The following is a 72,089-nucleotide window of genomic DNA, read 5'->3' as shown; positions in this document are numbered from 1 at the left end:
CCGTTTTTCTGAGTGCTAAATATGTGTGCAATCGGCGGCATGATTTTAGTTCTATTTGAAAGACTTGTATTTCGCTTAGCGAAATGAGGCTTATAATTGTTTTGTTACAATTGAGTGAGTAGCGGAGCGTATGTCAGATTAAAAGAGAGGCAACTAAACTTGAATTAAGAATTGAGAAGAATGGGGAAATTAAAATGAAATCTCTTGCGGAGCGGTTGACAGTGTTTGTGAAATCGTTTGAATTAGCGAATCGATATTAGGCATCTGATATTGGTTTTTGTGGATACCTGTATTCAGGATTTTGGAATCTAATGCTATTTTGATTGATTGATCCTTTTTGACTGTAATGACTATCGGAGATATGAAAAACTGATCAAAGCAGTTTGTAAATTTTTCGATATGTCCTTCATTACAATTTTTCAAGTTCGATTTTTTCTTTTGGTTGAAGATGAATTGGCACTTTTATCCCTTTTTGATGCGTGACTCGATAATTTCTGTGAAATTTTGAATTGACTGTCTGGTGATTTGATTTTCCTATTCGTAAGATTAGTTCAGCAAATTCTTTTGCCAGTGATTTTTTTTATTTCACATGGTGTTTCTATGTTGCTGATTTCTATATTTGGGCAAGAATTTTGAGAGATTGTTATACCCAATTGGTCAAAAAGATCTCGTCCAAGAATGGGTCTAAATCCGTCTGCTACTACCGTGATTTTTGCTTTTTGAATTTTCCAATCATTACAACGAACTGGCGTTTTTAGAGTTCCTAGAGTTTCAACTATATTGTTCGAAAAAGACTTTAATTCGAGTGATTTTTTCTAGGACCATTGTGATTGCGGACAATTAGGCATTATTTCCCTGGCGAGTGACATATTGATAATAGTACAACCACTACTAGAATTGAGGAGCAAATGACAGTCTGTATTTCCAATTGTTATCGTCAAGTTTTGCAGTGCAATAGACGGTGTGCTAACATTTTCTACCGTTGCAACGTAACGTCGAAGAATCGTAGTCAGAATTGAATTGTTCGTTATAGTTTATATAAATAACATTTTGATTTTCAGAATGTGTATTTCGTTCTGTAGTTTCAGCAGTTTTTACATTATTGATGCGATTACCTTGACGAGAATTTTGTGTAGTATTTTTTATCCGACATACCTTTGCGAAATGTTTGAGCAAACAACAATGATTGCATTTCTTACCCAGAGCAGGGCAAACCTGGCGATGTGTTGTAGTCCAAACCTGACCAAATCCTCTACACTGAACAATCGCTGCCCGATTGACTGCTACTCTGCCTGACGGATTTCCGCATGGACCCGCGCCGCGAAATCTGTTGAAAGATTGTATAGCTTTTACTGTACTACCAGCTGCGCTGTTCTTGTTGTTTGATGAAATTCTTTGCTGATTTCGATGGCCCATTTCCATATTTACAGCTAAACTGAGTGCTCTTTCCAGGTCAACTGTGTCGCGAAGGAGCTCGGGTTGAATGTCGTTGTCCAACATATTCGTGATGAAGATGTCTCTGATTATTACCTCTTCTGGATTTTGGAAGTCGAAAATTTCCGCCAATTCTTTCAAAAAAACTGTAGAATTGTTCTACCGTTTCGCCTTTTTCTGCTTTCTTGAGAAAAACATATAGCGATCAAAGATGAGATTTCTAGGACGAATGAAAGCTATCTCCATCATCTCCCAGAGCTTGAGGGTAGTGAGATCGTAGATGTTATCATGCGGGAATTTTTGTGTTAGGAGACGTCTTCCCTCTGTTCGGATGCTAAGATACAAAAGCGAAACACATTTTGGTTACAGAGATGCCATGGTCGTTTTCCGCATCAGACACCTGCCTCCGTTATCTTTTGGCATTTCAAGTCCCATTGAAGTTTCAATTGACTATTCCTTATTTGTCGATCTCTTTCTGTTTCGTCTGGTGCATCTTCAATTGCCGTCTCGTACTTCGGTTCAGCTGGTAGTCGTACCGTTGTTGATTTCGGCTGAAGAAATGTATCTAGTGTGATGTTTTCACGTGCAAGAATAGCGAGTTTTACTTGAATCTTATAGATTTCGTTACTGTATTCGGAGTTAGTTAGCGGTGCCAAATTACAGGATTTACCGTTCAGAATTATTTGCTATTTTGCGGAGCGAATTCGCTATTAAATTTGTAATTTGGAAATCTGTTTTTCTGAGTGCTAAATATGTGTGCAATCGGCGGCATGATTTTAGTTCTATTTTAAAGACTTGTATTTCGCTTAGCGAAATGAGGCTTATAATTGTTTTGGTACGATTGAGTGATTAGCGGAGCGTATGTCAGATTATAAGAGAGGCAACTAAACTTGAATTAAGAATTGAGAAGAATGGGGAAACTAAAATTAACTGAATTTGATCAACAATTTGATCACATCAAAATATCTCCAAACGCGGCAACTCAAATCACAAGACTACATGAACAGACAAGGATTTCAGACAAAAATTGCAAACAAATTGAATAAACGTGAAATATGAAGATTTGATCTTCAAACGGGAAATTGACAATGAAATTAGAACTAGATCATAAACAAAATGAACTAAATTTAAATTCTGTCTTAAAATCAGATGGAATATAAAAATTGTCTGACCATCATATGCTGACCTAAGGTACAGTTTAAACTTAGACGCTATCCCAGCTTCTTATGGCTTTAAGAATAATGAATACCCTAACAAATTAAACGACCAACCCAAATTCAGAGGAATCAACATATCTACCTACTAAGTTATGATTCAATAGAATGACCACTGCCCCTAACTCGGGAAGTCCAGAACTCACATTGGCACAAAAAATTTGCTCTGCCCAACCTATCACAGATATGCAGTGCTAAAAGCACCACAAATTGGGGAATGTAAGATTAAAACCACCACTCTCCAGATCCTAACCCACAGTACCTATTTTCTCATAGAATAAAACTATGCCAATAAGCGTTTATGTTATCTATAGAATGCTTGGCGGCAAGTAGACTTTTGGCCACACATTTGTCCTCAAAAGAGGTTATAGATTTGATCACAATAGTTGGGATTGTAATATTATAGAACGACCCTTCCTTCCAACAGAAAATAAAACGGAACGAGAGCTTGCCAGTTTAGGAAATGGGAACACCAATACGCTGCTGGCAACTGAACGCCATATCAATCAGGGCAGATTTCAATTTATTAGATGGAACGCGCTGGCTTTTCAAAACCAAAATTAGCTATAAAACTCCTCAGAACATATTTGTACTCTAAACGCTACCGACAACCAAAATTTTCGTCTCACAAAATAAACACCATAGCGCTTGGTGGACAAGCAAAAAACTATTTGATCCACTTTCAAAATATTATCTCCACGCAACGTCCCACTGTAAAATTTGAAAATCTGAACACTACTCTACCGATATTATCAAAGATCAACACGACAAGACTCCGATTATAAAGGACGAGACTGAAAGGATCCGGCAATATTTTTACTTTGAATTGCAAAAAAACGTAGAAGTCTACAATCACAAACACTAGCACAATTTCTCTTAGCAGGAATTATAAGAATTTCAGGAGAACAAAAAAAAACTCTAGCGCCTAAAGTGAAGAAAAAAAACTTCGATGAAGACTTAACTCGAGCACGCATTGAGTGGCAGAATCTTAACCAACACCAACAAAAACAAAACATTTAAATATCATAAACGTAGACTTAGAAAGATTCACAACAGATGGAATTGAAACAAGTGGAACCAGATATTGCACATGGTACAAAAATCGGCGGACAAAATTACCCAAATGTACATAGTTTTTAGGGAAAATCAGTTTGGCTATTTTTTTTGCAAAAAATTGTTCCCGTGAGCCAATTTAAATGCTCGTAATTACGACTTCTAGAATGAAATCAACACTTACCACAAATGTGATACATCTAAGATTGTCCATTCAGCTGCAAACAATGCACAGATACACTCTAATGGAGCACTTATACTGGACTTTTTCTCTGACTTTACAGAACACAGAAATGATGACATTAAACCATTCACTCTAAGCTTTCATGTTTCAAACACGAAAACTAATATTTTAGGAACCCCTCTAAATACTGCAAGAAACAAAGACACTCAATGTTGTCTACAATTATCCTTATTATTATCAGCACGTCTAAAATAATCATATTCACGCGAATTTTCAGATGCTCCAGAAAATGAACAATTTTACGCAAACATATCACCGAAGGACTATTATTGATAACGAAAAGCGTGAATAACTATCATGACAAAATGTTGCTTAGATTATAAAATTAGCAAATCTATACGAAAACTATTGATGGCACCTCAGCAGTCATTTCTGGAGGCTTCTGCATACTTTGACAACCGCATCTCAGTGGACACCAAAGTGCCCATGCTTCTTCTGATTTTCAAACTTAACAAGTATCACTCAAAATTGACTTTTTTAAGGCACTAAATGTATTTCCAGTCCTTGTAAATTAAAATCTGCTATTCCAGATCCATTTGTCAAAGAAAGTGGAAATGAATACATTAGTGACATCTTCACAAATTTTTGACTGCATCTATTTTACAATACAAACAACGCACGTCACAAGCCCTGTGATCAAATGCATTAATTGAATAAATAGCAATAGACAACGAAACAAATTTTTCAGAACCAGTTTACTTTCAAAACTTGATATGTGGTCGATTACAAAAAAATCCCCTTTTCCTTAAGTCCAGTATTATGCACCAACATGAGTCAGTCCTCACACGAAACCTTTTATTGAATAAAATCCAGAAAGCCCATAATTTTTTTATCTTCCACAACAAGCATTAGGACATTGCAAATCATCAGAATCTACATGTAACTCATCATCTCAATATCTACACAAATCAGCTCTGTCACCACCCACAACTTAGGAACAAATAGAGAGGAATGTTTGCTTGGTGACTTCTCAACAGGGAAAAAACCCATGCTAGTGTATATAAAGAATTGCCGAAACTATTTAACCTAGAATAAGCATTTACGATCTTTTGAAAAATTGAGGATTTGCCATAGTACAACAGTTAAGAATATACACATACGTTTTTTGAAACACAAATTACCCAATGGAATTCCAAAAAAAATGACAGCCACAAAATTAGGCCCAAAAACAATTAATGAAATTTGTGACAATGGTTACCTTTAAACACGAAATTTTTCAAGCCACGGAGATTATAAAACATAGGATTAAGTTTTTGTCTTGATTTCCTAATGAATTTTTTTTAACAGCAAATGGAAAAGTAATGATTACTTATCACTCTTAACAAATGAACACCAGTGAAGTCAATTGCTACCACACAAAAAGCAGTAGGATATAGTACAAATACACAAATTGTATCGAAAAACACCATTGCAGCTTTTCACTCGTTAATAAAATCTCGAGACTGTCCGTCTACAATAAATACGATTCTATACACAATCATAAAAACTCGATTGCGTTGACAACCTGTAAAAGTTTTACCGAGTCACTATACAATAAACAACAATTTCTGATTCACGAACAAAGAATGTTTAAGCATGTTTGCGTTTTCCCCTCAATCTGCCTAATCACAGAACAGTTCAGGCTCAGTTCCGAGTACTATATCACGTTGGCAAACGCGCCACAGACTCCTCAAACATTATTTTTGCACAAGACACAGCTTGCTACCTCTTTTATTAAAGATGCCACTCCGTCTAACTACAATCTTACACCCTAATTAGATGTTTAATTCTTGCAAACGCTTCTCATTTGCGCTCAGTAGTTCGATTAGAGTCAATCGCACCGCGATTGCCCATTCTAGAAATTAATCATTTGAACGTAACAACTAAACTTGCCATTCGGGGCGCAAGTGCCTATCTCAACTTGTACGAGAGCATTTGCAAATCAATTGACTATACTCATTGTGTATGAGCATAACATGGCGCAGTCAGCAGCGGACTCAAAGAAAACACCACTGCACATAGAAGCATTTTGGGAGAAACCGACAGCAACACCTCCTCTGACGTGGGACAAATGGACGCAGCAATGGAAACTGGCTCTACTTGCTAAGGAAGGGATACAATTAGACACCCTGTTAAATGATCCCCCTGCAACGGTGACTTACCCGCCTGAACCTACCTACGAAGAACCGGTAGAAAACCACACACAGGCAACGGAAAGAGATCGTAAAGTTCGAAATCAGCAATTGAAAGTAAACTGGCAAAACCGTTGCAAAAAGGTTGAAGAAATTGGGATTCTCTGTGGAGACAAACCGTGGGAAATTTGTGAGCAGAAGACGATATCGTTGCTATATCTGAGCATCGATACGGCGGATTTTCAAGAGTAAATACCCTCATTTTCAGATAGAGAAACAACCTTTTAAAGACTTGTGGCGGGCAATGGAGGACTCATTCACAAAGTTTTGTAATATAACTTACGATCGCTTCGTTTTCTACTCGTGTAAGCAGCAGAAAGGAGAGTCGTGGAAAGTTTCTATGGTCGCCTCATAAATTTGGCGGAAAATTGCACTCTGGGTAGTGAAGAGACTACATTGATCCGTGATGCATTAATATTGAATATGCTTGATCACGAGACACAAAAAGAATTGTTGAAGGAAACAGTAGAACCACCAAAAGCATTGGAGATAGCCATAAAAATGGAAATGGGAGCACAGAATCAGCAGAAAATAAACCAAAACTTGATGTCAGGTACTACTTCTGTGAATTTCATTAATAGTAACCCAGTACGCAATCGCAACGCGAATGGACCTTCAACAAAACGAGACTTCACACGCTACCCAACTGTCCCTCAAAGTTATCAATATACGAGTGTTTGTATGAATTGTGGTCTCCGTTGGAGTCACAATCATAAGCAGATCTGTCCCGCGAATGGTAAGAAATGCAATAATAGTGGTATTATGGGTCATTTTGCCAGAAAATGCCACAAACCAAAAAATTCGCAGAATTTGATACAGAAAACTCAAAAATAAAATGTAAACCAAATCGATCAATCGCCGGAAAAAAGTGATGATGAAAAATCCGTCAACTATATAACAAGCTATCAACAATTGTATGAACAGGTGTACGATTCAAACTATGATAGTGATTCAGATGACTATGTAGCGGCGATTTCTTCTGATTCAGTTCATCAATTGGAACCACCGAATGTGGAAGTGCAAATAGGGGAAATAAGAACATCTGCTATGATTGATTCTGGAAGTGCCGTCAGCATCATAACAAACAGTTTAGCGAACAAAATCATCCGATCCACAAAATCAGCCAAACGGACAGATACAACAGAAAAAAGGAATTTAAAAACTTTCTCGAACGAACCAATCAAAGTCATTGGGCAACCACAGTAATCTACAATCAATGGAAGGACACATCAGCGATGCTGACTCTGGTAGACGATGGGCACAAAAATATCATCGGAAGAGATCTATTCACTACATTGGGACTTGCAGTTGTTCAACAACAACCAGAAACTGGTAAATGTGTTTATAACATCAATAATTCTACATGTAAAATTAAAGAGACAATCGCGACGCAATTTCCACATCTAGTATCAAGAATTGGCTTGTCTAAAACACATGTAGCGAAATCAAAGTTTCATCAAAAGGTTACAGCAAAGCATCAAAAAGGTCGACGTGTTCCGAAAAATCTCCAACCTAGAGTGTCAGAAGAATTAGAAAGATTACAGACTGAAGGTCATATCGAAAAAGTATCTAGTTGCTCTGACGAACATTTTATCTCCCCGATCGTAATCACAGTGAAAAAAGATCAGTCGATAAAACTCGCATTAGATTCTAAAGTACTAAATAAAGCAATACATAAAATTAAATACCAAATGCCTAATATCGAAAAGATAATTGATACCATCTCACAACACCTTACAAAAACACAAAACAGCCAACAAGCATATTTCACCACATTAGACTTAAAGTATGCATATAGTCAACTAAAATTGCATCACGACACAGCAAAACACTGTAATTTTAACATCATATGTGGCGAATCTACTGGTACATTTAGATTTAAAACTGGTTTTTATGGACTTACAGATATGCCGACAGAATTCCAAAAAGCTTTGGATTACACACTCATAGGCTTGCAAAACACATATTGTTTCTTGGACGATATCATAATCGTTAGTACCGGCACTGAAGCAGACCATATAGCATACGTTTACAAGTGTCTCAAAAAATTAGATGACGATAACTTAAGAATTAACCTCCAGAAATGTCACTTTGCTAAATCGGAAATAGAATGGCTAGGTTATAAATTTACCCAGACTGGAATATGAACTTTAGAAAGCAAAACAGCAGCAATTTTAACAATACCACCACCAACAATACAACACTACAATTTTAACAATACAACACTAAAACGACTTAGATCATTTCTAGGGTCACTACACTACATCGTTAAATTTATACCACACTTAGCACAATTATGTCACCCTCTTAGACTACGTTTAAAGAAATCTGTAAAATTCCTCTGGACGGATGAACACACGAAACATTTTAATCTGATTAAAGAAAAAATCGCAAACAGTACAGAAAATAGCCATTATAATCCAAAATTGGATGTTCGCGTAAAATGTGATGCTTCACGTTCAGGATTGAGGGCAGCATTAGAACAAAACACACCAGATGGTTGGAAGCCAATAGCATTCGCGTCACGATTTCTCAATTCAACGGAAGAACGCTACAGCGTCAATGAATTGGAACTGTTGTGGATAGTATGGTCAATTTACTATTTTAAATACTATTTGTACGGAAAAAATTTTACGGTAGTGACGGATCATAGAGCCCTATTGTCCATACTTAAAGAACATCGATCTAACAAATCATATAATAATCGACTTTCTCGATGGATCGGTAGATTACTTCCGTACAATTTCACAATTGAACAAATGCCAGGTGCAAAGATGGGCCTCGTTGACTACATTTCCAGGAACCCATTTGCCAGAGCTAAAAAGATATCTACATACGACGAAAACTTTGTTGTAGCAACAATTTCAAAAATCCGTGATTCAATGAAACATCTAATTATAAATAAACAGACAGCAACTAAAAAATTTAAAAGCATTTTAAAGTCAAGTTTGCCTGTGCAAAAAGTAAAACGACCATTCGCACCGCGATTACCCACATCACTAAGTGTTAATTCACCTAATTGCAAGGAAGCATTTGCGTCACAATTAACTACTTCACCATTGAAAACACCATCGTACCGCAATTAACACTCCCCAATTCTAAAATTAATTCACATTCTGAACACCCATTTGCGTCGCAAATGCCACTTAAAGTTACAAAATTACAATTTGCACTAAATAATCGTAAAGTCAATAATTCACATTCCATTAACAAATTCACTGCAAAAGAGGTGCAAATGTCAGACAGTAAAGAATGTGAACAATCTGAACAATTATCCCCAATACAGCCCATTAATGGTATTAAATCAAGTAATTTACCTAATAACACTGAATTAAGCGCGAAAGCACAAATTCCTAAGTATAAATACCACTTACACAAAAATCATTCGCTTTTTGTCCAAGTTCAGTCTACAAAACACTACTTTGTGAATAAACATAATAAATCTCTCTCATCAAACAACCCAATAAACAGCATAAAAACAATGTCAAAGGCCAAAGCAACCCGCTCTAAATCAACCCCTAGAAAGGCGAGAGTAACCCTCTCAGATACGACTCCTTCATCACCTGGATCCAATACAACATCACACACAGAAACCCCACCTGGCAGTATGATAGAGGAGGCCGACGACATTATGTTTACTGAGACACTTAATAAAGTGTTCAGTAAGAAGTTCTTGGCCATACTGACAGGAAAGGATGCGATTTTAAAGGAAGTAAGGGACTGTGTGATCAGAAACGACGCGAATCGATTGCAAGAGATAAGCCCTTATCTCTTCTCGTATTGGAGAGATTTAAGCGTGAAACATGGACGTGTCTGCCTTGACGAGAGAATTGCCATACCAAAATCCATCAAGGACGCGGTGCTGGAGGATATTCACTCCACACATCCAGGCAGTTTCGCCATGCTCTCCCTAGCCCAAAATATCTGGTAGTCCTACATCCACAGAGATATACTGGCAAAAGCCAGTGAGTGCAAAGCTAGCACGGATATTGGTAAGAACCTCAAATCAGTGATTCCGCACCGCAAATGGGCAGCTCTACCTAAATGTAGTGAACCAAACGACGAAATACAATTAGACTTTGGTGGACCAATTTTGAATGAGAAAGGCATAGAGCAATATTTTATTACCATTATAGATAGATATTCTAAATACCCCACAGCAGAAGTAGTAAATAATGCATCAGGCTCAAGTGTAATCAAATTCTTAAATCAATATATGTATCAACACGGAGTACCAAGAACTATTAGCTTAGATCAAGCTAGATGTTTCACAGGAAAAAAGTTTGAGATATTTTGTACTGAAAATAATATTACACCTATATATGCACCAGCGAATGATCATAGAGCAATTGGATTAGTAGAACGTATTATTCAAACAATTAAACGACAATTATCTTGCATGAAATCACAATTAAATAAAAAATTTAATTTAGAAACTTCACTAAAAGCAATAATACAACGATTAAGAATATCAAAACAAAAAACAATAAATATCAACCATTTGAAGCACACTTCGGTAGAAAATGTAACACACCTATATCAAACATCACAACAAAATCTGATAGTAAAAATCTCAATTATAATGCAATAATTAATTATTATTTAGACGAAGACACAATTCCGGGCCGCTCCTACCTGACAGAAGAACAGTGGGCGGATACGGCTCTATGTTCTGACACGGAGATTGATCGTGTCATTTGCGCCGCAAGTACCCTTGCAAGAACTGAACAAGAGAAACGAAACGACGGAGAAGAACGTTTCATTAGTTCAGACGCCGTTTGCCGCCCAATCCCTTGCTCGGAACGTAGCGTGCAGGTGAAGCTGGCACGCAAACTACACGATAACCAACGTCAAACGAAGAACCTCGATGGCCTATCTGAGGTGCTAGCACCAGGAAGCACTGTGTGCAAAGTAAGCCCCACGACGAGTGTGATAAAAGAGCCACACAAACACGAAGTACGGGTTAGGAATTCGGATATCGCTAAATTTGGGTCACGGGCTGAAAGAGAAACGGAACTCACACAATATATAGAGCGACGTCCGAAAAAGATCAACGAAAAAACACTCGAACAAAAAAATCCAGAAACACAAGCGAGATCTTACTCGGAAAAACACTGGTGACAAAAAGATTAAACGTAATAAGAGACAAACGGATGATGTGAGTGTTGTTTCATCAGGACGGTCATGTATCTCTACAGCCAGTAATATTGCAAGATCGTTAAAAATGAGAATTCCCAAGAGAAATCCGAAACACGACGAGGCATTCCTGAATAGACCCGATCTAACGCAAATATTTAGATTTAGCCCAATCGCACCGCAATTGGCTACATCAAATACGGCAGGACCATCTGGGGCGCAAATAGCCTCATCAGTGCAACCTAAGCCTACACCCATTTTGCGGAAAACTTCAAAACGCCAACTCACAATTAGTGACACATCAGATTCTGATACTTCTTCAATTCGGAAAAGCGAGCGAACCTTGAAGAAAAAGACCAAAAAAATCACAAACGATTATTGAAAAATTTCGGAGCACAGAAAGCTACACCGATAATCAGGACATTGGAGTTGCGAGAGATTCTAATGAATGGGTTGAGGAACCCCAAAATTTACCCCGCGAGATGACTGTTCTCCAGGCAGAAAATGCAGAAAACAGCGATAGCGAATAAACTCAAACAAAGCAAAACTTTCATAAACTTTTATTTTATCTATTATTCAATATTTTATTACTTAGTAACCGGTGAATATTTATTAATTTTCTGATTTTAATTAGTAATTTATTTTCTCTCCAAGAGGGGGAAATGTCATACGGCAATGGATACCCTTCATGTATCCATATCCGTATTTTATTTTATTTAGTTGTTATAAACTCCATTTGAAGGGCAAATGCCATTTAAGTTCAGTTGATGTATACTTCCTCCCATTTTTGCAGTTTTTGTCTGTTCACTCTGTCTGTAAAGGAAATACATTCGTTCACGATATAAACAAATCCAAGAGTTGCTTCCGTTATGCGTGATAAAACTTTGAACAAACTTTCTTTCTTAAATTGTATCATTCTTAATCTCATTCTCCAATTTGCAGCGCTAACGCTCAGTTTAATTTAATTCTTGCAAACGCTTCTCATTTAATCATTTGAACGTAACAACTAAACTTGCCATTCGCGGCGCAAGTGCCTATCTCAACTTGTACGAGAGCATTTGCAAATCAATTGACTATACTCATTGTGTATGAGCATAACATCATCATACTATATATAGGAGTCAGACATAAAAGAGCCACAGGACTACAAAAGCAATCTGAGAACACTCGATGCAATCAGAAATTGTTTTTGTCTTCGTTCTTCAGTACGCGGCAAACCATCGCCCTATGCTCAACTCAATCGAGTATTTGCGATGCATCGAAGTTGGCGCAATGAAGTGTTTATACGGCCATAGAACCAACCTTTTGCATCATGGCTGGATTTCGGACAAACTAGAGCATCACACTCTCAACGAAGAAGAAGAAGTAATCAACAATTTTTTGCAAATAGCCCCACTGCCATGCGGTCATCTACCCCCGAACCCTTGGAGTCAGTCTTTGGAGGTTTTTGCGATCTGCAATCGGGGAAACTTGCCTTATGACTCTTCCATAAATAACAACACACAAAGCTCTATCTTGTTTTTAATTCGTATCTTTTCTCAATTTTTTGTTACTACTTTACAATTTTCCCTTTTGTTTTTCTTTCTTTTTCCATGTTTTGGGTTCAAATAATGGGCTGAGCTGCTCACAGTTGCTGAAATTGAAAATCCGATCAGTAAAAGTATGAAAAAAACGACATGATCAGAAATTTTGTTGAGAAACCAAACCAGCCCATATGCGATCCAGTTCTCTCCAATTGGGAAACAAAAATCCCACTACTACAAGACAGTGGGGACAACTAGAACGGACAGGATATTGTGGTCAGAGTACTCTCATTACCTTCACAACTGAACAACTGTGGACCACTCACCGAAGACAAAGGTCAGGCACATACTTTACATAATTTTCAAAACCAACTGATTTCGGTCTATAATGAACAGTCAGAGCAGAGGCTCTTAACCACTGATAGATACAGCAGACTGAAGTCTATTATGTGAACCTCCAACATTCACAGACTGAGAAGACCCTATACTCTTTCAATTAAACCATGACATTCATTCAAAAATGGTCTTCCGGGTTTGTACGCAATGTGGATATAATTAACTCCAGTGGTCTGTAATTTTATCGCTGTTATAATTGAAGTTATCTTTCAATATTTTCCTGAGTCATTGGGTCAGTTAGAGTTAGTTAGTTCTATTTCGCGCGCAGAAATAAGTAGCTCTATCCCTATAAACTTAAAGCCGTAAAAAGAACCCAAACTTTGTCCGCCTCAAAACTGTTAAAAGAACAGAAATGCTAACAGTAGTTAACGTTAGAAGCGCACGACAAAATTTTGAGCTGACAAAAAATAAAAACCGCAGGCTGATAAGATTTTTTTTGATTTCTTTATCCTCTTTCTGATGTATTCTATCCTCATAATTCAGAAACATCTCGGCCGATCATCTTCTGATTCACTTTTTTTGGAAGAGGAGCTTACTTTTTCGAGTCAAGTAAAGGTCTAGTATGGCATTCAGGGTCCAAAAACTTGGGCCGCAGTGTTTTTACTTCTATAAAAACTCCAGAATTCATTTGAGTACACCAAATGTCTCGATGCAATTGTGTTGGGGCATTAAGTAGGATCTGGCAAACGATTTTCTACTACCCATGACGATATCTATCAGCTTATCAATGCAACAAGATACCACTTCTGTTAATGACAACTTCGCTGTTTTCGAATTCCATCACTTGGGCTGTGTCGGTGCCCTGTTTTTAAACAGCCTTAGGGAGATTATGTTGTTCATCCATTTTGTGCGGTTGTGAAGTTGTTTTGTTTGGATATTGTCGACATAAGAAATAATGAATGAGTGCTATTTTAAGTAATCATTGTCAATCAGTTATCATCTCTCGAAATTTTGCTATTTTGATTTTCTCAAGTATTCTGAATTCTATATATATCTTAGCACATCAAAAAAGCCAATTCATTTGAGTTCAACAATCTTTATTCCAGATTTTTTAATCACTGTATTCACTAATTTTCGAAAATATTGGATCTTATATAGGTACAAGACCTTAACATCGAATGAAGTTCATTTCTTGTAGACTTCTAAATAATAGTAAATTTCTAAAGAGTTTTTGATGTTTTTAGCGTAGATTTTTTGGATAAGGGAGTTCTGGAAGCAATTATTTATTTAAGGAGACTTGCCAGCTGAACAGAAAAAGTACTTGCTTGCTAATTTTTTTCGACATATGTTCTGGTAATTTAACCTGAATTTTACGTGAAATGTAAAATTCGGGTAAAATTCAGGATAAATTACCTGAACTGATGTACAAATTAGCTGAATAGTTCAGGTGTTTTTTTTTCAGGTAACTTTCAGGTATTTTTCAGGTGTGTTCAGGTACGGTTCAGATGAGAGAAATCTACCTGAACTGTTCAGGTAAGCTCAGTTGTTTTCTTCAAGAAATTTACCTGGACTTTTTAGAGCGTAGATCCTCTCCCCCTCCCCCAAATGCCTCATTAAAAATAGACAACGGAAGTTTTTGCAAAACAATCAATTTCATAGATTAGATGAGTTTTCAAAGTTGATAATTTCTTTGGCTCTGTAGGAGTTTAATGCTAATGTTAACGCGTTATTTGATAGCTTCATAATTGTGGTTCCGACAACTTCTTCCCTTAGTTGCTATATTTAGTGCAATTTTTTTTCACTGACGATCACTTCCTAAAAAGTCTGCTATAAGATTCAGTTCAGTTTGGGAAGCTATCAATGCTTAGAAATAATTAAACGCAGAAAAAAACTTTTTTGGCTGAAAACGTTTACTGTTTGTCGATAAGTGCGTTTGGAATATCATATGCGAACGGTCTTCGCCGAATTTGATTTTCAATTCTTATATTTCGCCTTTTATTCCGTATAATCAGTTACACAGTGGTAAGGTACAACTAATACAATTAAACTTCTTGTTAGAGGCAAAAAATTTTGTGGTGCAAGATTTCTTGAGGTAATTAAGCTTTTATTGTCTAAGAACTGAAGTGAAGCCTTCAGTCTAATCAGGCTATTTTAGTTCTGATGATTATAACATTTTGCACAAAAGGTAATTAATTTTTATTGAAATGTCCTGAATCCATCTAACCTGCCGTAGAATTTAGGATGCGGGTACTTGTTCTTGATGTTATATCTTTCTTTCCTGGAATTGTGTTCCGTGAAGTCACCAACCATTACCCACATCTCCTTTACTAAGCATCAAAAACTGCCCTGTACTGATAAACTTTAAAAAGAGCTTCTTTCTTTTATATTTCCAGGAATCTTCTGTTCGAAGAAAATTATCCGAATTAACTTAAAAGGATTTTGGTTTCCAAAAATAAACCTGCAGTGAAAAAAACAACCCATTTTAGATAGGCAAAAAACCTAAGTAAGGAACCCATTGTTATAAAACCCTCCCGTTCCTGAGTCTCAGTGCATTTCAGCGCTGAAACAGCACATTTTAATTGTAAAAAGGTAATTGAGTTCTGAGTTTTTTGCTCCAGAAAACTTCAAGCTTCTTCATGAGCAGTTTTTCTTCTTTATGTTTATATTGAGGTGATAGATTTTGCCCAGGCTAAAATTACCCTTTATAGCCTCAAGATTACTCATTCCACAAAGACAAGTGTGAATAGATTAGTGTCATACTTTTGTAGCCTATAACTGTAATTTTTATAGTAGTATACATACCCATTATACGTAAGCTAGTTTGTAGGCAAATACCACATAGCTCATTTAGCTTAGTGAATACCCAGTGGTTGGTGGTATTGATGAATCAGCGCTAAATCGGTCCCAATACATTGTGTTTTTTGTGGATAGCCAGTACTATAATCAAGCCCTCAACTTATACTGGCTAGTATTGGTTTTTGAGCAATTTTTATTGGATAAAAATTAATATGTTCTGCTTAACCTCCACCATCAGGGTCTGCTTTATCTGGGATTCGAACTTCGCGGGCGTAAATGTAACTTCAAAGTTTATTGTAGCAATATGTAACCCAAAAGCTAAGTGCTGATTACCAACAAGCTAGTTTAAGTATAAAGAGCGCATGTACTGCTGAGGTAATTACAGGTAATAATCGACAAAAGCATGACTCTATGCTGCACAGAATTAATTTCAGTGCATGATTAACTGTACATGATAAACTCAGCGTGAGTGAACTCAGTGTACTCAAATATATCACAATGAGGATAAACTTCACATAGGGGAACTTAAAATTTACTTGGCATTCAATTAAGAAATAAATTCCACGACTGAAATTGGGTTTTACTATTGATATATGCTGGGTCATCACTGAGATCCTCAAGGTCCCGGTACGACTTCCTATAAAAATTAAATGTTGTAAATACCCAGGCGGAAGTTTGAATCGCATATGTAAAGCAAATCTTGTTGGCATATTTAAGCTATCAAGTATAGCCAGTATAAATTGTTACATGAACAGGGCACTGGCTATTCAGAAAAAAAAGAGAATTTCTCCAGACTGATTCAGCGCTGAATTGCTGTGCCACCTACCTCAGGGCAATTTGACTGGTAGGCAGTCGCGCATTTAGCGCATTTGGCTTTGACTCGCGTGATATAGTTCAGACGGGCATTGTTTTCTATTGGCGTTTATTTCCTAGACCCAGGAAATATATCAAGACTGACGTTATAAACCAAAGTGATCTCTCATCGGACCGTTTCCCAGATCTTTTCCTGTCATTAAAACCAAACTCACAGTCAAGTCTGCGCAGACAATGGGCGGCTGTTAACACCCAATGACTAGCAATGATAGCCCCTCCACAGAAGTAACTTCCATTTCTGATAGTAATATTGACGAAGAACTGTCTTGGGTTGACTGCATCGTGTCCATTCACGATCAAATTTAGCTGAGAACTTACAATTGCATTTGATTTAGTGGAGTAAATAGGTTCTCTTGCTAATGAGTTGGCACCCAACAGAAAAGAAGCGATTACAAAGAACGTTGTTGCCAAGGTAATAAAATTTTCCATGATTATAAGGTAATCTTGGTGCTCTAATTGTTAGAACTCAAAAACTTTCCAAGAAGTGTCAACACTCTATGAAAAATATATTTAAAATGGTTGGCCTTGGTTTCTTGGTTCAACAAAATTCCTAAATTTGTTTCTTGGCCGATTAAATAAGAATTGTGTCTCAGCTAATTTCACTACTAAAGTTTGTTAACCTTGTGTGCAAAATAAGCAATCAAAGTCAATGATACTATTGGTCAATTAAGAAAGCGAACTAGAATTAAGGGGATTAGCAAATAATAGCAGAAAATGCCTCTGATCCGAAGGAATAAAACCTGATCAGATAGCAGGACGAATCGAATCCAAGAATAAAAGAATTGAATTAACTAATGAACTGACAATTAAAATTTTCGCAGCTGCATCTCTGTGAAACAAAACTTGATACACCTTGCTAAGACATGCAAGATCTTGACAGTCTTGACAAAACTTGGATTATTTTACCAAGACCTTGATAGGACAAAATTCGTGGTACATCTTGATACGAACTTACCATGATCTTATCAAGCTGTGTCAAGAAAATTTCTTGATTAAACTTGCCAAGATCATGTTAAAACATGGCAATAAAATTGCCACTGAAATTGGGAGGCGTAATAAGTAATCATAATGTAGTGATTGCTCTTTTCCTGAACATTATATTTATAAGTTGCTCTTTTCAAGAATTCGCATTGGAACAAACGTTTTTGTCCTCGGATTCGCGTATCCGTTTCTGTTAGTCATATATCCACAAAAACACGCTTCAAACCCACAAACAACGGTTTTTTTTATTTCTTTCAAACCCTTTTCAGTATTGATTTGGGCACAGACATGGAAAAAAATTGTGATATGTAAAGGTCTTTTAAAAAGTGAGGGTACTGTGGATCATAGACGCTTTTCGACAAACATTGAACTCATAAATTTTTTCTAAAGTAAAATGAGCATAGGTCCCAAAGCAAATTCAACCTCATGACATAGCTCCGAATTAATTCATTCAGTAGAACTGCAGAATTATTACTTTCAAATCTGTCGATAACTTTTGTTCTTTCTCAAAAAAATTTAATTTGAACTCCTTTGTCCTCTGCTCTCTCTCTCTAATTGCAAATAATTGACCTACTACATCGCCAAACCTAATGTTTTGCCTTTATGAACTGAGCAAAAGATCAGAAATTAAAGATTGCTCTTTTTCTCAACATTATTTTTTCAAATTGCTCTCTTCGAGTCTTTTCGAATTTAAACAAACGTTTTTGTCCACAGATTCTCAAATCCATTTTTTGTTGGTCATAGTTAAAAAAATGCCTACCGAACAGGCGAAAAACGGTTTTTAATCCATTCAACTCTCTTTTAGTTTTCAATCGGCACAACTAATGAAAATATTATGACATGGAAAAGTCTGTAAACAAAGGAGGGTAAAGTGGATCAGAATAGCATTTTGAGATAAAATGAACTAATAATTGTTTTCTAAAATACAACGAGCAAAGAAAGCTCACAAGGCAAATACATTCTCAGGAAATAGCTCTGAATTAATTCATTCAGTAGAACTGCAGAATTTCTTCTTATTTTAAAACTTAATATATTTGTTCTTTTCATTTTTTTCGCTTTTCGGTCCCTGTTTCATTGATACCAAATGCATGGATTGCACTGATGCACTTAAACCCCATGAATTGCTGATTTTGTAAAAAAAGAACTTTGTGGTCTTTCTTAGTTTAGATGTTATTAGTACTGTAGTTGCTGAGTTATTGATCACTTTACTGACTTTACTGAGTCTTCCTTAATTTTATTTAATGTTGCTATATGTCATATTAAAAATTTTTTGTTTTTCTGTTTTTTACATGGGGCCGTAGTAGGGGCCTTCTAGGTGGCGCTACTGTATAAGGCGTGTACTATATACATACCGAGCTAGCATCCACTCAAAAATTTCTAAATACTGGAAAAAGCGGCTCACTTGTTGGTTAATAAACCAACGGGAGCTGCATTTTCGGACATTCTTGATAATTCCTGCTAATTCTTGTTAAATCTTGATAACTCTTGCTTAATCTTATGATTTCGAGCGAATTCATGTTTTTTGTGCTATTGCTTTTCTGAATTTTTAATACATGGTACGTCTTGCCAAGTCATCGGTAATCTTTTTTGGAAGTCTTGCTAAGATCTTGTTTCTTGACACCCGTGCAAGAATCTTTCAAATCTTGATATTATATTGCCATGTAAAATGGCATGATCTTGGCAAGATTTTCCTTGTTTAAGTATGTTTTTATCATGGCTATCAATTTTCATTTCACTGGGATCACACTAAGATGGCCACCAGAGCCGATGGCCCTATAGATTTTTTCTTCTTTTCTTTCATGGCTCCAATGTGAGAATTGGAACTTATTTTATTTGATTAATTGTAAAAAATTATATAACTGAGCTACTGAAACATCATTGTTCAAATTCGATCTTTCTAAAGCAAAGCAACGTTTTGATTGTTGAAAAAATTGAAATCTGCTATCAGTATCGTACAGTCTTACAATCTTACAATTTCGCTTGCTCTTAGATGATCAGATATTCGTCATCAAAGTTCTCAATAATCGTAAATCAATTCAAAAAAATTACTTTTGAAACGTCAAACGAAGAAAAAATACTACAAGCAAAATTATAAGAGATTAATCTTCGGTGGTAAATAGTGACCTTAACAGCACGCAAAAGGGTTATGTTATGCGTGCAGTCAATTGCCTCGGCATGATTATCTTAACTTCAGCTCATTCACCGCAGTACTGCACATTTCAGGGAATTATTTTTTCAGAGTGGTAAGCATGAGCACATTTCAGTAATGAGTTGTATCCAGTCACACATCATTTTAGAACTCAAGAAACAAACTCCACTCAATCAAAGTTTCAGCACACCTATATGGTTCCAACCACGCTTGTTTAAACATTAAGTGCTACGTTGATCATTTTAGCATTCTACTTACGAAAAAAACGTTAAAATTAGACTTTCTAGGTATTAATGGTTTGTTATCAATGACTTAATTTTTCACATCCGAATTACTGACATTTGACAAAAAATATTTTACGCCATCCTTTTTTCTTTTTGGAGTAGATCTGATATGTATTGTTTGAACAAAAATAGACAAGCGAGAAAGCCATCACAGGATTTCTGGCAAACAAAGTTTATGTTAAACGATTTTGTGCTTCTTGGAGAAAAATTCAGAAAGCGTGAAACCTTTATGTGTCCTGTTTTGGCGATCAATTCGAAGATCTATGGTAATTCTTCCGATTCCACCTTAGTGGGGGTGGGAACTATATGGTCAAATTGGTTTGTTGTGAGTGGAACTAAGAAAGCTTAAGCGTAGAATATCAAATTCAAAAGATTATTTTCAATTTCACTTTTTTTGTCAAGCATTTAGAAAAGTTTAAAGTTTCGTGAAGAGTAGCCTTCTTTCACATTGTTCGCAATTTCGGTAATTATTGTTCAAATTTTAATAAAGCTTACAGAACATTTAATAAAAAGTTGTTAAAATTGGTGTTATTGGTTTTACAACTGAAGACTAGAAGACTCGCTGTTTTGTTTGAACCGACTATATTGTTTAAAAACTTCTCTAAACTTTTGAAGATTCGCCATTTATTGCTTCTTTAAGTCATTTTGCAAATTTTTTCAAGAGTACAGACATAAAACTGCCGACAAAAACTTTGTATACCAAGTTGAGGGGTAGTTTTGATTCTGCCTCCTAAGAAGATGTTCTGTAATTATGAATTTGCGGCCTTTGTTTTTTCAAATCGATGTTTATCCATTTTTCATAATTTGTTTCTGATATATATTTTAAAAATTTCAAAATAATCTATCACGTAACTATTAGTGACACTTACGTTATTTCGGAGCTATGCAGTGATAGCGGGGCCAGTTTTGGTCTAGCCGTGGAGTTTAGTATTGTTAAATAATTCGGATTGTTTTCAGTTGCCGTCCTTTTAATAAAATTCTTGCATTTGTTTCCGAATTACAGCAAAAAAACTGTTGATAATCAGAGACTCAATATCCCATTTAGAAATAGTTGAGGCCCGATGAACAAATCTCCATTTTTCAGAGTAAAAACCAAGTTCTTTTTGGCACCGACAATGTGTTTCTTTAAATTTTTACAGAAATCTTGAATTTTTCCAGCATTTGTTGTTCTTCCGATGATCTTATGACTTGGTCTCATAAACCAAAAGTCTAATTTTCCGTTTGCGAAGATAATATTGAAAGCATAGAATGCTTTCAGTTGACAGTGAAAGTTTCTTATATCTTTCACTGTATTTCATTCAATAACGTCAATGAAAGTTTTATCTTTGCCACTCTCTTCACCTTAATTCTTTCTTTGTGATGGTTAGTCTCATTCATCCTTAGTTCCCCAGACTGGTCCCAGCTTCTCCCTAGTGAAACAAGAATAAATCAGTATAGAGTTTTGTTTTGAAAATGTCCGTAAGGACTTTTTTTTTGAAAAATATCAGTCAGTTGTTAAATTTGACATTAATCTATTTCTGTCAACTGGTAGCTTAGTTCTTTTAAAAGCAGGTTGCATATTGTTTTGAGTCAGGCAAAACAATAAACTAAAACGGTTTAATGATAAAACTATTAGTTTTTTTTGGTTTTAGTACTAAGAGTTTTCATAAGCAATACTCATAAGCAATACTCATGGTATCATGTATAAACTAATGGTTTCTGATTTTGATACTTAGAGTTTTCAAAAAGAAAATTCTTATTTTCCACTATTTGTTGTTTTTGGGGTTACAATTGGTTCACTTGTCTCAATGTAAACTACAGGTCCCATTGCTGTTAGAAAAAGGCCCTGCGACCTCAATTCTTTTTTTGAAGATGTTTTACTGTATTTGATGTTCTTTTTGTAGACGTATGACATACTCTGAATAAAGGCAGCTCTAAGTGGCTTCCATTTGAGGTAGAAATGAACTTATTTACCTCTTTGAGTCGATAATTTGTGGTTTTAATGACAATAAATATTTTTTTTCATAAATAAAAGTTAATTTCAAATTTTTCTTTATTTCTCTCCTCTTCGTCAACTCATAATTTAATCTCGTTAGTTCTCATCTATTGTCTTTTGAGTTCAAGACTAATCGCTACTGGTTTTCAACTTGAGCAAATGTTTCGGTAATATGATTTTGGCAGAGAGTTTCAAGAAACATACTAAATGTTTAAAACTGAAACGTTTGGTTTCATTTTGAAACTTTGGGTTTCATTTGGAAACATCCTATTTGGTTCTTTTTGTTGTCTCTGACTTTCTAAAATAGCCCTGATGATGTTAGAATTAAGCAAAATTTGATAATAAAGATTTTTTCAGCCAATTGCGCAGACTTTCGATGGCTTCAAACTTGTGTTTTGCGATCTTATTTGTGGTTATTTTATCTTGCCTGTTTATGTGGCAATTTTGTAGCTTAACATGTAGTGTCTCTGAAGGTAGATGATGCTGTGTTCTCCAGCAGTTTGATGTGAAACCATCTAGTATTTTCCATAGAAGGTTGCGGGTTGTCTTCTTTTCGGTTTTTTTTGGTTCAAAATTTGACCCTTATGCTCAGCTGCTTTTTTTCCGACTTGTTAACAAGATTCAAAAAATTAAATTGCTTCTACTTTTTGTTAGTAGATAACAAGTTGGATTGTTGAGTTCAGGCTTACTACCTTAACTTTTTTTTACTAAAGGCTTTATCAACTAAAAGATTTTAAGCTTTGTACAGTGATAAGGTTTTTTATTTTTTTTGCTTTATTTTTATTACCGTGTTGGTTCCCGCTCAACGGCAATTCCTAGTCGTCCTCTTAAGCCCAAGCCATTTTAATTTATTCTTTTATAGATTTCATTTCGTGACAATTTTTTCACTCATACACCACTTGATCTCCAAGAAGTATGCGTTTTTTGAACGTTTCCTATCTGTTTCTCATTTTTTGACAATTCAGTCAATCTGTAGATGAGTGGGGTCGGAACATTATCTGACAACTCACATTACCAGACCTGCTTTTACTAAAAATGGAACACAGTATTTCTCCTAATATCTTTAATTGTTTCAGTCATAGTAAAATTTACAGAGATAGGAAGTGTAGAAACTTAATAATTATAAACAAAAAAACTAATAAATAATAATAACTGAACTATCGACCGATGAGAGAAACCACTTGTAATGGCGGGGAGGGACGACACTCACATAAATTCAATACAATACAGGAAGAAATTTAATTGAACTTAGAATGTTCCCCAAGTAACTGAACCATGTTGGGTTTTCTTCGGGTCCTTTATGTATTCATTAAGAAAAAAACTGCCTATTTTTCTTCTTTGCAAGACTGCATGACATCAACAAATTTTTTTTTTGGAAAATAATTGTGCTGCAAAATACCTCTCTTCATTATAGTTTTTTCATGCAAATTGCATTTTGACATTTTTGTGGTTAAAAATTTATTGAGTTCGCTCGTGTATATACAAACTTGCTGTTGGTAATTTCAAAGTTGAGCTTGAGAGGGCAGGCTTCTTTCTATTCATGATGCTATGACAGTAAGTGGCAGACCTTCAATATGAAAGCAGCTATTTGGTTGTATACCAAGATTGATTTTAATATCTGAGGATGAGTCAAAATTTGTCTGTGAAAACAAGCTTTGATGGGCAATTGAACTGCCTCTCTAGTGTTATTATGAGATTTTGATTGATAGTTGCAATTAATACAGAAGACTATTGACCATGACTGAGAACAAAAGAATTCAAAATGATTTTTTTTGTATACAGTGGGAATTATGTTCCTGTATCCATATATGCATTTAATGCCCTGCGCAACTTTTTTTTAAAATTTTTACTTGTATTTGATATCTGACGTGTTTGTCAATATAAACACCGAGTTATTTTTTTGTTTTCGAACTCATTAATTTGTCTCCAACCTTAATTATTGTTTCATCTTGAGGATTAGAGCAACGAAAAACAAAAGACTCTAATTTATCCGGATTGATCTTGAGGTGATGTAGTTTTAAAAATCGTATACCTTTTTCTGTGGCCTTTTCAAGCTCGTCTTTGCATTTGGCAGCTTCATCATGAGAGCTTAATGGGACTGTGTCATCGGCGTATTGTATTACTTCACGTGAAAAAAAATTGCTGAGATCATTGACATATAGATTGAAAATTAAAGGACCTAAAACTATTCCTTGCGGATTTCCTTGACCCAGTTCAATTCACCCTGATATAACATTATTGATTATGACTCTTTGGTTCTGTTTGAAATCTAGCTGGTAGTTAGATGTTGACCTGGTATCGAATATCCAAGAGGGGTATGCTTTTGAATCATGAGCTCTTGATTAATGGGTCAAAAGTTTTGATAGATCTAAAATTGTGCTGCAGAAATTTTTTTCCTGTTTTTGTTGCATCGTTTGTTCCAGTTAAATAAACGATCGCATCGGTCGTAGAAATTTCTTTTCTGAAACCAAACTGCGTTTAAGAAAGTAAGGCATTCTTAACCACATATTCATCAAATTGATGTTTAATAGGAGATTCAAAAATTTTGCTAATGCTGGTGTTAACAAAATTGGTCGATAGTTTCGAGGATGATCAAGGAGTCTTTTTCTAAAAAGGGGAGTGATGTTGGTGTTGGGTCTTTTGAGTTCAGCAGGGAATGTTTCTGTTTTGATAAATTCATTCAATAGAAAACATATAAGCTCAGCTAGTTCACTTTTCTCTGGCTTTCTCAAGCTCGTCTTTGCATTTGAGAACTTCATCATGAGATATTAATAGGATTGTGTCATCTAAGTATTGTAGTGTTTCACATGACAAAAAATTGCTGGGATCAATAAGATATAGATTGAGAAGAGAGGAACTAAAGCTGTTCCTAGTGGAACTCCTTGAGCCATTTCAATCCACCTTGATTTAACATTTTTGATTATGACTCTTTGGCTTCTGTTTGAGAATTAGCTGTTATTTAGATTTTGATGTGGTACTGAAAAGCCAAGAAGAGAACGCTTTTTTATCATGAGCTCGTGATTAATGGAGTCAAATGCTTTTGATAGAGCTAAAAATTTTGATAGAGTCAAATTTTTTTCTCCTTTTTGGTTGCATTTTTTTCAGTTAAATAAACAAGCGCATCTGTTGTAGAAAACTTTTTTCTAAAACCAAACTGTGTTTCAGAACGTAAGGCTTTCTTTGGTACATATTCATCAAATTGTTGTTTAATAAGCCATTCAAAAACTTTTGCTAATGCTGATTTTATCGAAATTGGTCGATAGTTTAGAGGAAGATCAATGTGTCCTTTTTTAAAAACTGGAGTGATGTCGGTTCTTTTAAGTTCAGCAGTGAATTTTTCCGTTTTTATAATTTCATTCACTAGAAATTCATTCGCTCCTTGAGCCAGTTCATTTCACCCTGATATAAATTATTGATTATGACTCTTTGGTTCTGTTTGAAATCTAGCTGGTAGTTAGATGTTGACCTGTATCGAATATCCAAGAGGGGTATGCTTTTGAATCACGAGCTCTTGACTAAGGGGTCAAAAACTTTTGATAGATCTAAAAATGTGCTGCAGAAAATTTTTTCCTGTTTTTGCTTCATCGTTTTTTCAAGTTAAATAAACGAGCGCATCTGTTGTAGCAATTTTTTTCTGAAACCAAACTGTGTTTAAGAAGGTAAGGCATTCCTAACCACATATTCGTCAATTTGATGTTTAATAGGAGATTCAGAAACTTTTACTAATGATGGTGTTAACAAAATTGATCGATAGTTTAGAAGATGATCAAGGTGTCCTATTCTAAAAAGTAGAGTGATGTTGGGTCTTTTGAGTTCAGCAGGGAATGTTTCTCTTTTTATAAATTCATTCAATAGAAAACATATAGGCTCAGCTAGTTCACTTTTCTATGGCTTTCTCAAGCTCGTCTTTGCAATTGAGAACTTCATCATGCGAGATTAAAAGGATTATGTCATCTAATTATTGTAGTGTTTCACATGACAAAAAATTGCGGAGATCAATTACAAATAGATTGAAGAAGAGAGGACCTAAAGCTGTTCCTAGTGGAACTCCGTGAGCCATTTCAATCTACCTTGATTTAACATTTTTGAATATGACTCTTTGGGTTCTGTTTTGAAAATTAGCTGTTTTTTTTTTTAGATTTTGATCTGGTATTAAAAAGCCAAGAAGGGAACGCTTTTGTATCATGAGCTCGTGATTAATGGAGTTAAATGCTTTTGATAGAGCTAAAAATTTTGATAGAGTCAAATTTTTTCTCGCTTTTTGTTGCATCTTATTTTTTCAGTTAAATAAACAAGCGCGTCTGTTGAAGAAAACTTTTTTCTGAAAACAAACTGCGTTTCACAGCGTAATGTCTTTCTTTTGTATATATTCATCAATTTGTTGTTTAATAAGCGATTCAAAAACTTTTGCTAATGCTGATTTTAACGAAATTGGTCGATAGTTTAGGGGAAGATCAATTTCTCCTTTTTTAAAAAGTGGAGTGATGTCGGTTCTTTTAAGCAGGGAATTTTTCTGTTTTTATAAATTCATTCAATAGAAATTCATTCACTCCTTGCGCCAGTTCAATTCACCCCGATATAACATTATTGATTATGTCTCTTTCGGTTCTTTTTAAAATTTAGCTGGTAGTTAGATGCTGACTTGGTTTCGAATATCCAAGAGGGGAAAGCTTTCAAATCATGAGCTCTTTTTTAATGGATCAAAAGCTTTTGATAGATCTAAAAATGTGCTGCAGAATTTCTTTTCTTGTTTTTGTTGCATCGTTTTTTTTCCAGTTAAATAAACGAGCGCATCTGTTGTAGAAAATTTTATTCTGGAACCAAACTGCGTTTAAGAAAGTGAGGCATTCTTAACTACATATTCATCAATTTCATGTTTAATAGAAGATTCAAAAACTTTTGCTAAAGCTGGTGTTAACAAAATTGGTTGATAGGTTAGAGGCTGATCAAGGTGTCTTTTTTAAAAAAGTTGAGTGATGTTGGCTCTCTTGAGTTCAGCAGGGAATGTTTCAAGTTTTTATAAATTCATTCAATAGAAAACATATAGGCTCAGCTAGTTCACTTTTCTATGACCTTCTCAAGATCGTCTTTGCATTTGAGAACTGCATCATGAGAGATTAACAGGATTGTGTCATCTAAGTATTGTATTGTTTCACATGAAAAAAATTGCTGAGATCAATAACATATAGATTGAAGAAAAGAGGACCTAAAACTGTTCCCAGCGGAACTCCTTGAGCCATTTCAATCCACCTTGATTTAACATTTTTGATTATGACTCTTTGGGTTCTGTTTGAGAATTAGCTGTTATTTAGATTTTGATCTGGTGTTGAAAAGCCAAGAAGGGAACGCTTTTGTATAATGAGCTCGTGATTAATGTAGTCATATGCTTTTGATAGAACTAAACATTTTGAAAGAGCCCAATTTTTTTCGCGTTTTTGTTGCAACTTATTTTTTCATTTAAATAAACAAGCGCATCTATTGTAGAAAACCTTTTTCTGAAACCAAACTGTGTCTCAGAACGTAGGGCAATCTTTTATACATATTCATATTCAACAATTTCTTGTTTAATAAGCGATTCAAAAACTTTTGCTAATGCTGATTTTAACGAAATTGGTCGATAGTTTAGAGGAAGATCAATGTGTCCTTTTTTAAAAAGTGGTGTGATGTCGGCTCTTTTAAGTTAAGCATAGAATTTTTCTGTTTTTTTAAATTCATTCAATAGAAAACATATAGGCTCAGCTAATTAAACTAGCTGCGTTTCGCAATGCCCAAGAGAGAATGGCAGAAGGACCCAAGGATTTGAATTTTCCAAGAACAAAATGCGCTTTAAGACATTCAAACTTAGCAAAAAACCTAGAGGAAAAGGTGTTTTCTTTGCCTCACCAGGGGCAGGTCTATAGAATAGTTCCTATTTTCAAAAGATTCTCCTAATTTACCTTCTCCTAATTTTAATCAAAGTAAGTTTGCTATTATATTTTTTTCTGTAAAAATTTCATTGAAAGAGTTTCTTAAAGAGTATACCGTAGTTGTCGTTTTCAAGGAGTTTTTAACCTCATTGATCATTTTCCATTTCTTGCGCTCTGAGGTTGAGCTTTCAATTAGCTGATGATGAAATTTCTCAAAATCTTTCTCATAGCCAGCGCACTTTTTGGCTTTCAATTTGAAAAAATCGTTGAAAAATTCTGAATTCAGACAGATTTTTGTTACCTGTATTTTTTGAAATGAACCGATTGGCAAAGGAAAACTACGATTTGTCGTTTTTATAAAAAACTATTTTGATTGGAGCATGAAGGAGTATTTGTTTTTCAAGTTTTCGCTCAAGTTAGCGTAGCATTTCATTTGGAACTGCAGAACTGTAATTTGTTTCCCAATTTAATTGTTTGATAGATTGTTAAAAAAATCTTTTGGGCTGCAATTTATTTTATCTTAAACTTGTTTTTTAATTACTTTGTTCTTGCTTTTTTAATTTTTGGGCAAGTTATTTCGACCCACAGAGTAGCAAAAAGCGCACTTTTGAAGCTAGATAAAAACGTAGTTATGGGTTAAGTTTCCTAGGAGCAGTTAACAATATACCGTCCTCTTTTGAACTCACCCGATCACTGCCAAAAACAGGACAGTTTGTTTTGTTTGGGTTGATAAAATCCGTGTCAATCTTTGTATCTAGCCATGTTTCAGACAGACCATCGATGCAATTAGCGCCAACATCATTCGTTAGGCTTTTTAGCTGAAGTTGTTTTCTTATTATGCTCCGTACATTTAAATAAGGAAGTTTTAGATTGTCCAAATATGTTTCGCAATCGAGTAATATGTCTTTCACTGATTTAATTGTCCCAGGGTTGGATTCAATATCTCAGGAACTCAAAATAAATGACCAGATACTATCAAAGTATAACCAAATAAATATGTTAATTTAGACCAAAAAATCTTAGTGATATTAAAGCTTGCTTCCTGCTCCGGGACTTGGTCTCTGGCCAAATTGGAGTAAAAATTATTATTGAGTTAAGTGATGTGGGAAAACAGCAACTCAACAACATTATTCTTAAAATTATTAAACATATCTTGATAGAAATAAATAAGCTTATCAAACATTTGAGACCTAATTCTTTCAATACAACAGAAAAATACAATTGATTAGGCATTTTATAAAGCTATCAATACTAATATGGTTGGTAACGGTAATGACTATTCAAGTTTAAATTAGGGTTTGCACTTGCATTAGGCCTGTACTGCTCTAGGAGTTTTTAAAATTGATTTTTAAATTTATAGCTCTGGTTGGTGAAATTATTAGTATCCCAAACGCCAGTAGATGTTTGAAGGAAAAACATTAGAAGATGATTTTAGGGAAAGGAATGCCATGATTGAAACTCAAATGTACATTGTCATGATAGAGGAAATTATAACGGCTAATCTTCGGTTTGAAGGAGGGAATTGAGCGTATTAATTCATTCATCTTGAGAAACACAATAATTTCACCTAGAGAGCCCATTTTTTCTTTAAGTGCTGCAATTAACCTCATCAATTGATTTGTTTTTTGATCTATTGTAGCCAGTTTCTTTGAACGGTATTACCTCCAAGACCAAGAATACATCAGGTTTGGACCTATTTTTATAGGCATCATTACAGGCATCCACAACTTTAATTTTCTCATTGGTGTTTGACCCACGGTAGGCATGGATAGCTGTGGCCAGTGATATTCTTGCATCACTTTCTAGTTTACCAATGATGCTGCTAACCAGATCCAAGTTTGATTGTTCTTGTTTGAGGGGGATTAATTAAAAATCTCTGATTTTCTCTGAAAAAACCTGGTTTTTACGAGATTTTGAATCATGGTTGGCTCTGCCATTCCCTTCAGTAGATGACTTTTCCCATGTTTTGTCCTGCAGTTGTCGCTGATAAGTAACGAGCACATTTTCAATTAATTTTTCTTTTTTGATGTAAGTCAAGATATAATTGACTTAGGAAGTAGGAAGTTTCCTTTTTAAATTGATCCCATTCCGTTGGATAGCAATGAAGGATCAATCTGTTGGTTTAGATTGATATGCTCTTGGCTTTCTAGTTGAATATTATTAGAATTTGTGATAGACGTTGCAATTTTGTGTATTTTGAATGAATACGGTCAAATTTGTTTTTGCTGTGTCTGCATATGTGCAAAATTGACCAATGTTTCAAAAGAAGAATGGTCAACTGTACTGTTTCAAAGTTTATTAGCTGTCTGCCTTAAAGTTTGAACTCTGTTGTACTTAACATTTGAACTAGATTTTGTTCACAAGTTGATTTTGCATTAATCTATCCTAAGAAATGTCGCCTCAATAAATTCGCCTAATAAATGTCGCCTAAGAAATTCCGCAATTACTTCCAAAACGCACAAAAGTGCAGGTCATCTGTCATATGAAGCATTTATGCCAAGTTTACGAGCAGGAATTAAGAAGAAGATGATTAGAATAGATGAAGGTTTCAGAGACCGTTTGTTTTCGGCGTAATGCAAATTTATTACCTGTAGAAACCTCTGCAAAAAATACAAATTGATGATATCTATTTTCCTACTGAGCCCACGAATCAAAACTCTTTTACATAAACCCGGTAATTTCTACCCTTTGGGCCATTTTCCAACGGAGACGAGGAAGCGTGATTTTGGTCTCACAAGTTCTGAAGAAAGAAAGTTTAAAAGACAGCCCACCAACTTGTCATGGCGCTCCTGAGTATTTTTTATAGGTTTTTTTCAGAGACAACTAAAACGTGCTTGAGACAAAGATTGCCGCTTGCAGATTAAAAAAAAATTGGAAAGCAGTCCTCTGATTAAAATGCAATAAATTGGCTCAAGTAGTTTCCGATACGGTGATGAGAACTCAGCTACCGTGCTCGTTACAAGTGAATTAAGCTCGACCGTTGTGCGCTCATCTATCCATGGAACAGATTCAATTCAGCTGCATGTTGCTTGAATAAACGAATAAAACCGCGGGTCGCCACTTCTTAGTAGTCATACAAGGACCATATATGATGTCATACAATTCATAATGTATTTCCTAGTCCGATCCGACCCTTGTATGACTGCTAAGAATTCATACATGATAATTGGATGATTACCTAGAAATCTTATATGAACCTAGTATGATTACCAAGAATCATACATTTACTTTTCTTATACGTTTTCACCAGTTTGTGTTTTTAAAATTTTAATCGGTAAGGCATCACCTATGTGATTCCCCGGCATCACTTTGTGGTACGCCAAAAGACACTAATGTGCAATATCATTTGCAAATTTGGGCACTAATTGAAAGAGTAAATACAAGAAGATTACTATAGATTTTATATAGTCTGAATCCAGTTTATACTTATAAAGGCGCATTCATTTGAAATATTGAAAAATTGCAAATAACCTCAAATTTGTTTTTGTGAATAATTCAACATGGAAACTTATTCTTTTAGCGCACACAAATAATCAAATGAGGATTGCAAATGTGACCCAAAAGTTTAATGTCTGCTGACTACATATTGCTAAAATTTGTGGCACCAGCCAATGTTTTTTGTGTCATGTGTCATATATGAACTTGTACGACTACCAAGAGTCCATACAAGTCATATGTGACCTAGTTTGATTACTAGGAATTATATGACCTTGTATAACTACAAAAAACTTTGTATGATGGGCAGCCCCGGACGAACACTTATTTATATGAGTCTTTTTTGCAAACTTTTTAAGGATATTATATTTGATTGTGTCAAAATTTTTTTTTGATTTGTTGTATGTCTTGAAACAGGCTGAGAAACGCAAAGAAAACATACGCTATCATTACTTGATCTTTCTGTTGCTATACTAAAACTATTTCTTGTGTAGCCTGCGGTGCAGCTTAGCTCCTTGGAGAGAGAATTTTTTATGGGCAGAGAGGTGTTAAGAGTAATGGAAAACTTTGGTGAGAAGCCCTCGCATTTTTAGCGACGAAGAAACTGAAAAGGGTTAATTTTCTGTAAGATTGGGGCAATTTTTTATTCAATGCAGTCTCTTTGTTTTTTTGAAGAGTAACTCCAAAATCAACTAAAACCAAAGACCCGTTGGTAAGCAGTACCATTTTCTTCAAACCGTCGTGTACTTTACTTTGGTTTGGTTGAATTATTCAATGAAATGTATGAGAAGGTTTACTGAAATGGTAGCCCCTTTAGAGATGAAATTTGTGTTTTTACTGCTTTATGTATCACAGGAACCAAATATCTGAAAACGACGATTAAAAAATACGCCGCCGAAAATTGCTGATCTTAGAGAAACTCAACGCTAGCAGATTCACTGTGATTCTATACATGAAATGTTGATTGTCACTGCTACACTGCACTCAGTGGCGCAAACAAATTTTTACAATCTTACACTGCATTCACATCCGGGTCGAGAAAATTTATGTAAGAAATGCGCTGAAGTGCGCTGATTTTTCAAAAAGTTCAGCGCAAACACCTTACATAAAATTGCGCTGAAACTCTGCAAGAAACGCGCTGAAAACCGCTGAGTTTTTAAAAAATAGCCATCAAAGAGAATCGAGCCCTGCTCTCCGGTGCCGCAGCCTTCACCCAATCCACTGCGCCAAAGATTCCTGAAACTCTTCCTAATTAATTTAATTTAATATTAATAGACAGTTTAAGAAGAAATGCGCTGAAATTATGTAAGAAATGCGCTGAAAACTCAGCGCATTTCTTACATATTTTCGAAAAAGGTTTAAATCCACTAAATAATTTTAAGAAATGCACAGAAATTTGACTACTTTTCTTACAAAGTTTCAGCGCATTTCAGCGCAAAGTTATGTAAGATTTTTGCGCTGAAAATTTTGAGAAATCAGCGCGTTTCAGCTCATTTCAGCGCATTTCAGCGCATTCAGCTCATTTTTTACATAATTTTAGCACATTCACCGCACTTCTTACAAAATAACGCGCTGAAACGGCGCTGACATCTCGACCCGGGCAGTACAACTTACACTTAGCCGGTCCCATAATTTTGCAACGCTATCGAACGTTTCAAAGGTCAAAGTTCAGTTTTAAAACATTCAGAGATCAGCATTTCGTTGTTCAATTGCATGACCAGAAGTTGCAACATTATGGGACTTACTAAAAGTTTTGGGCGTTGACCTGGTGTTTTTTTAGTGTTTCGAAATTAGTTGAAACGTTTTGAAGCGAAGAAATTTTTTCGTGCAGTTCTTTCACATTTATTACAATTTCTGCCTCTTTCATCAGGTTTTTGTATGTAGACTTCTTTGGTTTTTAATTTACAAAGGATGGTGAGTTATCGAACGAACATTATTTGTATTGCGAGTTGTTCGGTAATAGCTGTTTCTATGGAGCTGTTTCGTTTTCGGCCATTCTCATGTTATCTTGCCCCTCTTACTGTTCCAAAAGGATTTTAGAGTTAATTTGCAGGCTCATTTTATTCTGTGAGTTGTTGGCTGCGGTCAGAATACAACTTTTAATTAGGATAGGCGTCCATGATAAATAACTGGGGAAACAAGTGCACATTGTTTTCATTATCTAAATTATACTACAACAACTTATAGGGGTCTATTATGATCGTTTTCGTAACTTTTCTCGATAGTTTTTTCAATCCATTTATGGAAGAGTGGCACACTGGCAAAATACATGTTGCTAATGTATGTGTAGTCTCTCTTCCGTCTCCGTTGATAAGGATGTCTGTGAGTTGTGACTCCGTACACACACTGTACTTTACTCAGCCAATCATCACTCATCAGGTAGAGGGGAGACCCACTGTCACCCCCACTTGTACAACTGTTGAGAACTAAGCAGTAAAATTTACAAAAAGATTGTTGTGTATCACGCATTACGCCCAAAAAAGCGCATTACGCCCAAATACATTTCAATTTATATTGAAGCTATTTGTTATATATGTAAATACAAGTATTATAAACGAAAGTTTTTAAAATTATCATATTGGTTTGTTTTCATGGTACCAAATTTCGGATTCGGTTTTGTTGTTTTTAATTAATGATAGAGATCTGTATCTCTAATCCTTTTCCACAAAACTGATCCTTAGCTGATAGGTCAACTTATGAAATGGCCATGTTCGATGGATATCTGCTATGAAAAGACGAGTTCATGTCAAAACTTTAATGGTCGGGTTGCTAATAATGACCGGAGTATGCTCCTTGACTGCTAAAGATGCACACTAAATAAAGTTAAGGTAATTTTACCTTAACGGGGTTAAGGTAAACTTGTGTTAAAGTAAAGTTAAGGTAAAGTATATCTTAACGTCACCTTAGCTTGAGTTAAGGTAAAAATTTAGCTTAACTTTGTTAAGGTGAAATTACCTTAAATTACTTTGTTTTTTTTGTGTAACGTTCCGCAGTAAAAATACTGAGAAAATGATAGACTTGTTCAACAAAAATGAACACGCCTTCAATACTTTTTTATCTATACTTTTTCAAGGAGAAATTTGTAAATGGTCACTTTTGTTCGGCTTCCCATCCTTTAAAAAGTAGTTACGGTAAGTTTACCTTAATTGTTCAGGTGTGTTTTTCAGGTAAATTTAAAATATGTTCATGTAAAAATTCAGGTGAAGCCCCCCCCTAATTTTTCAAGTAATTTTCAGGTAAATTTTAGGTAAGTTAAGATAAGTTCAGGTAAGGCAAAACTACCTGATCGTTTCAGGTAATTTCAGGTATTTTTTCAGGTAAATTTACCGCAACTTTTTTAATGTGTGGTTGAGGTGGGCGCATGTGTCAAAAATATAAGGTCGGAGTCGAGCATGAGATGAGAGAGACGGCGTAATCTTGTAAATTTAGAGAGGCGTCCTAGCAAATCTACCCACAAAAAATAGTCGATTTCCAGTAGCCTTCTATAATTGCTTCTTCTAAATGCTCAAATCCAACCAAACTTGAAATGGGATGCGTTTGTCTATTCTAGTTTGTCTAGAAAATCATTGTTAGAGCGTAGTCCAGAACAGCAGGAGTTTTTGTTTGCTCTAGCTTGTCAATGAGAATAATAAATTACAATTTCATACTTTTTAGGGCTTGCTTGCTAATGTTTTACTATCCTCTACTTAAGTTGAAAATTTGGTACATAATTGGAGCCTGCAACATCGATCAAATTTGGTCTACAATGTCTAGAAAAAATTATCTTCATAAAAAGCATAGATATTGTATATTTTATTTTACAATTAGATATTTATGCCTTCAATCAATTTTAATAATAGTTTTTAGTTTGCTTTCACTCCATTTTAGCTAGGCAAACAGGTATGGTGGCGGCTGCGTTTTACTAATACCAAACTATTTCAAGGCCAAATTTGGCAGTAAATGTATAATAGCATGAAAAGCGAAATCTAAATCTACATTCTATCCAAGCCATCTTTTTTGTTCACTTTTGCCAACATTTTTTTTCTTAGGAGCTATTTTTAGTATGTGATTATCATTCATGACGTGAAACTGAAGCTAACTCAATATGATCAAAACGGCATTAAGAGTTGTAAACAACTTGAGGAAAGTGAACCATAATCCCTACGATTGGTTTGCAAATCGAACTGTTGTTGATACAGAAAATCGGACAAATTTTTTACATTGTTAATCAACTTCCCATGACCTCAATTTGTTACTGAAAAAGTAACATCATGGAAAACTGTTCACATTCTGTCAATTGCCTTATCTACAACTCATCCGAGATAACGTTCTGGCACGCCAACATTGTGACTAGCAGCATAAAAGGAGCTTGAAAACAACCAAAAATGAGTCGAAACGCGTAAATTGTGTCTTATTAAAACAAAAAAATCTAAAGTTTTGAGGAACAATTTGATCCAGAAGGATACAAAGTCGACAAAAAAACTGAACAAAAATAATGCTATAAGAGAACAAAATCACGTCTAGAATCAGATTTTTACAAAACTTTGAACTTATATATTTCCTTAACCAAATTGAGAAAAATCTTTTAAAATCCGAACTCTACACTTGAAGGGCTTTCATATGATACCACACAAAGCTCTCTTTGATGAATATATCGTTTGGCGAAAGTTAACTGAATAAAAAAACCATTTGAGAATAGAGGCCTCCCCCGAACTTGCAGACCATTTTTGCCCATTATTTTACTACAGCGCATTGCATTGTGAAGCGTTTTATGTAACAATCTTAACAGACGTTTTTTGTTTGTGGGTGGTTGTTTGTTGTAACAATTTGTTGCTTTGAGTTCATCTGATAACTTACTAATGAGTTTCTTGTTTTTAGTTTTAAAAATCAAACAGCATTTTTTTAATGAGTAGTTCTATTTTTTGAGGACCTAGTTTCTAATATTCTAATTTGTTGGAATAATTTTCGAGCTCTTTTCTATGGTAATTAGACCTATGATTGTCATTGCTGTAGTAGTTAGCATTTCTAGTGTTGATATTACAATTGGATTACTCTTCCAGTCGTTTTCTTCTTTTAATTCTGTCTGCCTTATTTGTCTTTTTAAGAACACGATAAAAAAACGTTTCACTGTCAGTGAGAAAATTCTGATTTTTCCTTTGATATCACAAGTATCAGTCAAAACACTAAGTAAAACCAAACCCTATATTGTTTCCTCCATATCTAACTACACCAACTACCTAATAAGGCGCAAAAACTGTTGAAAAATGCTGTAGATTAGCCTTAGCTTGAATTTTCGGTGGAATTTTATTTGCAGTGATTCTATAGAGGAGGCACTGTAACATAGATTTAACATAGTTTTGAAATGTACCTGTGTTCTGCATGCAAATGTCACGACTTCCATAGTGATCATCGTCTAGGTCCGTGAAAAAAGTCATTCTGTGCTCAAAAAGGAATGTCTCTTGTAACACCTCCGGGCTAAAAACAGAGAGTGGCGCTACCAGGTACTTGCACATATTGGTACTTGCACATTGGTGCAAGTACCAATATACTGCCCAGGTTTAGGTGCGCGACCCTAGACTGCTCTTATCAGACCATTTGGGTCGCACACTGGTGGCGTGGTGCGACCCAAAATACATGGTCTGGGAAACGCTTGAGTCGCATGATGGTCTGGACAATGGTCGCACTACGGTCTGATCAGAGGGCAAAGTCGGGGAAATTGTCTGGACAATGGTCGGCCGCGCTACGTTCTGATTATAGGCCAAATTCGCACTATAGTCTGATCATAGGTCGGACGAAAGTCTGGACAATGGTCGCACTAAGGACTGATCAGAGGTCAAAGTCGCACTATTGTCTGATCATAGGTCGGACGAAAGTCTGGACAATGGTCGCACTACGGACTGATCAGAGGTCAAAGTCGCACTATAGTCTGATCATAGGTCACACGAAAGTCAGGACAATGGTCGCACTACGGTCTGATAAGAGACCAAAAGTCTGGACACAACTTGCCCCAAAGTCTGATCACAGAGCATTAACTGACTATATTTATTTGACTGCAGTTTTTATCACTGTTTTTGATAACTCAAAAAAAGTTGCGGGAACTTCAAAATGACTTTCTGTTTATATTTTTATCAATTAGTTTTGTCCTAACCTTAACAAGATATACTAAATTATTAAATTTTAGGTTGATTAGTATATAGGTTTGAATTGAATAATTTAAGCAAATAACAAAGGATTGTGACATGTATTAAGGAATGCTTTGATCAGAAGGGGCGTTGGTCGCACTAAAGTCGCACAAATTTTTTGGGTCGCACTAGGGTCGCACCAAGTCTTGGGTCGCACTACGGTCTGATCGTCGCACAACGGTCTGATCAGAGGGCTTTGGGTCGCACGATGGTCTGATCAGAGGTCTTTTGGGCCACACTCTGGTCGCACGATTTCTTGTGTCGCACTACGGTCTGATCAGAGGGCCGTGGGTCTCACGATGGTATGATCAGAGCGGTCTATGGTCGCCCACCTAAACCTGGGTGAGCAACAAAAAATACAAAATGACCGCTCTGATCATACCATCGTGAGACCCACGGCCCTCTGATCATACCGTAGTGCGACACAAGAAATCGTGCGACCAGAGTGTGGCCCAAAAGACCTCATTTGAGGATAACCACTAAATGATCCAAAACACGAAAAATAATAAATTGGTAAATAAATTATTTTTTTTGAGCGCTGAGTTATGGTAAGATTTATAGGGTAATCCAACATGGCAAATTGAGGGCTTGCATGGATCTCTCCTTCACGAATAAAGAAATTAAACTGATGCTGCAATTTGTAAAATTAATGCTCCATTCCAGTTTACAGTTGTTTTTTCTTGGTTCATCAGTTTTGATGTAAATCAATATTTGTTCCGAATCACGTTATTGGGGGAGGAACTGCATGCTCAATTGGACTATTTTGTTCAGTGAATTTCGGCCGTTAAATATATTTCTCGAAGAGAGTTATGAGTGCAACCATTATAAATCTCGTACAGCATAGAATATAGAATTAAAAAGATTCTTTTGAAATTCTTGTTTTGAGGATAGTTATCGAGGCTTAAAATTTTACGGTTAATCCTTGTTTTTGTTCACGTTTTCCGGACATTTTTCTCCAAAAATTCATCTCCAAAAATTCATCTCCAAAAATGACACAAAAATGATTCTAAGCCCATGTTTTCATATTTTCGGTATTAGAGATCGAAAACAGCGGAAACAATTTTTGCATAAAATCACGAGAGGGCTAGTTTTAATTCCAATTCATTAACAATGTACTGAAAAAAAGATTTAGACGGATTTTCGCTAACTCAAACAATCTTTATCCAAAATGCATCAAATAGTTTTGGTTTGATGAAAGAATTGTTGTCAAATCTTATACTTCGGTTATATTGGGAAAAATTACTCGTTGTTAGTGAACGGGCAACAAAATCAAGGCTAGATTTGCAATCGTCGGTGCTCCTAACAATGAGAAATCGTTAGGATTCTACTACGGTGATGTCTTTTTCAAAAACTATTTTAGCATTTTAAAAAAAAATTATTGTATGATTTTAGAGATCACAATGGTTTCCAGCTAAAATTTAGTTTTTCTCAACTAAAAATTTCTCGAGACAAGGCTCATTTAATGTGGCCGAAATTGTTATTTTTTCAGCGAAATAAACTGAAACTAAATTCATGTGGTTTGCCTTCATTTGCTGCCCGTTCTGCAATTTCAAGAGTGATTCTCAAAAGTTGACTTCTCTAACAGATATAAATGAACATTTGTAATTCTTTATGTTGATACATAATGTCTCTTATCTCTTTAAACATAGTTGCTAGAAAAAATTTCAGTTGCCTTTTGAACTTTGCCACTTATTTCCTAATTGCGCCATTTCGTTGCTTGGTCTCCGTAACCAAAGTTTGATTTCTCTTTCTAGAGAGAGAAAATTTCGATTTTTCGTATATTTTTCTTACATTATATTATGTTTAATGAAGAGTCCTAGTGGAGACAAAAACGAACTCTGCAGGTAAGAGTGAACGATATTCTTGATTTCAACCAAGATTCTTGATTTCATTGATGAAAACTCCCACACCCTTTTCGAAGAGGCAAACATTCAACCCTGATCGTTTTATGTAGCAGCCGATGGTTTCATGGCTGTGATTCCATGTGGTTTCATTGAATTGTTTGCAATGGTCATTGACTGTGATTATTTTTGCTTTAATTTCGCCTAATCTCTCTAAAAAAATGCTTTTCCTTTTTTAAGTGTTACCCAATGACCGTTGTTGGTCATTCCAATTGGTTACCTAATGGCTGCGAAAACTTGTTTTCGTAGAAAAAATACTTGTTGAATTTTGAGTTATTATCTCAAGATTAGTCACCGTTAGTGATATTTAGTAATGGTTTACTGTAGTTTACAATAAATTCTACCTAATTTCTTTTTGTTGAAATTATAGGTTTTTTCTGACATTTGAAATTAATTGTTTTCAGATTTTTGAACCATTATAAAAATGTTTTCACTCTACTTGTAGCATATTCCCAATAAACACTGTTTGTAATTTCATTGTAGAAGGTGACAAATTTTGAATCTATATGCAAGTTTTAACGCATTCCTCAAACTTTCAACGGCTTCGACAGCATATAAATGACTTTTATGTGTCAATTTGTCCTAAATTTTAAATTTATGATTGTATGTGTTGCTTTCTTGGTAGTCTAATGATATATTCTGGATATTGACGTATATCAAGGGTTTCCTATGGCAGAGAAATAGAACCTATACAAAGCTTTGGATTCGATAGTTTTGAGGTACTTTGACTTCGAGTTGAAGTGTTTTCCAAAATGTTAATCTTTATTCAAGTGTTTCACTTTTGTTCCGTTTTCTCCACTTGTTATCTATTCTTGAAAAAAGACAGAAGCAGTTTGTTTTCCATAGACGTTAACAGTATATTTTCTAATGCCAATTACCCTCTCATGGAGTGATATATCTGATTCTAGTCAGAATATCAGCTGACTTTATCTGGTGCATTTTAACTTTGTTATTAAGTATTTGTAAAAACAAATATTAATTTTGATTGTAATTATCATCTGTTCTGTCGAATTTTCCTTTATTTTGTCTCCGAGCCTCATCAGTGACAGGACTCAATAACTCTTCAAATTGGCATTATTTGATTTAATGTCTAATGATTTACCGGTCCCAATTGCTACATTGGAGTTACTTAAGAATGTTTCTATCATTTCTAGTTAAAAACCAAAAGCTGCTAGATTTTGTCGATTTTTACTCTAGTTTGTGTTGACTTGATAAAAAGTCTCATTACGAAAATCCATCTCCTTGAAATGAAGCAAAAGTCGATTTGTGAATATATGTTCCACCTGACCTGGATCTATCTTGACATTGTTTCAGACTTTTTTCTGAAAATAGATATTGTAATTGACCGTAATTAATGTTTTTATGACTTGTTGTTTGACTTTTTTGTGGCTTTAATAATGGCAGGCATCATCAGCTATCAGATGAGACGTTAGTTCTATGTTCATTTATTTATTCGTCTTTGTAACATTTCAATTATTTGTTCGTCTTTGTAACATGATGAGAATTCAGTTATATGTTTGTCTTTGTAATATTTCAAACCTAAACATTAAATTGATACATTAATTTTGAACAACACTTGCTTCTTAGAAAAATTTCTGTGTATCATTTGGCATAAAAATATGCTTAAAATTAAATTGAATGGGTAGGATTTTATATGCAAATGCACATACTCAGCCTCCTTGTTTGTTGAGATATAATAACATGCTACAATATTTTGACTGTTTATTATTACCGTTAGATACATTTTCTCAATTTGACGAAGGCAATGTTTCGTAGTTGCAAGTTTGATATTTAAAGCCGGTTGATTTTTTTTATGTGCATATGTTGTCACTCGATTCAATTTATCGCTTTTGGTTTTTTTTCAAAGCGAGTAAGACAAGAATTCATCTTTTCTGTTGCGTAAAATTTATTTATTTTTAATCAGTTGCTATGCGACTATGATGCTTGGGAATAAATTCAAAATTTAATGCAATTTTTCAATCAAATTAGTTTTTTTCACAGCTACATTAGACAACTTCATTCAATGTACGCCTTCTAAAAAAATCGAGAAAAATAATAAGACCACGAGCTTAAAAGAAAACTTTCTGTTTCAGTATTTTTCCAGTTTTAGTCAGATTAGAAGAGTTTTTGATACGTCAAGGACATGGTACCTTTTTGCTACAGTTGTTTTTTTTCTATTGGCGTTTTATGATGACAAAACTGTTATTAACTGTGTTTCCCTCCAACCAACTCATTTTTAAGTTGAAAGACAGCAACAACAATGTACATTGCCATGACAATCTCTGTCTAAACAACACGATTGTCATGCCATTTTTAGAAAATCAGATTCATTTTGTATTGATGCCTTATTGAGCAGGAAATATTTCATTAGCTTTCAGAGCTGTTAAAATATCCGCAGCCTTTAGTAGTAAACAACAGTGACAATTTCAGCGGCCATAAGACCACTGGAGTTACGGTGCCGTCATTGCTACAGAAAATTTTGAGTTTTTTGTATTTTTCTTACATTATATGTTTAATGAAGGGTCTTAGGGGAAAAAACGAACTCTGCAGGTAAGAGTGAACGATATTCTTGATTTCAACCAAGATTCTTGATTTCATTGATGAAAACTCCCACACCCTTTTTGACGAGGCAAACATTCAACCCTGATCGTTTTATGTCGCAGCCGATGGTTTCATGGCTGTGATTCCATGTGGTTTCATTGAATTGATTGCAATGGTCATTGGCTGTAATTATTTTTGCTTTAATTTTGCCTAATCTTTCTAAAAAAGGCTTTTCTTTTTTTAAGTGTAACCAAATGACCGTTGTTGGTGATTCCAATTCGTTTCCTACTGGCTGCTAAAACTTGTTTTTGTAGAAAAAATACTCAATACTGAATTTTGAGTTATACTGAAAAAATACTGCATTTTGAGTTATTATCTCAAGATTAGTCACCGTTAGTGATATTTAGTAATGGTTTACTGTAGTTTACAATAAATTCTACCTAATTTCTTTTTGTTGAAATTATAGGTTTTTTCTGACATTTGAAATTAATTGTTTTCAGATTTTTGAACCATTATAAAAATGTTTTCACTCTACTTGTAGCATATTCCCAATAAACACTGTTTGTAATTTCACTGTAGAAGGTGACAAATTTTGAATATATATGCAAGTTTTAACGCATTCCTCAAACTTTCAACGGCTTCGACAGCATTTAAATGACTTTTATGTGTCAATTTGTCCTAAATTTTAAATTTATGATTGTATGTGTTGCTTTCTTGGTAGTCTAATGATATATTCTGGATATTGACGTATATCAAGGGTTTCCTATGGCAGAGAAATAGAACCTATCCAAAGCTTTGGATTCGATAGTTTTGAGGTACTTTGACTTCGAGTTGAAGTGTTTTCCAAAATGTTAATCTTTATTCAAGTGTTTCACTTTTGTTCCGTTTTCTCCACTTGTTATCTATTCTTGAAAAAAGACAGAAGCAGTTTGTTTTCCATAGACGTTAACAGTATATTTTCTAATGCCAATTACCCTCTCATGGAGTGATATATCTGATTCTAGTCAGAATTTCGGTTGACTTTATCTGGTGCAATTTGACTTTGTTATTAAGAGTAGTATAAGTAAATGACTAGTAGTACCACTAGGGCGGGTCACGCACTGTAAAAAAACGACCCCTTCTGAATATTTACTATTGACCACTAAAATTCTTCAGAAAAGCCCTTGGGCGCGATGGAACAATATATGAAGACAAAATCAGAACATGAATTTGGAAAAATTGTCTAGCAAGATCATTTTTCAAATTACAGTTCCAGTAAACAGACGGTAAGTAAAATCGATAAAACTGTTTCAATGAGTACCCGAGTTACGAGAGACGAAATTGATGGGGGTATTACAAACTTGGTTTTTGATGATGGAAACCGAGAGAGACCTCCATGGCGTTGCTGTTCCAATGCCGTAGTCCCTCGATCAGAGATTATATTTTTCGTTCAAGTGAGTATTATAGTGCTCATGATTAGTCTCTCTTTTGCCATGCTATATTTGATATCGGAGAGTTGCGAAGAGAAATCAATTTGGATTGCACTGCTTTCGAGTCTGGTTGGTTATATTTTACCAAATCCTAAATTATGAATAAAGTCATTCTCACAAACGATAGGATCTTAATGGCGGTTGTAGGCCCAAGTGGTTCTGGAAAAACTTACCTCATATTCAACATGCTGCAAGGTAGGTCTTTCTACCCAGCATTTCTCAAAATTTATTACTTCTACAAAGAGTTCCAGGACACATTTACAGCTATACAACAAAAAATACCGCACATTGAGTTCATCAAGTTTTCCGGATTGGATATAACGAAAAAGCTTTCGGACTGTCTGCTCGTTTATGATGACTCATGCGAGGAAATCTTTAACGACAAAGAGTTTGTGAAAATAGCAACGTCAGAAAGATACAGAAAACTTCATGTGATCTACATCAAACACAACTTATTCCAACAGAGTAAATGGTCGCGGACAATTGATCTAAACACAACTCATATAGTTTTATTCAAATCATTGCGAGACATTCAGCAAATAGAATACCTCGGAAAACAGTTAAACTGTCTCCAATTACACAAGGACGCATACAAATTAGCAACAGCTCAACCCTATGGACATTTAATCATTGACCTGAATCCTAAAACAAGTCAAGGCTTACGATTTTCTTCACAACCCATTGGTCCCGAACCATCAGTATTCTATATTCCTTCGGAGGAAGCTGTTATTACACCAATTACGAATGAAAAAGAGACATTTGCTTATGCTGAAGCGCTGGTGCGTTAACAGCAACCCCAAATCGAAAAGCAAGAGAGTTTTTCTAGCCCAAGATATTGAATTCATTTGGTTCCTAAGCGATTGTGTAATGAACGTGCTCTCTGGTGTTGTCCCAATTAACAAGAAAGAACTACAACAATTCGAACCTCAACTACGACAACTTTCTGAAAAATATTTCAGTGCGCTGGAAAGAAGTAAATTATTCCAGACAACGAGAGGGCATTCTCTGATTCAACTAATTGCCAGACCTTGTCTAGAGTATCTAGAGAAAAATGCCAACTGAGGAATTTGTGCTCATTCCTCGCAACATGTTTACAACTGAACAACCCCAAGTTTCGCAAATATTAAACAATCCACTAACAAAAAACAAGTCGAAACAACTATCGCTTCTACAGTGAACTTCAAAACAAGAGCCACCAGAAGCGGTCATACAGCAGAACACAGAGCAACAAACAGATGACGTCATGGTTTCCGATGAAGAAGAAAAGCAACAAAGTATCCCAGACGACACTAAACGAAAAGAATTTGATGAAATCAGTCAGAGTGTGATCGATGATATAGATTTTCTCGATAAAGACAAATTTGGGAAAGCAAAAATAATTTTGAAGAAAATCAATGGATCACGCAACATTTCACTGGACCTTGAAGGTAAAATCCTGATTAATGGAAGGAACACCGACATTCCAGCATCAACTTTCCTCTACGCATTACAACAAACATCATCAAAACTTTTGCCTGACGATTATCAAGTATTGAATTATTTGAACCTGCACCACATCTCACTTGTAATACTTACGCAAAGAAGTTCATAAAAATTCCGAAAGAGCAAAAACTACGTCAGTTTCCAGATGGAGCAGCCAGTGAACAGAAACCTGCTATCGAGAGAGCAGAAAAAACAGAGACTGCTAGCTTTGATGAGGAAGGCTTCGCAGACGCAGAAGAAGAAATTAAAACGCCAATAGGCTGGAAAACTCCATTCAGCGGAAATCAAAAAACTAAATAAAGTTTACACGAAAGGAAAAGCAGCATTTGGAAGTGTTGCTAACATAAAAGAGGAAAGCGGTTTTTCCCACAAAAAAATTGAAAAATTCCTTCAATCGAAGAACTCATACACTAAATATCGTCAATTCCGGAAATGTTTTCCACGATTGAAGGCAGTTGCTTACAGAATAAACGAAATCTGGTCAATGGATGTAGCCTATATGGACAAAATAGCCAAGCACAACAATGGGGTCAAATATCTATTGATTGCAGTTGACGTTTTATCACGCTATTTACGTGTTCAACCTCTCAGAACGATGTATTCGAAGGATTGTGTTGAAGCCTTCAAACAAATGATAAAGACGAAACAATCAGAGAAAGTGTGGACAGACAAAGGCACCGAATTCAAGGGCGAGTTCAAAACATTCTGTGAAAACAAAAAGATTCATTTGTATACAACCGAAAATGAAACCAAATCTGCGTTTGCGGAAAGAAATATTCCATCACTTAAGAAGATTATATACAGATACTTGGAAGAAAAATGGACTTGGAACTATATAAAGGAGCTTCCCAATTTCGTAAATATCATTAACAGTCGTGTTAACCGCGTTACAAAGTTAGCCCCAAATAAAGTATTCAAAAAACATGAACCATTTTTAATTTCGATTGCTTTGGACAACAATAAATATAAACCACGATTCGAAGAGGGGGACCTGGTACGAATAGCGAAACCAGACGATAACTTCAGAAAAGGTTACACTCAGAATTATACAGACGAAGTTTTCACAGTACTAAGATTGGATACAACAAGTCCACCTACCTACAACCTGATTGACGCAAATAATGTTAAAATCCTAGGGAAGTTTTACGAACCAGAATTAGTACAAGTTGATGCGTTAAACACTGGAGAGGAGCAATGATTTCTGACAACAATGAGTTTACAATTGACTTGTTATCAAATGCATCAATGGACGTTTTTAATGGAAATACTATGGCATCATTTCGGAACCAATTATCACAACCGATACACTTACAGGGAGAATGACAAGTAGCATTGACACCTCTATCTTTTCCATCAAACATCAACAACGTAAACTCTGGAGAAATAGTTGTTTACAAGAATTCAATGTCCAATCCAAATGAGTCGAGTAATCGATCAGGACAACTCAGAAAAGTTCGGACTGGTATTTACAACAGCTGGGAAGATCTAGTCTCGGAGATTGTTCTCATTGCGAAACTAAAACAGTTCGATCGAAAGTTTGACATGATAACGCAAAAGCTTGTGTTAACATTTGGGGAAAACGAAGGATTGTCGTTTCAAGACGATGAAATTCCCAGCATTCTTGGTTTCAAGGGGACCCCAGACCCTTCACACAATGGTTTTGTTCACAATGGTGACAAGACAAACTTTGAAAATGGGACCCCGAACGCTCTTAACAGACATTTTGGTATTTTCCCTGTTGATATAAAATGTGGGTCACAGCTTATTTTTGTGTACCTTGATATTATTGAGTATCAACATGTGGGTGACTCACGTGCACCCATTCTCAAAATCATTGAATCGGAGAGACGTCTGAGAAACGGTAGCCTCAACACAGTAGCACCTATTCACCATAAAACCTATACAAACTTGGACTACAAACGTTTACTTTCAAACAATATTCAGAGCATCAAAGTTCAGCTGAGAAGTGAAACTGGGAAATTGATCCCTTTCACTGGAATTGGTAAAGTTGTTATAAGTCTCAAATTCCAGAGAACAAGCTAACTGATGGAAGCCTATTATAATAATCCAGCATCCAATTCAATGCCCCATTTCTCAGGACATTATAGACAAAGAAGAAGTGGATTCGGCGCATTAGCTGCTGGCATTGGTCGTGTTGCATTACCCCTAGCCCGACGACTTATTTGGTCAGCAGCAAAAACAATTGGAAGAGAATTGCTAGTGCAAGGTGCACCAGAGTTATTAGAATTTGCAACAAAAAAGAAATCAGCGAAGCAAGCTCTGAAAAGTACAGTTGCAAAAACAGCTAGAAAACAAATCGGAGGAGCACTTCAACGAGGACGAAAAGCAATCTATCGAAGGAGGTCGAAGAAGAAAGCATACAAAAAGCAGTCTCCATAAAAAAAGATCATTTCGCGAAAAACAAAGCCACAAAGGAGTCGATCAGATTTCTTCTCAAAAGTAAAAAAAATGCGTAATAACATTGTTATTTCCACAGAGGTAACACATAGCTCATTGGACTTGTTTGAGAAACCTCCCCTTCTTATAACATTTGAACAATCGTTCGAGCAAAAAACAGGACCTTTGTACTCGCCCACTGGATCTTCGTTAGAGTTTGAAATAGTCGGTGACAGAAATAACTTCATCGACCTACAGAAAATTTATCTGGAAATCAAATTTCGAGTTGTTCGAAATAATGGAAACGATTTACGCTTCACCACGGGAGATGCCAACAACAGTGACACGCCACATCTAGTCAATAATGTCTTACATTCCCTTTTCGCCGATTGCACAGTGTCAGCAAACGGTATCAAAATTTCTTCCGCCAATGGTCATTACGCACACAAAAGTTTCATTGAAACAGAATTTTCTCATGGATCAGATGCGAAAAAAACCTGGCTGAAACGTCAAGGATATTATTATGAAGCAGACCCAACAGGCGTCCCAGCCGCTACAATCACAGCTCGACAAGAAACTGTGAGAAGATCTGCTCAGCTCACACTGTATGGAAAAATAGCTACCGATTTCTTTTCATGCGAGAAGCATCTAACGAGTGGAGTAACGCTGCGAATTTCTTTCCGACGATCACAGGATGACTTTGCGATTGTGAGTGAAGACGGGGCTAAACACTTTAAAATCAAAATCGATGAAGCAAATTTGTTCGTGCGAAAAATGACAGTCTCCGATATCGTGCTTGGTGCAATCGAGAAAACACTTCTCAAGACACCTGCAATGTACCGCTATAATGAAGTTATTTCGAAAGCTTTTCTAGCAACAGCTGGGCAACAGAGCTGGAAGCAGGAGGATGTTTTCACAAAAGAACCTATTCGTAGACTAATAGTTGCCATGTGCCGCAGCGATGCGTTCATCGGTACTAATACGCTCAATCCACATTCATGCCGGAAGTTTGATTTGAATGAGATAATAATTTACCGTAATGGGTTCGCCACAACTGGTACACCAATGTCAACAACTGATAATAAACGACTATACTACAACTCAATGGCTGCACTAGCTTATGTAGAAAATGGTCACGGGATATCTCTATCTGATTTTCCTAACCATTACTTTATGGTGTTTGATCTCACCAGCACTCAAGAAGCCACGCATGATTTTATTCATCCCGAGTTAACCAACTCTTCATTATCTGTGGAACTCAAGTTTGGTGCAGCGTTGCCCCGCAACATTGAAATTTTATTTCTCGGGGAGAAATGTTCGACAGTTTATATCGATTCTTCGAGAAACGTTTCCAAAAACGCTCTTCCTATAATCTAATGGATGAAGACAGAATATTCAAATTGACTCTACAATCCGGTCATTTGATGTTTAAATTCAGCGGTGTTTATGCAGCTGACAATTTCCCCTTGCACATGCCAACCAACTCATTTGCTATCGTTAACGCTTCACCAGTCTCTTCACCTTGATCTCATTGGATTGTGCTTGCAAAGAGATATGCCTACCCAATAACATACTTTGCCGACCCGCTGGCATTACCTCTCTATTCATATAAACACATAACAGACCGATTTCGACAAAGTACAACTGATAGCATAATAGTGGACCTCATGGAAGACAGACGTGACACAAATAAACCCCTACAAAGTGCAGACTCTCAAATGTGTGGACTTTATTGCATTTATATAGCGCATTTTGTTCTCAATGATAACTTTCCATTCATTCCCGATATAAATGAAATTCAGCTGTTGTCTTTTATAAAAGATATGAATTAAACAATTATACACGCTTTCTTTTTTAGTTAGGTCAATGACTCACCAACCAAAAATTCACCTTTATAAAGAACTAAATTCGCCCTCCCCTGGAAAAACAATCTAAATCGTTCGACTATCACAAAAACGTTGATCTCTTGTAAACAAATTCAAGTTCTTCAGACTTGTGTTGATGGCTTGTAAACAAATTCTTCAGAGTTTTGTCTGGACCCGAGTGCGCTTTGTAAACAAAAAGTAACGCTACCAGGTTGGATTGCGTCACTGTAACGCGATGGCCCCTCGACAAAAACAAAATAGGAGACAGCTTGCTTGCATCCGATTGGCCAATCAACTTATTGAAAGCGGGGTTCCTCGGACTGAAAAATTACTCATTGCTTTTTGCCTTACACTTTGCGTTCAGTTGATTCAAACTTGATACATTTTTGTCACTACTAAACTTTTTAATTAATCGTTCCTTTAACCGTTACTCTCTTACAGCAACATTCAATTTTGTGGGATGGGGCAAGCCAAGTGCGAAATTTGTCATAAACTACTGGCAAATGGAAGACGCGTTCGTCGACATCGGAAAGAAGTGCATAAGATCTATCCTCAAGCAAACTCATTCGAGTGCACTGAATGTGGTTTCACCACGAGAAGCCTGTATGAGCTAACAGGACCCATGACTGTGCAGCATGCGGCGACCAGTCAACGATACTGCATATTTTGTCAAAAATGTTTTCCACGTGACGCTGATTATCTTGAGCACATGAACACTTTCCACGGTCTACCAGCTTGGAGTGTAGACGTAAACAACCTACAGGACTCAGGCATCATAGCAAGCGAACGCGCTTTCGGCGATACACTTAAAGTCTATGAGATTACCGTCGGGTCAAGAGACGTTGATCTATTACGCGTTATGCAGCTAAAACGCCGAGAGATTGAAAACATTGTTAACCTTAGTGTTCAGCAACACTCACAAAAAGTTCAGTTCAACTCAGTTGTCGATCTCGTCAAACCCATGAAAACCGATGATGATCAATCATCAAGCCAGCCCGATAGAATTTCGATTCATGTTGCATCAAAAATGGAACGAGTAGATTTCGGTGGTCTTGCAGATAAAACCTTCCATGCAATGGTAGAACAGATGCTCCTAGCGCTCAACAATTTTGCTTCCCATGGTAGCGGTGGGACTCTCAACCAAATTGTCAACATTGAAATCCGATTAGCAAAAGCTAAACCGATAAGGGCATCTTCATATTTAGCACTTCCAGGCAAACTAGCGCGCACATGCTCTCTACTGATTATCAGAAGCCGAGAAGACGAGAATTGTTTTCTGTATTGCTATGCTGCCGCCTACCATTTGAAGTTTGGCCCTCGACTTCTTCCTCCTGGTGCACCTTCACGCAGAATGACCAGCCCTGTATCATATGGACCAGACAACCCGCTTGCAAAACAAGCAGATGGTGTTTGACATGCCTATGGGCTTCCACCAGATGACTCGCTTTGAAGAATTAAACAAGGTTTGCGTCAACGTATTTCGGTAAGTTAAAAATCTTTCTTTTCGAAAAACTTTAAAACTAAAAAGAAGATTATGGCACAAAAGCAAATGAGGAAAAAAAGATAAAAAACCAAAAAATAAGGTTGAACACTTTAGCTACGCTGAAAACGGACTGATATCATTCCGAGTTTCCAAAAAACAGAACTGTGAATTCAACATGGACCTTCTTCTTCTTAGCGACGGTCAAATGCATCACTACGATTTAATCAGAAACTTGCGATCTCTTATTCATAAAGTCAAGGAACGAGTAGTTAGAACAGATAATCATATTTGTAGAAACTGTTTTCATGTGTGCACCTCAAAAGAACGATATGAAAAACTTTTAGAACTTTGCGGGAAAAACAAACCAGCAATCGTGCGAATGCCAAAAAACACAACGTTTGTCTACAAAAAGTTTCAGTCCCGTTGGTTTGCTCCATTTGGTGGCTTTTTTGACTTGGAGTCTATAATTGAACCTGTCTCAGGATGTCAAAACAACCCAACCAAATCAGAAACAAGAACAATAGAAATACATAAACCGTGCAGCTATGCAATGTTGCTTGTTGCTCAGAACCAAACTGAACCGTTTCATTTCGAATGTTTGACAGGTCCAAAGGTCATGGAACAATTTGTTCAGTCTTTAGAAAGCATAGCAAAACGAGTTTACAGCGTTAAACAACAACTTAAATATTCTCTGGCCAGCCTCTGATCGCGAAAGAAGATGCTGCCAATTGTTGGATATGTGAAGAACCATTGGAACAAAGTTTCAATAACCCGACAGTTCTAGATCATTGTCACTTCACTGGAGAATTCCTCGGATGGGCGCATAACACTTGTAACATCAACAGGAGGTTTCTCAACTATACTCCGCTATTTGCACACAATCTCTCAAACTACGATCTTCACCATGTAATTCTCGCTCTCCAGGGTAGCAGCATGCGAAAGACTGTATCAATTGTTCCAAATACAGATGAGAAATATATAGCTCTGGAAATTGGGGTTCTAGTCTACAGCCGTCAGGACAAGAATGGAGTAATCAAACCGGTGTATGAGTATATCAGGCTACCAGACTCATTTCGTTTCATGGCATTGTCATTGTATTCTCTAGCACAAAACTTACCCTCTGATCAGTTCACTTTGCTAGAACATCACTTCAAGGATTGGCCAGAAAGTTCAGTGCAAATGTTGAAACGGAAAGGATTTTTCCCCTATTGTTACATCGATAATTTCAATAAGCTGAAAGAGACCGCACTCCCACCACGAGAAAAGTGGATGAATAGTCTCCAACAGTATCAAGTGAGCGTTACTGAAGACGAGTACAAACATGTGCTAGAAGTTTTTGAGAAGTTTCAATGTGAAACGATTGAAGATTACTATATTTTGTATCTCAAAACTGATGTGTTTCTTCTGGCTGCAGTTATGCTCTGCTTCCGCAAGGTGTGTTACGAAACATACGGACTGGATTGCTGTCGGTACTATACCGCTTCCAATCTCTCTGGTGATGCTATGCTAAAGTTATCTAAAGCGCCTTTGAGACTCCTAAAAGAGAGAGAACGATTGGATATGGTAGAAGGATTGATTCGTGGTGGCGTAAGCTCGATATACAACAAGCGGTTGGCGGTTGCGAACAACAAATATTTACCAAACTTCAACCCCAAAGCACCCTCAACCTTCATAGTAATGATTGATGCAAACAATTTGTATGGGGGCATAATGGAAAAGTTTCCATTGCCATTGAACAATTTTGAGTACACTGACGGAAACTGGGATCCTGAAATTAAAAAAGCGTTAATCCAAAGCGTGTTGGAGACACCTGACGATAGCGACATTGGCTACGTATTAGAAGTGGATTTGTTGTACCCAGATGAACTTCATGATCTTCATTCAGATTTTCCCTTGGCCCCAACAAAACAGAAAGTTGACGCATGCTGGTTGGGTGACTATCAGGAGGAGCCTTTGAATGATATATTGATGAATGCGCCGCCTTCGAGTAACAAATTGATCCAGACCTTGTTCCCCAAAAAGAACTACATTTTGCACTATCAAACATTGAAGCTCTACGTACAGTTGGGGTTGAAAGTTGAAAAACTACATCGATCACTCGCTTTTAACCAGTCGAAATGGCTAGTGCCATATGTAAAGTTGAACACTCAGAAGCGAAAGCAAGCCAAGAACAAGTTCGAGGAGAACTTCTATAAACTAATGAACAGCGCATTTGGGAAAACGTGTGAGGGGAAACGCAATCGCATAAAAGTAAAACTGGCTCGAAGTGAAGAAGAGACACTGAAATGGGCCAGCGCTCCACAGATGAAGTCGTTCAAAATCATTGATGAGAACTTGGCAACGATAAGCTTGAATCAGACAGAAATAGAGGGGGACAAACCAACTATCGTAGGTGCTTGCATCTCAGATCTTTCGAAGAAATTCATGTACGACTTCCACTACAATACAATGAAGAAACACTTCAATTGTAAACTACAGTACTAGGACACGGACTCTTTTGTTTATGAAATTTTCTCAAACGACTTCTTCGCAGACTTGAAGCGGAAGACCACAGTGAAGGACCTTTTCGATTTCTCAAACTTTCCAACTAATCACGAGATGTACGATCAAAGCAACGCAAGGGTGACACTAAAATTTAAAGATGAGATGGGAGGCAAGATGATTTCTGAGTTTGTGGGGTTGAAGCCAAAGCTGTATTCCATCAAACTGGCAGATGGTTAGTCAACTTTTTTCTCAAAACCTGAAAAAAGCCAAGAAAACAACAAAAAGTAGAATGAGTAAAAAAAACCGGATAAAAAGTAAGAAAAAGACCTAGGATTAGATTTCCAAGACAAAACGAAAGAAAAAAAGTGAAAAACAAAAACTAGAATGCATGAACTTCTATTTTAGGTCTTGCAAAGCAGTCGGCGAAAGGTGTGACTCAAGACGCCAGGCGCATGATGACACATGAATTATACAAACAGGTTCCCACAGGAGGAGAAACTGTTCGACTTATCAACACCAGAATTGCGTCGAGCAATTACCAACTAATGACAGTTGTGTGCAACAAGAAGTCACTCTCGGGATACGATGACAAGCGGTATATTTTAAACGACAAGATCACAACTCTACCATTTGGCCACCACGCTCTGCGAAAATGTTCATGCGTAACGTAGTACAGGATCCAGATTGGGGTTCGAGTGACGAGGAAGAAACTGTAGTACACGTTGAGTCATAAACGCCAGAGAGTCAACTACCAACTCAATACACAGGTCCTCAAATGTCAGCAGAAGTCTGGTCTCCGCCTGATCCCGGTCTCAACCAGCGTGTTTACAGTGACGATGAGCTTGAAGCGGACATTGCAGATTTTGCAAATCTGACTCAACAAGTGATTGAGGACGAAATTGAAAGATGTTCCTTTATAGACGATCAGGCTGCTGAATCAGGTTCGTCGCCTAGTCTTCTAGACTCAAGACCCGTATCCCCCATTCATGTTTCTACTAACTCTTCAACAGAAGAGCAACCCATCAACCATCCCGGACCCTCAAAAAGTATGAAAAAGTGCGCAAAACGAACGCTGGAGCTGATATCAGACAAAGAATCTATCAATGTAGATAGAATAAAGAAATGGAGAGTAGTACAAATTGACTCTGATATTGACGACAATTAAATTCTGTGAAAAAACTCTGCTTTAGTTTTTGTGACTTGTGTTTTGCTTTCCCCGTTTGATGGAAGAAAAAAAATCTTTTCAACTCGAGTTACAGAAAAATTGTACTGCATAAGTCTTTTAAAGGTCCCGCATAGGCAGTTTCAGTTTATATCTAAGTCATTTTCATCCTCAGTACCTTCAATCCATAGCATAAGTCTTTTAAAAGCTCCCATATAAGCAGTTGATCAAATTATATCTAAGTCATTCTCAACCTCAGTACCTTCAATCCATAGTATAAGTCTTTTAAAAGCTCCCATATAAGCAGTTGATCAATTAATAACTAAGTCTTTGTCCTCAGTACCTTCAATTCATAGTATAAGTCTTTTAAACGCTACCATATAAGCAGTTGATCAATTAATAACTAAGTCATTTTTATCCTCAGTACCTTCAATCCATAGTATAAGTCTTTTAAAAGCTCCTATATAAGCAGTTGATCAATTTATATCTGAGTCATTCTCATCCTCAGTACCTTCAATCCATAGTATAAGTCTTTTAAAAAATCACAGAAGAAGTTGATCAATTGATATCTAAGTCATTTTTATCCTCAGTACCTTCAATCCATAGTATAAGTCTTTTAAAAGCTCCCATATAAGCAGTTGATCAATTTATATCTAAGTCATTTTGGTCCTCAGTACCTTCAATCCATAGTATAAGTCTTTTAAAAGCTCCCATATAAGCAGTTGATCAATTTATATCTAAGCCAATTTTGTCCTCAGTACCTTCAATCCATAGTATAGGTCTTTTAAAAGCTCCCATATAAGCAGGTGATCAATTTATATCTAAGTCTTTTTTATCCTCAGTACCTTCAATCCATAGTATAAGTCTTTTTAAAAATCACATAGAAGCAGTTGATCAATTAATAACTAAGTCATTTTTGTCCTCAGTACCTTCAATCCATAGTATAAGTCTTTTAAAAGCTCTCATATAAGCAGTTGATCAATTTAAATCTAAGTCATTTTCATCCTCAGTACCCTCAATCCATAGTATAAGTCTTTTAAAAGCTCTCATATATGCAGTTGATCAATTTATATCTAAGTCTTTGTTGTTCTCAGTACCTTTAATCCATAGTTTAAGTCTTTTAAAAGCCCCCATATAAGCAGTTGATCAATTTATATCTAAGTCTTTTTCATCCTCAGTACCTTCAATCCATAGTATAAGTCTTTTAAAAGCTCTCATATAAGCAGTTGATCAATTTATAGCAAAGTCATTTTCATCCTCAGTACCTTCAATCCGTAGTATAAGTCTTTTAAAAGCCCCCATATAAGCAGTTGATCAATTTATATCTAAGTCTTTTTCATCCTCAGTACCTTCAATCCATAGTATAAGTCTTTTAAAAGCTCCCATATAAGCAGTTGATCAATTAATAACAAGGTCATTTTCATCCTCAGTACCTTCAGTCCATAGTATAAGTCTTTTAAAAGCTCCCATATAAGCAGTTGATCAATTTATATCTAAGTCTTTTTTATCCTCAGTAACTTCAATCCATAGTATAACTCTTTTAAAAGCTTCCATATAAGCAGTTGATCAATTTATATCTAAGACTTTTTTGTTCTCAGTACCTTCAATCCATAGTATAAGTCTTTTAAATCTCCCATATAAGCAGTTGATCAATTTATATCTAAGTCTTTTTTATCCTCAGTACCTTCAATCCATAGTATAAGTCTTTTAAAAGCTTCCATATAAGCAGTTGATCAACTTATGTCCAGGTCTTTTTTGTCCTCGGTACCTTCAATCCATAGTATAAGTCTTTTAAAAGCTCCCACATAAGCAGTTGATCAATTTATATCTAAGTCATTTTTATCCTCAGTACCTTCAATCCATAGTATATGTTTTTTAAAAGCTCGCATATAAGCAGTTGATCAATATATATCTAAGTCATTTTTATCCTCAGTACCTTCAATCCATAGTAAATGTCTTTTAAAAGCTCCCACATAAGCAGTTGATCAATTATTAACTAAGTCATTTTTGTCCTCAGTACCTTCAATCCATAGTATAAGTCTTTTAAAAGCTCTCATATAAGCAGTTGATCAATTTATATCTAAGTCATTTTCATCCTCAGTACCTTCAATCCACAGAATAAGTCTTTTAAAAGCTCCCATATCAGCAGTTGATCAATTTATATCTAAGTCATTTTCATCCTCAGTACCTTCAATCCATAATATAAGTCTTTTAAAAGCTCCCATATAAGCAGTTGATCAATTTATATCTAAGTCTTTTTTATCCTCAGTACCTTCAATCCATAGTATAAGTCTTTTAAAAGCTTCCATATAAGCAGTTGATCAACTTATATCTAGGTCTTTTTTGTCCTCGGTACCTTCAATCCATAGTATAAGTCTTTTAAAAGCTCCCACATAAGCAGTTGATCAATTTATATCTAATTCATTTTTATCCTCAGTACCTTCAATCCATATTATATGTTTTTTAAAAGCTCGCATATAAGCAGTTGATCAATATATATCTAAGTCATTTTTATCCTCAGCACCTTCAATCCATAGTAAATGTCTTTTAAAAGCTCCCACATAAGCAGTTGATCAATTATTAACTAAGTCATTTTTGTCCTCAGTACCTTCAATCCATAGTATAAGTCTTTTAAAAGCTCTCATATAAGCAGTTGATCAATTTATATCTAAGTCATTTTCATCCTCAGTACCTTCAATCCATAGTATAAGTCTTTTAAAGGCTCTCATATAAGCAGTTGATCAATTTATATCTAAGTCATTTTCATCCTCAGTACCTTCAATCCATAGTATAAGTCTTTTAAAAGCTCCCATATAAGCAGTTGATCAATTTATATCTATGTCATTTTCATCCTCAGTACCTTCAATCCATAGTATAAGTCTTTTAAAAGCTCTCATATAAGCAGTTGATCAATTTATATCTAAGTCATTTTCATCCTCAGTACCTTCAATCCATAGTATAAGTCTTTTAAAAGCTCTCATATAAGCAGTTGATCAATTTATATCTAAGTCATTTTCATCCTCAGTACCTTCAATCCATAGTATAAGTCTTTTAAAAGCTCTCATATAAGCAGTTGATCAATTTATATCTAAGATATTTTCATCCTCAGTACCTTCAATCCATAGTATAAGTCTTTTAAAAGCTCCCATATAAGCAGTTGATCAATTTATATCTAAGTCATTTTCATCCTCAGTACCTTCAATCCATAGTATAAGTCTTTTAAAAGCTCCCATATAAGCAGTTGATCAATTATTAACTAAGTCATTTTTGTCCTCAGTACCTTCAATCCATAGTATAAGTCTTTTAAAAGCTCTCATATAAGCAGTTGATCAATTAATAACTAAGTCATTTTTATCCTCAGTACCTTCAATCCATAGTATAAGTCATTTAAAAGCTCTCATATAAGCAGTTGATCAATTTATATCTAAGTCATTTTCATCCTCGGTACCTTCAATCCATAGTATAAGTCTTTTAAAAGCTCCCATATAAGCAGTTGATCAATTTATATCTAAGTCATTTTCATCCTCAGTACCTTCAATCCATAGTATAAGTCTTTTAAAAGCTCTCATATAAGCAGTTGATCAATTTATATCTCAGTCATTTTCATCCTCAGTACATTCAATCCATTGTATAAGTCTTTTAAAAGCTCCCATATAAGCAGTTGATCAATTTATATCTATGTCATTTTCATCCTCAGTACCTTCAATCCATAGTATAAGTCTTTTAAAAGCTCTCATATAAGCAGTTGATCAATTTATATCCAAGTCATTTTCATCCTCAGTACCTTCAATCCATAGTATAAGTCTTTTAAAAGCTCTCATATAAGCAGTTGATCAATTTATATCTAAGTCATTTTCATCCTCAGTACCTTCAATCCATAGTATAAGTCTTTTAAAAGCTCTCATATAAGCAGTTGATCAATTTATATCTAAGTCATTTTCATCCTCAGTACCTTCAATCCATAGTATAAGTCTTTTAAAAGCTCCCATATAAGCAGTTGATCAATTTAAATCTAAGTCATTTTCATCCTCAGTACCTTCAATCCATAGTATAAGTCTTTTAAAAGCTCCCATATAAGCAGTTGATCAATTATTAACTAAGTCATTTTTGTCCTCAGTACCTTCAATCCATAGTATAAGTCTTTTAAAAGCTCCCATATAAGCGGTTGATCAATTAATAACTAAGTCATTTTTATACTCAGTACCTTCAATCCATAGTATAAGTCTTTTAAAAGCTCTCATATAAGCAGTTGATCAATTTATATCTAAGTCATTTTCATCCTCGGTACATTCAATCCATAGTATAAGTCTTTTAAAAGCTCCCATATAAGCAGTTGATCAATTTATATCTAAGTCATTTTCATCCTCAGTACCTTCAATCCATAGTATAAGTCTTTTAAAAGCTCTCATATAAGCAGTTGATCAATTTATATCTAAGTCATTTTCATCCTCAGTACCTTCAATCCATAGTATAAGTCTTTTAAAAGCTCTCATATAAGCAGTTGATCAATTTATATCTAAGTCATTTTCATCCTCAGTACCTTCAATCCATAGTATAAGTCTTTTAAAAGCTCTCATATAAGCAGTTGATCAATTTATATCTAAGTCATTTTCATCCTCAGTACCTTCAATCCATAGTATAAGTCTTTTAAAAGCTCTCATATAAGCAGTTGATCAATTTATATCTAAGTCATTTTCATCCTCGGTACCTTCAATCCATAGTATAGGTCTATTAAAAGCTCCCATATAAGCAGTTGATCAATTAATATCTAAGTCATTTTCATCCTCAGTACCTTCAATCCATAGTATAATTCTTTTAAAAGCTCCCATATAAGCAGTTGATCAATTTATATCTAAGTCATTTTCATCCTCAGTACCTTCAATCCATAGTATAAGTCTTTTAAAAGCTCTCATATAAGCAGTTGATCAATTTATATCTAAGTCATTTTCATCCTCGTTACCTTCAATCCATAGTATAAGTCTTTTAAAAGCTCTCATATAAGCAGTTGATCAATTTATATCAAGGTCATTTTCATCCTCAGTACCTTCAATCCATAGTATAAGTCTTTGAAAAGCTCCCATATAAGTAGTTGATCAAATTATATCTAAGTCATTTTCATCCTCAGTACCTTCAATCCATAGTATAAGTCTTTTAAAAGCTCTCATATAAGCAGTTGATCAATTTATATCTAAGTCATTTTCATCCTCGGTACCTTCAATCCATAGTATAAGTCTTTTAAAAGCTCCCATATAAGCAGTTGATCAATTGATAACTAAGTCATTTTCATCCTCGGTACCTTCAACCATAGTATAAGTCTTTTAAAAGCTCCCATTTAAGCAGTTGATCAATTTATATCTAAGTCATTTTTATCCTCAGTACCTTCAATCCATAGTATATGTTTTTTAAAAGCTCGCATATAAGCAGTTGATCAATATATATCTAAGTCATTTTTATCCTCAGTACCTTCAATCCATAGTATATGTCTTTTAAAAGCTCCCACATAAGCAGTTGATCAATTATTAACTAAGTCATTTTTGTCCTCAGTACATTCAATCCATAGTATAAGTCTTTTAAAAGCTCTCATATAAGCAGTTGATCAATTTATATCTAAGTCATTTTCATCCTCAGTACCTTCAATCCATAGTATAAGTCTTTTAAAAGCTCTCATATAAGCAGTTGATCAATTTATATCTAAGTCATTTTCATCCTCAGTACCTTCAATCCATAGTATAAGTCTTTTAAGAGCTCGCATATAAGCAGTTGATTAATATATATCTAAGTCATTTTTATCCTCAGTACCTTCAATCCATAGTATATGTCTTTTAAAAGCTCCCACATAAGCAGTTGATCAATTATTAACTAAGTCATTTTTGTCCTCAGTACATTCAATCCATAGTATAAGTCTTTTAAAAGCTCTCATATAAGCAGTTGATCAATTTATATCTAAGTCATTTTCATCCTCAGTACCTTCAATCCATAGTATAAGTCTTTTAAAAGCTCTCATATAAGCAGTTGATCAATTTATATCTAAGTCATTTTCATCCTCAGTACCTTCAATCCATAGTATAAGTCTTTTAAGAGCTCGCATATAAGCAGTTGATCAATATATATCTAAGTCATTTTTATCCTCAGTACCTTCAATCCATAGTATATGTCTTTTAAAAGCTCCCACATAAACAGTTGATCAATTATTAACTAAGTCATTTTTGTCCTCAGTACCTTCAATCCATAGTATAAGTCTTTTAAAAGCTCTCATATAAGCAGTTGATCAATTTATATCTAAGTCATTTTCACCCTCAGTACCTTCAATCCATAGTATAAGTCTTTTAAGAGCTCTCATATAAGCAGTTGATCAATTTATATCAAAGTCATTTTCATCCTCAGTACCTTCAATCCATAGTATAAGTCTTTTAAAAGCTCCCATATAAGCAGTTGATCAATTTATATCTAAGTCATTTTCATCCTCAGTACCTTCAATCCATAGTATAAGTCTTTTAAAAGCTCTCATATAAGCAGTTGATCAATTTATATCTAAGTCATTTTTATCCTCAGTGCCTTCAATCCATAGTATAAGCGCTTAAAAAGCTTCCGCGCTATCAGATGGAAATGAAAAAAGTAGCTGATGTTTTTTGCCAAACAACAATTCCTCTTTGTCTCGAAAAAATTAGGAACATGTTCATAGTTACCTCCGTAGATCATCTGTGTCGATTGTAGCAATCTAACATAATCTACCCTACAACTGATCTAAGCGTCTAAATGAACTCAGTGAGTGTTTGTGAAAGGTGGTGCGTGTTAAAACTTTGTGAATTGGTGCTGTCTAATTTTCGCAATGGGGTTTCTCTAAACCAGCAAGGTCCGCTTCTCAATCATTGGGGTTGCCAACTTAAGAAGGCAAGGAGTTTACTGGCGTCAAGCGAGTACAGTTCCTGCTACTCTTCAGACTGTTTATCTCAAGACTTGGTACTCCAGACAAGATATTAAAATTAATTCCCAATATATATAGAATTTATCAACAAACAAAAATATAAAGGTGAGCAACATCAGAAATTGGTGATGAATTAAAATGCCATGAGGACAAAGAGGAGAGTTTTGAAATAAAAAAAACCCAAAAAAAACTGGACAAAAAGATGTGAAACTTAAAAGGACTAACTGAATTATTCTTTTTCTGCAGTCCGTTTCCAACTTGCTCACCTCAATGCTCTCCACCTTGCTCTCCGCTTTGCACTCCCTTTTGCTCTCCACATTACTTTGTTCGGCCACAAAAATGTCACCAATACCCTTGATATGTACAAGTTAAAACTCGCTTAGGTATCCACTAGGTAGCTTAGGATCCAAAACACAAGTAATTTTTCATCAATACCCTTGATATGTACAAGTTAAAACTCGCTTAGGTATCCACTAGGTAGCTTAGGATCCAATACACAAGTTGTTTTTCACCAAAACCATTGATATGTACAAGTTAAAACTCGCTTAGGTATCCACTAGTTAGCTTAGGATCCAATACACAAGTTATTTTTCACCAATACCCTTGATATGTACAAGTTAAAACTCGCTTAGGTAACCAGCGGATAGCTTAGGATCCAATACACAAGTTATTTTTCACCAATACCCTTGATATGTGCAAGTTAAAACTCGCTTAGGTAACCAGCGGATAGCTTAGGATCCAATACATAAGTTATTTTTCACCAATACCCTTGATATGTTCAAGTTAAAACTCGCCTAGGTATCCACTAGGTAGCTTAGGATCCAATACACAAGTTATTTTTCACCAATACCCTTGATATGTACAAGTTAAAACTCGCTTAGGTAACCAGCGGATAGCTTAGGATCCAATACACAAGTTATTTTTCACCAATACCCTTGATATGTGCAAGTTAAAACTCGCTTAGGTAACCAACGGATAGCTTAGGATCCAATACACAAGTTATTTTTCACCAATACCCTTGATATGTACAAGTTAAAACTCGCTTAGGTAACCAGCAGGTAGCTTAGGATCCAATACACAAGTTATTTTTCATCAATGTCCTTGATATGTACAAATTAAAACTCGCTTGGGTAACCACTAGGTAGCTTAGGATCCAATACACAAGTTATTTTTCACCAGTACCATTGATATGTACAAGTTAATACTCGCTTAGGTATCCACTAGGTATCTTAGGATCCAATACACATGTTATTTTTCACCAATACCCTTGATATGTACAAGTTAAAACTCGCTTAGGTATCCACTAGGTAGCTTAGGATCCAATACACAAGTTATTGTTAATTGTTACCTTCATTATTGAAAGTCAAAACTTGATTAAATACCGCTTGAGGAAAATTTTTTTCTGCTTGCCAACTCATTGGTAAAAAATGTAAGCTGTCTATTGTCAAAAATTACAACTCAGTTTCTCTGGAACTGTTCAGCAGAATTATCTTTATTAGCTTTACCTAAAGTTCAAAATACTCGTACCAATTTTTTTTTTAATTTGAAACATCGCCTCATAAGATTTTTTGCAAAGGTTTTCACAACCCTGGGTCTTTGAGTTCTTTGAGTCTTTTTTCTATTTTTCTTCAAACGGAACCGAGGTTGCGATACTTGCGCTAATATTGCTCTTGGTTCGCTCTGGTTGTCGATCGTAGGCCGTGTATAATCACAGTCTATGTTTTCCTGGTCATTGTTTGTCGTGTCTTGTTGGGAGTTGTCAGTCATGATCAAATTAGAGTCGAGATTTTCAACAATTTCTGTAACCAATATTGGTTCCTGTTGCTCGTCAAGATCTCCTTCATCATCAGATAGGACAACCAGAAGCACCACCTCTGACTCGTCATGCTCGTCCGGGACTCTGTCTCTATTGGAGTGTGTTGAAGGTAAACAGTTGGAACAACTGCAGGGATTGAGATCAATGAAGCCAGTGTTTTGACAATGTTCCATTTCTGAGTTTGACTATTTTAAAAATTTGGCAAACTTCAAGATCCTAGCTATTCAAAAACATTGACCTTGCAAAAGGTTTTAGGAACACTTCAAACCATTGTTCGATCACTATTTATGTTTGATACAATTCAAAAGGCTCAAAAATATAAAATTCAAGAAAATAGGTTTGCCAAATTTTTGTCACCCTTGTCAATTTGCTGATGATAAGCCAAAATAAAGAATCAAAATTTGGTTTCTTTCACTTTGGAATGTTATGCGATGAAGTGTGAGAAAAAAGATTAAACAAGAATTGTATCTCAGTTGTCTAGACCAAACTCAAAGGTATTTGAAAAATGTACGCCGGTTCTCTGTTGATATGGTTGTCTGAATTTACCGAAGTCGATGATTAGTACCTAAACAATACGGGAAGTAACAAACTTTTGAACTATGGGAGTCCCTTATACTGTTCTCGGTAAAATTAGACAACATCGAAACTTATGACCAGGTAGTTTTAAAACTCTTAACAGAATAAATAGAACGGGCTTCGTCATTGTTAGTCCAAAACAATAAAGCTTATAAACAGTGGCTAGATTGTAAACCGCTGTAACTAAATAAATAGAACAATAATTAAATGAGTTCAAGCGGAGAACGAAATTACCCAATTTATTCAGCTTAGTTATAAACATTGGCTAGACGAGGTTGCAAAGGGATGTAAACAAAAAGAACAAACAGTTAAACGAGTTCAAGCGGAGAACAGTATACAGCTAAATGTTCGGAGTACCGAAAGTCAAAAAGCCGAAAAAAAAATCTCTAATATGAATATTAATACCATACCCTCCCTTGGATGGGGGGATCAATTCTAAAATTTTTCGAAAATTTGTGTTTTCGGCCAAAATTGAGGGGGTCGGTTTTTTACAGTGCGTGACCCCCCCCCCCCCCAGTACTACTACTAGTCATTTACTTATACTACTATTAAGTGTTTGTAAAAACACATATTAATTTTGATTGTAATTATCATTTGTTTTGTTAACCAAATTTTCCTTTATTTTGTCTCCGAGCCTCATCAGTGACAGGACTCAACAACTCTTCAAATTGGCAATATTTGATTTAATGTCTAATGATTTACCGGTCCCAATTGCTACATTGGAGTTACTTAAGAATGTATCTATCATTTCTAGATAAAAACCAAAAGCTGCTAGATTTTGTCGATTTTTACTCTAGTCTGTGTTGACTTGATAAAAAGTCTCATTACGAAAATCCATCTCCTTGAAATGAAGCAAAAGTCGATTTGTGAATATATGTTCCACCTGACCTGGATCTATCTTGACATTGTTTCAGACTTTTTTCTGAAAATAGATATTGTAATTGACCGTAATTAATGTTTTTATGACTTGTTGTTTGACTTTTTTGTGGCTTTAATAATGGCAGGCATCATCAGCTATCAGATGAGACGTTAGTTCTATGTTCATTTATTTATTCGTCTTTGTAACATTTCATTTATTTGTTCGTCTTTGTAACATGATGAGAACTCAGTTATATGTTGGTCTTTGTAACATTTCAAACCTAAACATTAAAATTATACATTAATTTCGAACAACACTTGATTTTTTAGAAATATTTCTGTGTATCATTTGGCATAAAAATATGCTTAAATTTAAATTGAATGGGTCGGATTTTATATGCAAATGCACATACTCAGCCTCCTTGTTTGTTGAGATATAATAACATGCTATAATTTTTTGAGTGTTTATTATTACCGTTAGATGCTTCAATACATCTTCTCAATTTGACAAACGCAATGTTCCGTAGTTGCATGTTCGATTTTTAAAGCCGGTTGATTTTTTTTATGTGCAAATGACTGTTTTCATTCGATTCAATTTATCGCTTTTAGTTTTTTTCAAAGCGAGTAAGACAAGAATTCATCTTTTCTGTTGCGTAAAACTTAATTATTTTTAATTAGTTGCTATGCGACTATGATGCTTGGGAATAATTTCAAAATTTAATGCAATTTTTCAATCAAATTAGTTTTTTCACAGCTACATTAGACGACTTCATTCAATGTACGCCTTCAAAAAAAAATCGAGAAAAATAATAAGACCACGAGCTTAAAAGAAAACTTTCTGTTTTAGTATTTTTCCAGTTTTAGTCAGATTAGAAGAGTTTATTGATACGTCAAGGACATGGTACCTTTTTGCCACCGTTGCTTTTTTTCTATTGGCGTTTTATGATGATCAAACTGTTATTAACTGTGTTTCTTTCCAACCAACTCATTTTGAATTTGCAAGACAGCAACAACAATGTACATTGGCATGACAATCTCTGTCCAAACAACACGATTGTCATGCCGTTTTTAGAAAATCAGCTTCAATTTGCATTGATGCCTTATTGAGCAAGTAATATTTCATTAGCTTCGAGAGCTGTTAAAATATCTGCAGCCTTTAGTAATAAACAACAGTGACAATTTCAGCGGCCATAAAACCACTGGAGTCACAGTGCCGTCATTGCTAAACGCCAACAAAGTGGCGGCTAACAACACTAAAAGCCATATTAAAGAAAAAGCCGCGTATTTGATGATAAACTAAAATGATAGACAATTATCATAAACTAATTCAGGTTTTCTATTAAACGAAGACATTTTTTCTATTCTATAGTATTTCTGTCAAAAGCAATTTCCCAGATCAGAACTACTAGTGCCGCTATCACAAAATGTAAAACAAACTGAACGCAGTAGTTCCTTCAAAAACAGAAACTGCCGATTTTTCTCCATGATTGGTTTTTTTATATGGTTCTAATTTGTATATTTACAAAAATAATATTCTCGGCATGGTCAAACAGGAAATACTAAGAATTTTCAAAATAAATTCAGAATCCAGGCCCAGAGATACTCAGCCGGGAAAAAATAAAAACTTAATTAAATCCACTCCAAACAACGTCAAGTTTTGTCATCAAAACGGTCGTAGTATTGTTAAACAACGCAATGCATTAAAACAACTAATTTTGGACACTGGGCCAAGCACTATCTGCGGGCTCAGTGAGACCTGTCCTACTTTGGAAGATAACATCAAAATATGGGATTTCGATTCGGAATTATTTACTTGTTTCGACACAGAAACTGTTCATCCTCTTCCTAACCCCGATGACGTAATTGTGTACTCCATTCTACAGCTTGTGGTGATAGATGCTCCAATCTCAGTACCAGCAGACAATGTTAGTCAAATCCCTTTGATGATAAGTTAGACTCTATAAAAGCTAATAGATTGAAGAAACGGGAACTGTCTGAATGAATATTTGCAAATATTTCCATACTCCTTTTCAACGAGTCGTCATCATCAAGTTTTTTCAAGCAAAAGTCTGCTGTTTTTCTCTCCATGATTGGAATATTTATGTTTTTACTTTGTTTATTCACCAAATGTATTATTCTCGGTTTGGATAATCAGGAAAATCTTATAGTATTGAAAATATACTGGGAAGAATCCAGGACCAGAGAAGCCCAGCCGGAAAAAAACATAAAATTAAATAAATCCACTTCAACAAACATCAAATTTTTTTAATCTAAACTGTCGTTTTATAGATAAGAACCGCAACGCATTAAAACAACTTATGAAGGACGTTGAGTCAAGTACTACCTAGGGGCTCAGTGAGACCTGTCTTACATTAGAAGACAACTTTATTTTATGGGAGTTCCATTCCGAGTTATATACTTGTTTCCGCAGATCGGGAATTGAAAATTGAGAAGCAGACTAAAAGGGGTGGCAGATTAGCGTATAACCCGCAGATGAAGTTCAGTAGCTCTTTTCTAGAGTCTGCAGTTATTTCAATAGATCAAACCGCCAGCGAAAACGAAATATTTGTTTCTGTTGGGAGATTTTAAAATTAGCTATCCTCATGACAAAGGAAACTTTTCACAAGATAAAATTTTAACTAAATACAGCGTAGAGTCTTCCACCAGGTTAGCATCCACGTGAAAAATAGGCAATAGTATAATTGATTAAATAAAAAACGAATGTTCATGCTTGAGAGGGCGCAATTTGACACCTTTAAATCTTGTCTTTGAAGAGATCGTTTTGCGACTCCCACTATACTGGGTGAAACAATAAGACAAAAAATCAAACCACTAAAATTCTGAGTTTGGTAAGAAAATTTATTCTCAAATACTTTGCAATTATCCTGGCAAAGGCTCAGTGCTTTTCATTATCCCGAAAAATTGTTTAAAGAATTTGTTAGAAACAAATACAAAGCCAACATTAATTGCGCCCGACTAAAAAGTTTTTATATACGAAGAGGAAAACCTAAGTGATATCTACTAACAGACAACTTTATTGCACAGTTATTTAATAAGACAGCAAACGGACAAAAAATGGAAAACTATCAAAGACCTTAGAAACAAAAGGATGTGAGCTTGTGGAAAAAACCAAAAACTCTCCCGGTAATTATGCCACAAATTCTTGCAAACAGCCAAACTCTTTAACAATTGATTTTCAAAATTTGGCAATCACTTTACGAAAAAACAAAAGCAAAAATCACTCTTAAAAATTTTGGAAAGAAACGAGAGACAAAAAAATTCTCTCTTACTCGGCTGAGCAGGAAATACATATTGTTGTTCGATCACTTAATCCTAAAAAATCGCTTGGCCCTCCAAAATTTCGGCTCCCGCTCGTAAATTTGATGCAGGATTCCTTGTACCACATCCTACTATAAATTGTTAACCACTACTTCATTGACCTAATACATTTACATCCGAACCTATAAAAGGATTTGTTCCCCCATTTGTATGAGAGGAAAACATGACAACCAATTAAGGACTAATCTCTGTTGAAAAACTTTATTTTCAAAATTTTGGAAAGCGTGACTTTCAACCAAATAAAAACAAATTTGTAGAAATTTTTTTCAAATTTTCAAATATACAATTTGGTTTCAGAAGATCGGTTTCAGCACATTACATTTTAATATTTTCACTGAGACTGTATGCTCCAAAGTTGATCACAAAAAAAATTCACTAGATTTAACTTATTTCGGAATTTTGACTAATTTCTGACTCAATCATACAAGAAATACTGTATCAGAAACTGCACTCATCGGGTTTTGAAAGCAGTGCTCTTCAGTTGATAGATGTGCTCGAACATGAGATGTGCTCGAACCTTTACATCTAGTTTTCTACGTCAACGATTTGGTGATTTGAGTAATCACATCGATAGTCAATGCAATGGTTTTCAATACGCAGATAATAATTTAGTTATGCTTCCAATAGATATCTTGACAGAACTACAAAAAACATAAAGACTCTGTGGAAACCTTAGCCTGCTACTTTGATAGAAAAAGTGTAGATCTGAACCGACAAAACATACTTTGTTCTCTTGCACGAGTTCCACAAAATATTTAACCAACACATGTCTGGCAATCAACAGACAATGAAGAAAGCAATCAAGCACTTAGGAGTTTTTCGTGTGGAATGAGAGCTGTTTATGCAATCAAGAGCTCTTTCCAAGTTCATGCGAGAAAACAACTCATGAATGTAATAGGTGTTAGTCATTTACACTATAGTGCTCTCCCAATGGCTGAAATAAAGCTTTATCCTGTAATTGCACCTGGAAAACAATTAAACTGGGCAAAAAACGTCTTGCCTCAAAAGAAAAAACGTGACACATCAAAGGATTTGTAATTATAAAACCAAAAATTTGTATTTCAAAACCTTTTTGAAAAATAAAGAAATCCTTTACTTGCGCAAATTTTTATGTATTAGATCTCCAGGTTTCACAAAATTAGTGTTTCCTATACTGCAGTACCAAAAAAGCACGCCAAAAATTTTCGTCCTTTTCTTTGTCAACTACAAATCACAATACCTTGAAACCGGCCTTTTCGTTTGAGCTATAGAATGTTTGAAGGACTTCATCAAATATAATCCAAGTAGTAATAATCTTAAATTTTGAATCATAAAAAAAATCAGGGTTAATATTGTAAAGCTATTTTAACTTATTATAGCCTTTTTTGGGAGCCAATCATGTAGAGACTTTAAACGCAATAATATTAATGTTATTGATACGTTTTTTCCGCAAAATAAAGATTTTATGTTGCATATTTATCCTGTGCTCCCATTGGCATGATAAATATATGAAAGTATAATGTTCCCCTGAGGAAAGAGTGAGGCTCAACCCTCACTACCTCCATCCACTTTTATTTTTTTAAAATTGCACATAATTACAGTCTTTCACCCTTTAAATTAAGCGGAGAAATAAGGTTGCAACTTTTATGTTCTTACACTCTTTGCACTAACTTCACCGTTATTTTCTGGGGAAAATCCTCGGCCCGGATTTTTGCATGATTGTTCAAAGACAAAATCATTTGAACAATTAATTTTTAACAGTAAATCTGTTTTAATGTAATATCTGCAGATCATGGATTTGTAAATTTTAGAAAATTAACTTGTGATTGATTAGTTTGGCAATACTAACTAGTGTTTTCCTTTGAGTTGAGTAGATCCCATTCCACACAATCCAAATATCCTCCCAGCAGGTGGTTTTCTATTGCACAGTGGAATAACAGCCTCTCTATCAGTTATCGGAGTCTCCAATCTCACTAGACCAATGTCATACGAGGAATCGTAATGCACATATTTGCTTAAAAATAACAAATCTTATATTACATCTGCAAAAGTGTTAAAATCTGCTGAATAACAATTTGATTTTATGAAATGCATTTAGCAACATGTTGCTAAATGCATATTGTAAATATTAATCGTAAATTATTGTAAATGCATATTGTAAAGAATACTAATCCTGTACACAGTCGATGGTAAAACAATCGATGCATCGATTGTTTTACCATCGACTGTGTACACGATTAGTATTCTTTTTGAGTTTTTACAATACGTCCCTGACAAAATGTTTTAATTTAGATTCTTTTTTTGCTGATATTTCTTAAAAAAATTAGTAAAATTATAATCTTGGCTTTCTGATAAGCAACGCTTAAAAACAATTGATTTGCACGTCAATACAATTAAAGATCTTAGCAACATATCTATGGAGAATTCAACCCAATTTCACATTTTTCCATAAAATCCGTGTCATATCGATCTCATGATTTATGCTCCAGCAACTCGTCAGTTTTTCTGATCAATTAGTTCGTCGGGTTATGCTTCATTTTGTTGAATGGTCTTGAAAAGAGACCACTCGACAGGTTCCCGCCTAGTTTCCCGTCTCTCAAAAGTCGATTGTACAATTGCATTGTGTGTTTTATACAGGGTTGGGATATGCAAATCTAATCTAATTTTTAATCTAATATTCAACGCGTGTTTTGGGGACATTGCGGCTTCTAATCTAACTGATGAGCAAATTTATTATGGCTCAGAGGAAAAAATCATCACATGGTTGAGGCCTTTAATAACAAACATAATTGAAACTCTAAATATATTTACAGCTTGTTAAAATAAGGTCTTGAAATCTCTCTATGCGAATGAATACCGATATCACTTTTATGAGAATATTAATAATGAAATTGAATTCAACCCAAACATCGTTTCCACCATCATGGTTTTGCCAAACTTAGGGCAGGTTCAATTTTGATTAAGGATTTCAAATGGATCCCGTCAAGAAGGATAGAGTAGTATCTGAATTTAGATATTGCTTCTGCCTCAAAGAACTTTGTCATTTCTCTTTGGAATGCTTGGGATTCACCAGAGGCGTATATCAGGAAAGATTGTAGGTGAATGAAAGCTCATTGTTTTTACTTAGCTACACGAACAAAAAAATTCTTCGCACCGCTTCTGTCTCTGTATCGTAAATCAAGACTTTGCCAATGGCTCTTATATTGCAGTCGTGTGGTTTGAGCTCCCAGAAATCACATGGAATCAAAATGGTCTGTCCAAGAAGCATTTTGTTCAAAAGGGGCACATTTGAGAGGACCAGTTTGTACCCAATTGTTAAAAGAGCTTGGTTAATCAGACTTAACACATTGTTGATCGGACCTTGGTTAATCGGATTAGTCTTAAGACATAGTCTATCAAAATCATGGGTTTCTAAGCCCACAATGTTTGTGTCGTCTTCAAATATAAAAACTTTCATTTAATTAAATTTCTGGTAAATCATTTATATAAACCGAGAAAAGAAAGACTACAACAATTGACCCTTGTGGTCATCCACTGGTTAACGTCTTATAATTTGACGTTTGATACAACTCCTCGTAATTTATGGTACCTTAGCTATCGTAAAACGCCATAAAATATATCGTTATAAAGTTTCCTGAAATTTAGATATCAAAAATTTTTTACAAAGATGCGTTGTCATGTGTCAAATCATTGTTGAAAAACAGTTTTGGCGGTGGAAAATTAGCCATAACAAAACCTTTTACTGGTACTACACGTATTATTAAGTGGAATATAAATTTTTCCAGGACTTTCTATGAGAGCAAAATTAAAATTGCCATTAAACTTAGATTTTCGGAGATTGTAGCCAACGATTCACTGGGTCTGAAGAATTTAACAAACATCCACTTTTGGTGATTATCAAAGTTTTCTGTTTATCCTGATGAGATTATGAAACTCGCTCTTTGTTGAGATGGTTGCATTGCATCTTTTTGTAGAACCTTAATTGCCATAAAACGGACTATACATGTACCTTACGAACAACAGAACGGTCCATTTACGGTCCATCAAAGCCATACAAAACATAATTTTCGTCCATTAGAGGGGATATCTGAAAAACTTATCCATTAGAGGGGATATCTGTGATGGGCCATATATTCACAGT

General features: G+C 35.3%; 1 protein-coding gene across 1 annotated transcript; it reads right to left on the bottom strand.

Moving 5' to 3' along the window:
* Positions 1-33,595: 33,595 nt before the first annotated feature.
* On the bottom strand, positions 33,596-69,962 carry LOC142356413 (uncharacterized; the record flags this gene model as incomplete). Its single annotated transcript, XM_075408328.1, has 3 exons — positions 33,596-33,936; positions 36,858-36,964; positions 69,798-69,962. Coding segments are annotated over 3 exons (517 nt in total), but the record flags the coding sequence as incomplete, so codon positions are not given.
* Between the last annotated feature and the right edge of the window lie 2,127 nt (positions 69,963-72,089).

The sequence above is a fragment of the Convolutriloba macropyga genome, unplaced genomic scaffold (assembly GCF_964194025.1).
Source record: "Convolutriloba macropyga unplaced genomic scaffold, txConMacr16.3 SCAFFOLD_637, whole genome shotgun sequence".
NCBI lineage: Eukaryota > Metazoa > Xenacoelomorpha > Acoela > Convolutidae > Convolutriloba > Convolutriloba macropyga.
Note: the sequence above shows the minus strand (reverse complement) of the source record. Positions and strands in the feature narration are given on the sequence as shown.